The sequence below is a fragment of the Astatotilapia calliptera genome, chromosome 19 (assembly GCF_964374335.1).
Source record: "Astatotilapia calliptera chromosome 19, fAstCal68.1, whole genome shotgun sequence".
NCBI lineage: Eukaryota > Metazoa > Chordata > Actinopteri > Cichliformes > Cichlidae > Astatotilapia > Astatotilapia calliptera.
The window spans coordinates 27,998,852-28,070,940 of NC_137440.1; the positions used below are offsets into that span (position 1 = coordinate 27,998,852).

The window sequence follows — 72,089 nt, forward strand, 5'->3', positions numbered from 1 at the left end:
TGCTTTTCCTGCATTTGTAGTGTTTTTTGGCAGCGAAAAAATAAGCCATTGTCAATCAGAATCAATTCAGATGGTACTTAACGATCAATCATAATCTGGTATTACTTTACTTAAAGAAAGTAAAAAACTTTGAAAGACCTTTAGGGAGGTCTGGACAAGTATTTCTCAAAACTACTTTAAAAATCACAAGAAAGTCTGATTCATTGGATGCAAAATATAATGAAATGAGCGGTGGCTCGAGACTTAATTTAGCTCCACTTAAAATAACGTGTCCACCCAGCACACTTCAAAACAAGCAAGTTTTTCTATTTCTGTCTCAAAATCATGGCTCGATTTTTACTGTAAAAGTTGGTCAATAAAACTGAATTATATCTCTTCATTCGGGCAGAAAAGGCTATTGAGGAACAACAAAGACAACTGAAACAACTCCAAAATTACACATGACTATACAAGATGCACTGACATGTAGTCATGACTCTTAGTGCACCTCTGTTCAAAAACAATAACACCCCTCTGAGTCTCCCACCAATCTCAAACTCTCCGTCACTCTCCCAGGCAGTCAGGGGCGACGGGGAGTTCAGAAGGGAAAGGGATTGGGTTACCATGACACAAATCTCCTCGTCTCCTTCTCCTGGAGGTGGGCAGCAGGGCGATGAGGCTCTTAGCGTCAGTGTCTTTGGGAATGCCGGCATGTTCTCTGGAGGAGATAGGGGAGATAGGCTTGGCGCCTCCAGAGGAGTCTTTCACCCTCTCTCTCCCTCCTTCTCTCCCTTTCTCTTTCTCACTCTCGCCATCTCTGCTTATCTCAAAAAAAACACAATAGGGTTTTGTACACTGGAGCAAAGCAGGGAGGCTTCAGATGGCAGCCGAGTATGATATTCAGGAGGACAGAAGGCTAGAGAATCACTCTCTGTTCCACACAATGATACAATACAATGCAACACACAACACAATCTCTAATGAAAGCAGCAGAGATTCCTGTTCACCTGGCATTTACTACATACAAACCGCCTTTGCTGTGCATGTTCACAAGCAAGATGACTTTTAAATATTTTTTAAAAAGAAAGGAATGATTCTTTTGGTGTGCATGTTTACCTAAACTGTTATAAAATCAATGTAGTGACGTGTCAGTTCATAAAAATAGCTGTTGTTACTAGCTGAACGGTAAAAAGGAGGGTAGGATTGGCCACACGAGGACCACACCAGGTACCAGCTAAGTAATGAGAAATTAGATCTGGCTCGGTAAAAACGTGCAAACTAATCACCTTTCATGCAGTCGGTCTGTTTGCTGCTGTTTGAAGGAGGACAGGAGATCGAAATGGTGATGACACGCAAAGCACATTGGCTATCATGAACTGCTGTCCACATCTGTGTCTGTGATGTGACCGAAGTCCATCGCATTTCTGCAAAGAACACGCTTCAGCTCGTTCCATTTACGACTGCGTGGCGCAATGTGGCACAACCTCAGTCTGGTAATAAATATTTTCAGCTCGCTTTCTATGGGACAATGAAAGGCTGTTGTGTCATGGGTGTCTCAAGCTTCACGCGTCACAAAGGTCAAGCTTTATCAATCTCCAGAATACTGCCGGCCAATTATATGGAGCTCACCGTAAATCTTATCATCTGTAAGTTTCAAAACCTTGATGAGTCCAGAGGCCAAAGGCTGTGCCTTTTCTTGTATTTACTTAGGGCAGGTAAATTGGAGAGCCAGCAGCTGTAATGGAAAATAGCCTTGGAGACACTTGAGTGCCCGAGACGAAGAGAATAGCAATTATTCTGGAAAATCAATTTTCAACCCAATCTTTCTCCCTTATCGACCACAGAGAAGGTGACAGGAAAATTTATACCTCGGACTGTATTATGGGCTCTTTGCTTCTGCAGAAGCGCTTCTTATTTTTCTTGACATTTAACTGCAGCTGAGTATACCCACCTCTGCTGACTTACTCCTTTTGTTAATGTATATTTTTTAACTTTCTAGAAGCCCATTCATTATTACTGTTTTAATGTGCTAATAGAAATCATATTGGTTTCATGGTTTAAGAATAGGGGAAGCGTGAGTTAGATCCATAATTTGTTTTAGTTTTGCCTGTATATCCCACCACACAGGATTTTAAATCAATCAAGGCGCGATTAAAGTATAGACTTTCAGTTGTAACTGCAAGAAGGTTTTTGCAAACATACTGTATTAACTGAATTACAGCTTTTTTTTGTATGTGGATCAGTACATTTTCAGAGGCTTAAAATTAAGGAGACAGTTGACTTAGGAGCAGTTTAATGGGTGTGCCAAGTTTGTATTCTGTAGCTTTTAACTGCAATTTTAAATATGAGGCAAAAGAAATGTGAGCAAGGCCATTATCAGGTTAAAATATTAATAAAATATATCTAACTTTAAGAATTGCGAAACCAACGGCCTATCACGTTCTTAAAGAGAAGGAATGTGCTGGTCTGCTCAACAAGATCAAAAGGCCTGAAAACCAGCAGAAGACAATTAAAGTTTATGATGACAGAATTATTTCCATGGTTGAAAAAAAGCAAATTCACAATGTCAAGAAAATTTGCAAGGAAATCACGCTCTACAATCCTTTGTGGACAAAAAAATAGGAGGTGTACAACAAGGTGAAAACCACTGGTTACGTTCAAGAACAGGAAAATGAGATTAGACTTTTCCAAAAAAACACCTGAAAAATCTTTCAAAGGCTCTGGAGAGATAAAACCAAGATGAAGTTATGAAGAAACACATGGGGAAGAATCACATCACATCATGGGTCAAACATGGTGAAGGCTTATGACATGGGCATGTACTATATCATTGCCAGTGGAACCAGGTGACCAGTGCTTATTTATCTTTAACAGGGTTGATTTGACTGCTGATAGAAGCAGCAGCAGGAATTGTAAGTGTATGGATTTTTACTCTCTGCTCAGATTGAGCAAAATGCTGTGAAACTGCATTGTGAAACAGATAATGACCCTAAGCATACTGCAAGAAAACCCAAGAGTTTCAGAAGGCAAGGTCAGTCACCTGATTGCAGTTCAATAGGGCATGCTTTTCAGTTACTGAATACAGAAAGACCAACAAATAAGCAGCAACTGCATCCTGCCAGAGCTGCTCAAGAGAGGAAACACAGCATTTGGTGATGTTCATGGGTCCTAAACATCAGGCAGTCCCTGAGCGCAAAGGATTTACAAGAATTAAGAACAACCCTTATATTTAAAATTATGTTAGTTTGTTTAATTACATTTGAGCCTCTGGAAACAAGGGTGCATGTATAAAAATGGCTGTAAATCCTTAACAGTTAATCTGCAATGTTTGTTAAACCCCTTGAATGAAATCTGAAAGTCTGCATATTAATCAGTGATTTAAAATGTAACATGATGGTGTTGGTGTCTTTATCCAACAAATTATGGACCTAACTGTATTTGACAAGTAAATCTCCAAAGAAAATGATACCTAAGCTGTAGGTGCTGCTGTTGCCTATGTTTTCCATGTGTGTCTGTTGGTCCAAGCAGGCTCACACACATGTACCTTGTGCCATACCTCTTTATAATTATTCCCACAGTCTTATCTGTGTTTATTTTGCTACTGTGAAAAGCTTACCGCACCAGCATTCTTTGCATGTCACTCCCCGACCAAGATTTATCACTGTGTTTATCCCATTAATATGTCAAGGCTCTATGTAAACTGGCTTCAGAGTATTGCAGAATTCATTTTCTCTGGCTGTCTATCACAATGGCTTGTTTTATACATCTTTTACTCTTAAGCCTGCATCCATCTGTCTTGCCTGTTGTTCAGTTTTGGCTGACACAAGGGAGAGTTTCTGCTCAGTCCTCATTTTAATTTCTTTCTATACACTTTGTGTGTACATTAGCAAGTGACATGCAGGGAAAATGTAGGTATTAATATATCACGTGTGTGTGTGTGTGTGTGTGTGTGTGTGTGTGTGTGTGTGTGTGTGTGTGTTTTCACATCACAAAGATGTAAATCACAAGTGGCAGTCCTCTGATACGGACTAATAAAACTCACTGATCTGGAAGCGCTAAAGGCTTTTTCAGCATACACCCTGCAATGCAGCCCAGTAGCAGTTTCTCTCTTTTGCACACACACTCACACACAAACACACACACACACACACACATAGACTTCCCCCTGAAGACTACTGTGGGGCCATTTTCAAGATTACCCATAACTCCTCAGGAGGGAATTCATAATATGTGTTGTCTGTTAACGACGCACACATAAAAGCACACACGTATGAACACGAGCACAACCACACAATCAGCATGCGGAGAAAAAAAAAAAAAAAACGCATAGATACACATGTTGCCCTCCCCTCCTTTACCTTAATATCCTGACACAGCAAAGGAAAGGGGGGATTGGAGGATTTACAGTGCTGATTCTGAGAAGTAGCATTTGCTTTTGGTTACCAGGGACCTCTGATGGTTCAGGAGGCGGTGCATCGTACCCCCAATAACTCCACCTTGGGTACTTCTCTGTCACCTCCTCCCTCCTTCGCCCTCAAACTGGAGAATCAAAGTGCTTGTGTGTGTGTGTGTGTGTGTGTGTGTGTGTGTGTGTGTGTGTGTGTGTGTGTGTGTGTGTGTGTGTGTGTGAGTACTGACTGTTGAAACAGATGCCGGTGTGTGTGTGTGCCACCTATGTCAACATGGCCGGTCTCCGGACCTGATGCTGCTTGGAGATAGGACCCTGCCCACAGAGCCATTGAGTCTAGACTCCAGATGTGTTCCTCCACACACACACACACACACACACACACACACACACACACACACAAGTACCAGTGCCGGTCCGAAGTAATAATTCTACCAGATGACAGTCGTTTACTCGCACACAGAGCTCAGTATGGATAATAATTTCTATCTTGTCACTCTTAAAAAAGATTAAATAATCACATATTTTCTCATTTATGACAACAGAGGCCATCTTCAGTGTACAGTAAGTGGACTGTCTAATTACAATTGAATGTAGTTAGACAGTCCAATACCAGTGACGACCATAAACCACACAATCTATTCCCAGCATGGATTTTACACATAACCTGTAACCAATGCAGGCAATGCGATTGCAAAGACAAACTTTATGTAACTGTTTATAAGTTTTGCTTAACATTTAAGTAGATATCAAATGTGCTGTTCCACAGTATTGCACATTTAAATTACCCACTGCTTCTTCTGAAATAAACAGAAACATATGCTGGCTGCATATGCTCCACACTGCTTTATTTAGACTGTTCTATAGCGACACGACAACAAGAGTGTTTTTGTGAAAAAGACACATGGGTAAATTGCAACTGTTATACAAAACAAGACTTGGGAAGAGGAAAAGTAAAGAGTAAAAGTGTTCAGAGCACAGATGCACCCGCTCTCTTGCTATCTCCTGTGCTTGTGGGTATACTGCCGATCCAGCTATTCTTGTTGGTTTGTTAATTGTTTGTCACCCACCAGGTGCCATCTGTCTGTAGTCCCACAGTCCCCGAGCCATGTGGGCCGGCCTGCCTGGCGCCTGCCAACGTCACTGACCTGCAGCAACCGTCCACACCTCCGTCACACACCTCCTGATCCGTCTGGGATAAATAGCTTCTCCCTCAACTTCTGTGCCGCCATCACGGCTTCCCAATCTGTCCTGTGTTAGAAGTAGAAGAGGGAGGGGGGTGACAGGAAGAGACAGGGAGGGAGGGAGGGAAAGAGAGACACAAATAAGAGGAAGGAATGGGTAAATGGATAGAGAAATGCATAGTGTGAGAATGAACAAGACACAGAGATAGATGTGCGCAAAGATAAAATGGCCTGTTTGTGCTTCCTGATCTGTGTCATTTTGCAGAAAACACAGTTCAAACATCACAGGCTGCTACAATAACTCTGCAACAACTGTCGCATTTGTGTCTACAAGCCTTGCATACTGTGGGTGCCAGATCAACAATCAAATTCTGATTTCATTATAGCATTATTTTGCACAGCACTGACTGCACCTCTCTACTTTAGGAGACACACCAACAGGCAAGGGAGGTCACCTTCACCTGGGCCTGATGTTGGGGCAGCTGCTTGTTGAAAAATGAGATCAGCTGCTTGCTCACCGGGATATATACTGCAGTCTGGAAGTACCCAGGGTCTAGTGTACCAGGTAGCATACGGTGGGCCCCGTACAATAAAGACAGGGTGAACAGCCCCCTCTCTCCCAGCCTGTCTGCCTGCCTACCTGCCATCCTGGGGCATGTTGGGTCACCTTGACAACTGGGCCCAGTGAGGGGAGCTGCACCCCACTTCAGGGCAAAGAAGAAGGCAGTATGGGTAATGAGGCGTTGCCATGCAAGTGGAACAGCTTTTGAATAACCCCATCCGCACACAGATACACATACACACTATTCTATTTGTGTTTACAGGAGGAACAACAGCTTGTAGAAGAAACCTCTGCGGAGTTGTTGGTCCAGGAAGAAAGAGATTCATGGGCATCATGGTGGAGGTCAGCTAGTCAGGAGAGAGTTCATGCACAGATAACTTCAATAAAGCATCTAAACGTGATATATGACGTATATGTGATGCATGAAAAAGGATTAGCGGGAGTGCTTTGGTATTATGTAGAAACACCGGCAGGATGTGAACCTATTGTTGTGTCAAAACTCCCTCATCATAATGAAATACTTGTAAAGGTTACAGTGTTTCTCTTCTTTCCAAACTGAAATTTATGTTTTGTGGACTCACTAGATTCAGCTCAGAAAACTGTAAATCCAGGCCAACGTAATGTTTATTTTAAAGGAGGAGGAAACACTGGATTTTCCTACCCAAGCAAACCTAGTTATAATGATTGTCAGAGGTGAGGTTTAATCATTCTACATCTTGGTCTCATAAATTTGGGGAAGGTACAGTATTCCCTCATGTTGACTCAACGTTAAACATTCACTAATAGCCTCAAAAACTGTGCAGTGTCCCATGAAGCCAATGGAATCCTGTGAACGGCAGAACAAGACCCAGTGGGACTTTCTGATCACCTCTACACACAGAGACTCACAGTCAGTGTAAGGTACATTTATAATCACCACCACAGATGTACTAATTGTTACTGAATGCAGCGGGCATGCTCTAACGGTATAGCTAGTACATATCTAGTTTCTTTGGCAGGAGAGCCAATGAGACAAAGACAAACTAGTTCATGAAACAGCATGAAGTAACATATTGCTGACCACCAGCTGCATTTGTTTGAATGGAATAAGCCTGCAATCCATGTATTAAAGCAACATAATACAAAGTAGTTGGAGTGTATATGCTTCAATCTAAAGTATGAACACTGCATATGGGTCATCAAATGTGTTTTTATTTATTTAATTGTTCTTCATGCTCACATGCTTATAGTCCTTGAGTGGTGAATATATTAACACGAAGCGACTTGTGGACTTTAGTTTCTTATCTCCTTGCAAAAAAGAAAAAAGATTCCACTTCATTATTCAGCCATTCCTTCTGTTTGCAATTGGAAACAACCCTTTCCCAGTATAAATTGCTAAAACTCTTGGAAACCACATAGAAATTCCACAAATGCATGCACTATATCGTATTAAGCTGTAAAGCCATATTGCAGAAAAATGGACCGCAGAAGGAGTTCATTTCTTTTACAGGTTTGTAAAGATGATGTATGATAGCAGGATGAGTGTTCTTTTTCCTCTTAATACATTATATACAGACACACACATATACATATATTTATTTATTTTACTCCTGTCTGTCCACTCTGAATGCTAGTTAATCTCCTGCAAACTTTGCTACAGATGCTGGCAGATCGGTTTGAAATGATTATGGGAGCCAGACCCGCTGTCCAGCTTTCCAGTAACACTCCTACATGGAGATGGAACCAGAACTTGGGCTGAGGCTGAGACTGGAGCTGGTCTGCCAGGGGATGGATGCCAACAGGCCCAAGAAATTAATACCAGCACTGGGGCCTCACTAAGGTTCAACATTTAGCTCTCGCTGGAGCAGAAAAGACGACATGACCGGCAATGATGTCACCAGAAAAGGTGGCTTGACTGAATGCTAGCTATGGTTCACCTGGAACAAACAGGGGGAATTAGTTCCCATCAATGAGAAACACCCCAAAACAGAAACATGACTTATTTGAATATACGCCTCAATATAAGGAAAAAATTAGATTTACATATAAAACCATGTAATTTCTAAATCGTCCCATTGACGAACCATCTATGAAGTCCATCTCTTGGACTTCATTCAAACTAAGAAAACTCTCAGTCTAAGCATTACTTTTCTGTTCAGCAGCAGCATTTCTATGATCCAAAAGAAAGGGAGTGGAAGTGTAGCAACAATGACGAGTGAAACTGAACCACAGCTCTCAAACCAAACCACAGCTTCCTGACTTTTGCTGCACCCATCACATTAGACTTCAGTTGCCAAAAAAAAATCTGATTTACTTTGACACAACATATTAATCACCCCCCGAAGGGGAATTACAATATTATTAACCGCTGGAAAAAAACCTGATGAGAAAATGAGTTGATAAGATACAGATGCACGTTATGAGGACCATCGTGGATTTGACGCTCTTGGCTTCTGTCTTTTGGTTTGAAGACACAACGGTTTTGACTATACTGTAAAAACAATAAAATCAAATCATAGTCACTTTCTGTCACTGCACATTCGCAGAGAGTTAAGCGTTGCCATCATTTCTGTGCTTTTTAATGAGCTCTGGGGACATTACAGGCAGTTTATAAGCTGCAATCGTGATCCTCTGTGTCTAATCACAGCAACGATGGTTTAAACATCAGGAAATCATTTACATTGCTCTGGCTCAAGGGGAGTTTCAAAGTATCCAAGTAAAATTATGATAACAGAAGACTACTTACACACTCGAGTGTGCACACGGACTGTTTTACAGACCAGACTAGCTTGCGTCTGTAAGATATAACTCAAAATGTGGTGTCTAAATACTTTACAGGGAACTGAATAGATTAATGGATTAAGAAAAGACAACCATTTAATTGCATTTTAAAGCTTCTGCAGTAAAACAGGGTATGTAGCCATTTTAATCTAATGACTTCATCATTCAAAACAAAAGCCTTGTAATTAATCTGTAACTCTATAATTGACTTGTAATAAATTTATAAAACTTTTCATCCCTGTTAAAAAAGAAAAAAAAAACAACTTCAAATGGGAACAAACAATCAATCATCTCAATGTCTGTTGCAATACTGATGAACCGCAACGGATTCCTGTCAAAGAAATGAAGGCCAACATGTTTCAATAAGGACGCTTGTTTCTTCTTCCCATAAATATGTTATACTTGGTTATGCCAGTGCTGGAAAGCGTCCAACTCAAGCCATGAGACAACATATTTTGTGTGGGCTAGCTAATAATGTTTGCCCCCACTGCTTCTATCTGTCCCTGCCCTAAGAAAAGAAAAAAAAAACACTCTAAGAGTAGGAGGATTTCATGTACGTTAACGGGAAACTTTCATTTTGTAATGGAAGAATGGAGTCATGGTGTAGAGTAAAAATAAAAACTGCAAAAAGAGAGAGCTTAAGCCAGCCTAGTTCACAGTGGGATAAAGAATTTCGCTCACTGACCCTTTTAATGGAAACCGACACTGAACATTCAGCTGGGGGAACAAATACACAAAACGGCAGAGCTGCTATTTTTCTTTTTCCACTCCGTTTTGCTTTTTTTAACCACCTAACACTCCCCGATGGCGCACTGTCCTAAAACTGACCAGCCTTGAAATATGACGAGTTTAATATGTCCTACATCACCGCTGAGCACGATTGAGTTACAAGAGTAACAACTGGTCTTTCCCAGACTGCAGCAGAGCACCAGAGCCCACGGAGGAGCAGTGTGAACATAACCCCTTGTCAAAAGGGTTCAAAGCCAGGAGGAGACAGAAGTCTGAAGGAATGGAAAAAGTGGAATAAAGGGGGAAAAAAGCTCCTTAAAGGAAGTAGACTTTCAGGTGGGTAGGGATTCAGCATAGCTGCTCTGATGACAGGTAAGGATAAGAAGAGTAGTCGCTCGTCACAATATTGCAGCGCTGGCGGGTGGGTGGGCCACGAGGGGAGGTAAAAATAGAGGAAGGCAGGCGGGGGGGGTGTGCAGGAGGCAGGGCAGCCTTACCGGCGCTGTCACCAGCCCCTGCGTGTTTGGATAAGACCCATGGAACATGTGGGGGAATCAGCATGAGGCATCACACCTGGAGGAAAAGACAACTAAATCCAACCCCCAGTGCAGCAGGCCCTGGCTCCACCAAGTCTAGCCAGCATCTGGAATGAATATCTGGAGATGCAGTCGAATTCACAGCCTCTTCCACGTGCGCTTCTCACTCTACCACTGTTTTTCTTTTTTTTTAATGTACAGTGTAGGTTGTGGAGACTCACAGAGGAATTGTGTTTATAAATAAATGCTTTTTCTCGAACTTGGTGTTATCCCATCTGCTTGGCAGTAACGGTATTGTGTTGTCAGTAAACTATAATACACTTTTTTTTTCTTATAATTGCTAGCTTCCCTTCACCCCCAATATGCTTCCACTTGACTCCTCTTGGCTTTAGCAAGTGTACAGATGCCAGCAGTTTTTGGTTACAGTAGCCTCATTCTTCTTTTGCCATCTTTTAGCACGTTTCAAAGGAACAATGTGATCCACTCACAGTCAATAACAGAACTTTGTATATACCCAAGCATATCTTTTGATGTTTCCAGGGTAACGACGTGCTTTCCTGGACTACAAGTTTAAACTGTTAGTGCCTGACAATAGATGAGAAGCCACCACCGCTGCCCACGACCTGCACGACGCACCACAGTGGCTGTGTTTTATGGATGTTTGTGTGTATGTGTTTGCATATGCTGTTTGTCACGGGCCCATGTTGTGACTGGAAGAATCCCGGGCACAATGTTTGTTTACACGGAACCGCTCACTCACCCAAATAATCAGCTGCTGTGGACCTTTCTAATCCCTACACAATGTCAATGGAGCCAGGTTGAGCTGGCGACAGGCGAGATAAGATACTCAAACACAGCCTCTTGATCTACGAGCCGCGGCCTCTCCTTCCCACACCCTCTGTCCCCCCTTTGTTTCCTCTATTGCAATTCCCAACGTGACACGGATTTGAAGCTCACGGGATGCATTCAGAAAGCGGGCCCGCTTGGCTTCACTGTGTCGCCTCCCTCTACCTAGCTGGTCAGCTGAATTTTTGTTTTGGGATTTTTCTTTTTGTTTTCATCCTTTTTGCACGTTCTCGCAGCGCAACGTACAAGTCAAAGCAAGCTGCCGTGGTCTGAAGAAACACCCACTCGCTTGCAAAGGAATGCATATCTGAATTAGTGTATTGTTATGGTTTTGGCTACGTCGGTACTCACTTTGCAACTCCCGGTGTGCGAGTGTGATTCTGCATGCGTGCTCGTGTATACACTGATAGAAGTATGTGGCGAAACATTCATTAACATTCCATTCATGACCTCGGTATTATGTCCACAGTGACAGAGAGCATATATTTGCCTTTCACACCTCTTGCATCGGATGAGGGGAAATGATAGAGCGTTATGTGTGTCAGTGTGTGTGTGTGTGTGTGTGTGTGTGTGTGAATGAGATAGAGGGACAGAACGAGGGAGAGAGCAGCAGGGGGACGGATAAAACACAGCTCGCTGATACAACATAATCTATCTGGAACCATGTCTCAATATCACAATATTTCACACATTTACGTATCACAAATGTGGCAGTGGCAGCCTTCTCCTCAGATCAGTGGAGTTATTTCTGCCTTGTGTGCTGGATGCTGCAGGGCCGAGATACAGTTTGCAACGGCACAGATGGGAGAGGCTATAGCATCGGTACCACAGTATCACATGCAAAAATGTTTGGTATGTTTTAACACAGATAAAGCTGACATATTCCGAGGCGTTTCGCAGACAATACCCATGAAGGAACAATCTCCCATCTGGCAGTGCAGTCTCTCTAAAATCCTCTCTGTCATGCTCAATGAGAACTGGAGAGACAAAACATTCTCTGTCTGTATATCAGTCCTTATCAAGGCTGTACCTTGGGCCTTGTTGGATATCAGCAAAACATCACCCCGCAGGGTTAGGGCCTTTTAAAAAAGGAAAACCCTGCACTTTATGTAGTAGCTCCAAATTTATAAACATCTCTTCACGGTTTGACGCTATACAGAAGCAGTTTATGTATTCGTCCCGAGGGTATAAGTATGGGATTGGATAGCAGCATAGTGGACAAACTTCTTAGCTCTGGAACCACATGTACAATTTCCCGGTTAGGATCAAATCGATCAGCTTTACACTGTGTCCTCTTCCCTTCCCACGCCTCAGTAAAGAAGGATTACTTTCTGAGGCTGGGTTACCCGCCACCCTTAGGAGAGGAATGCCAATGAAGTCACTGCTGTACTGCTTCTCTCCACATGATGGTGCAGAGGACAACTCTCCCCCCCTGACGGCATGAAAGCTCACATTCATCTTTAGGTCGTTACATATGTAGATCCGTGCACACAGACGCACGTGCTGAAACACGGACGATGTATTGAGAGGGATTATTTTGAACTACATCAACAAACAATCCGCCCGCCATCTGAAATACTTATTTTCATGTATATAAATTGAATTCATTACGTTTGCGCTGTTTGCACTGAAGAGATGCGAATTTGTGTAATGGCTTAAGTTGAGTGGGCATTTTTAATTAGTTTTTTTTTTTTCATTTAAAGCTGCGTCCTCTTTCATCTCCTGCTGTATGAGGTTACTGTCTTTTAGTCAGGGAACAAAGAGCCGTACCACTCAATATGACCCACAATCTGTGTCTTTGCATGCGTGCGTCTGTGTCCTTCCTGTCTCAGTGTTGTCACACCTGTACCCTCTGTCATGATGTTATCAGACCCTAAACACCTGCTCCACAGTCTAAGGTCACCAGCTACATAAAGTAAAAACTGCCTCCCTGGCACAGTGAGACGGGCATCTGAAAATACATTATTTTGTGTGTAAATAAAAAGAGGTGTGCTTCTGTTCTATAGTTATTTATATGCAGCTCGTGTCACCCAGCACATCAGTCACAGGTGTCATATAATCCAGAGGATGACCTTAATAGTGGGAGACGGGGATGAAGAGAAGCAGAGTAAGGACACATGCAGGGACACATTCTTGTGATGTACACAGACTTTACGCTCTACAGTACCTGCTTTGCTTTTAGGAAAGCGCTATACAATATAAATTTCTCACTATGTGTTTAGATATTAAGTTCCCATCTTTAGCAACGTAACTAGTAAAGCAAAGTAAAAAGGTACTTTGATTTCACAGTTTTTAAGTAGATATATGATTATTTTGAGCTCCACGGTTTTAAAATATTATTAGTATTGGATGCTATTCTCTTCACAATTAAAAAAAACAAACAACTTTAATTCTACTAAGCATTGACACAGCACAATTGCTTATAATCTTTTTACACATAGAAAAACAGCTTGCAAAAGTTAGTGGAAATGTGAGGATCTGCTTAGCTACATTTAGCATTAGCGTTAGCAGGAATTGTAACTTCTCTTTTAAAGCAGCAAATTGAGAAAGATTTTAATTTCTGAAGTGCGGAGTCACTGCAGTTACACAAATACAAAAGAGAGTCGGATACCTGGTATTGTTGCATGCTTACATTGGGTGTTGTTATTATCATTTTCTTCACATTACTACGCATTGCTCCATTTTATTCTCATTAATTTGAAGGTCAGAAAAAATAAAATACATGAAAAACAATTTACTTTTTACCTTCTCCTGAAAACTGTTTGGTAAATTCTGAGGTATTTTTATGTATTTCCAAGGTAGTCTGGATATGGTGTGTAAATATCAACCTCACAAGTTAAACAAGTGTGAATTGTTTAAAGCAGTTTCACCAGCACTGCTAATAAGTGCATGACTTAGAAATTTTGCGTTTTGCTTCTATATGGCACCACAGTGGACTTTATCAAACAATCATGATGTCACTGAAGGGCACACTTTCGTTTTTTTTATATAATGCGCCCCATTTTCAGAGGCTGAAAAGTAACTTGGCAATTGAATCCCTTTCATGGCAAGATGAGGTCCATTCTTTTGCTATTTTAATATGATTCGCATCCCCCAATGAAAAAGACCTAACTATTTTTCAAGAATGGACATGTCTAAGTGCCAGAGCCACGTATCAGCCTGATGACTTGTAAAAGGGAGCTACTTCAACTACGTCCAAAAGTTCCTTGCAAAATACTCAGGAAAACTGTTCCAGGTAAATCTGGAAACAATCTGGCTTCAAAGGAGGAGATGCAAACAGATAGTGATGTGTGACCAAAATGTAAAAAAATGACTCCATTGATTGTCGCTGGAGCACTTGCTAGCTGCGCTCACTAGCTGCACTTGCTAGCTGCACTCCATATTACAGAAAGCGCAAAGGGTGAATGGAAATGAATGATTCAGTCACACAGTGAAAAGGCAAAACTTAAAAGAGCAGGTTAAAAAGCTCAACCCAAGATAGAACAGGTAGAAATGTTGTGCTGGTTTCTCACCTTTCTCACTCACTATGTGTTAATAGACCTCTCTGCATTGAATTATGCTTGTTATCAATCTCTGGCTCTCTTCCACAGCATGTCTTTTGTCCCGTGTTTCTTCGCTCACTTCAAATGGTCGCGGCAGATGGCCCCGCCCCTCCCTGAGCCTGGTTCTGCTGCAGGTTTCTTCCTGTTAAAAGGCAGTTTTTCCTTCCCACAGTCGCCAAAGTGCTTGCTCATGGGGTCATATGATTGTTAGCTTTTTCCTCTGTATCTGTTATTGTAGGGTCAACCTTACAATATAAAGCGCCTTGAGGCGACTTTGTTGTGAATTGGCGCTATATAAATAAAATTTAATTGAATGTTACATGGTTATGTCATTTTAGTTATTGTTAAACTAAGCAATTATTTGACACTTTTTAAATTCCCAGGAAAAACACTACCTCAGCTACTTTTGACCTTACATTTCACTTGCACTGTATCACTGGATATACCAAAAGTTAATTCTGTCGCTACGTCCAAATGAACAGAATCAACTTTTGGGGATTTCCTTACCTGGATAATTGAGCATGCATCAAGACATCACTGGATATACTGCTATGTTACTACTATTACATTATAATCCTGCTGTTAGCACCTTTTTTCAGTAGTTTAACACTTACAATTAGGTAGTGTGTCTTCAATGACAATAACTACTTGGAAAAGAATGGAAGGTGCTCTTTATTTACTTGTGCTTACAACTGCTGCTGCCTGCAAGCATCAATAGCACAATGTTCAGTAGTTGCTTAAATTCTCATTGTACATTTTGTTGAAATATTGTGGACTATACTGAAACTAAAGGTCTTAGCAAGTTCCTAGAAAATACTGAGATACATATTGTATATTACCATTCAGCTTTTACACAAATACTTAAACTTAAAAGAAATTAACAGTACATTAGAACATGTAAAACCGGATTTAGGCAGCAACATTCATTATGAGGTACTTTGTGTTTAATTTTTCAAAGAAAACCAGGTTTGCTGTCCTCATAATTGGAATTTTCTATTTTGAAGAGCGGTCCTGTCCAACTAAAGACAGGCTTATATCCAGTTTATCTGAGTCACTTTCTGCATTTTTTATATTCCAAGCCGCCTACTTTTGATCAGAACTGTCCTTCATTATGTTCTAGTTTGTTTCATTTCAGACATGGCGAGTGATAGCGAGACTCCACAGTGTAAAGCTGTGCACACTCTTCAAGTCACTATTATAGACTTAAGTTCACATTGAAACTCTGACTGAATGTGAAAAATGAAAGCTTACTTTGGAATAAAAACTTTAATTTCATGTAACACAAACAAACAATAGAGCAGTGTCACTGACTGTTTTTCAACAAGCATTTTGCCATAAGCTGTATTTACTTTTCATTAAATTAATTGGTTATTAATAAACTAGGCAGGACACAGAATAATATCCCCCAGGTTGTAAAGCAAACTGTATTAAAAAAAATAGTGTGAAACAGGTTCTTAACAAGGCTGCAGGACATCGCCGCAATGGCTGGATTACTGTGTGTAGATAGTGCGGGGAAAAAATTGCATTACACTGCTGTGCCTGTTGGTGCTTTTGCTCAGAAATACTTCCATTTCCAATCCTTAATGACAAACAAGAAAGCTTTTCTGATTGAAAACAATTCCAGCACTTCAAGCCATAACAAAAATCATGACAAGAGCATTTTCACCAAAAGGAAGACATTTCACGCACTGGGAGCCTTTTGTGATATTTTCTCTCCCTCCCTCTTACCCTTCTTCTCTCTCTCTGTCTCTTTCCTTTGTGTGCGTAAATCATCTCTTCCCTGCGGCCTGTCTGTGATCATGTTGATGGGAAACAAAGAAATCATCTTGAATGGCACATTAATTTCCTCCCTTCTCCCCCTGCCCTCTGCCTAATGAAATCCCCTCTGCCACGGGGCCTGAGGAGCCACACTGGCAAGCCGTCACCAGCCAGTAAATATGTTTACCTTGGAGCACTACGCTAATGGACTGTTTACTAGGGGGAGGAAGCAAGGGGTGTTACAGCGACCATGCACGCTGGGTGTGGGGTTGTGTGTTCCTCAGACCAAATGACAGCTCTTTTGCTTCCCCCATCTCCTAAAACTAACAAACCTAATCTAGAGTGTCACCAACAAGGTGTTCAGATGGAAAGCCAAAATGCATCATCTTTAGCTAGCGTAACCACACTTTTTAACATCTAGTGCTTTGTGAGTCTCCGTGTGTGATAGCTGCTCTGTTCCTTGATTCTGGATTAAGAATATAGAGAAAATGCATCACAGACATGTCTCTTGATCTTTCTGCAAATTAGAATTATTGTATACATGAAATTGCTGCTTAGAGGATTCTCCAAAACAATTGTCTTGAGGAAGCTCAATGACATAACCGAGAGACACTACCAGCTGTGATCTTGTGCCTGTAATCTCTGTTGAACTGATGCTGAATTGCATGAATGTCACTAGCCAACCTTGTTCTTGCAACTTTCACAGAACGTAACCCTGTGTGCTGATTCAGGCTCGAAGTACACATGTCCTGATGGTATCAGAGTACCTTGAGGATACTACTGTTGTGATTTGGCGCTACAGAAATAAATCTGAATTGATCTGAAATAAATCTCAATCAGATTATCAGAATGGGCATGTGTGTTTTTAAGAGGCTCCGATAATAAAATTCCAATATACTAGAGTGAAACCTGTTGTAAACTGACCTTCAGACAATGTCCCAAACTGACCTGAGTTTATATGTTTAATTGTCTTGTATGTGGTCACTCTTTGGCTTTGGTGGCAAATAGACTGCAACTTAAGGAAACACCAGCATATAGAAAAATGCTGCAAAAGCACACAAGACACAATTAAAGTTCAATAAAACACAAAAGAAGTTGAAAAAAAAAACTCCAATATACAACACAAGTGTTTCTGGGGACACAATAATATGACGGACTAGCTGCAGAAATGACAGAAACCAAGACATGTGAAGGATTGTACTGAGACACGCTTAAAGGATGGAGATTATCCATCAGTGTTGTGAGGGATAGAAAGATGCAGGTAATGGGAGTTTTAATTGCACGATTCAAAAAATACTCTAGATACATGTTTGCTATTAGCTCTTTACTGTTAGCTTGTCATTTCCGCAGCTGGCCCGTCATATTATTGTCTCCCCAGAAACACTTCTGCTTTTTTATGTGGTTTTTTATTTTATTTCCAATGTGCTTTGTGTGCTTTTGCAGTGTCTTTCTATTTTCTGGTGTTTTCTTAAATTGCGATACATTTGACCTTTAAGGGCCACCGTATTGGCTTTATGGACTCATGCATGAGAAGTTAATAAGTTAATGAAGAGTTGGCCCAAGAAAGATGTGATTCCTCAGTAACTTTTTTTTACTGCAAACCACAGCCACAGTACAAAGTATTTTTTTTCCACTCAGAATCAGTTGAAATAAACCAGCAGTATTAATGAGAAATTCATTTACATACATATAAATTAAAGGTGTGTCTTTTAAATTCATGAAATGATTTAGAACATATAAGACATGCTCTATGTCATTTCAAAAGTGTTGTCATGTGTTGTGTTGGTCACAAACTGTCATCCAAGCATCCACACACCCTGCAGCAAACATGGAGGGCTCTTTAACCGTCAGCAGACAACTCCTGATAGACTGAGTTATGTGAAACTTGCCTTGTCTCATGTGACAAAGCCACAGAGATCCTAAAGAGACAGTGAGGTGTTAGGCTCATCATTACAGTCCTGTCCATATATAGTTGGAAATCTGGCCGTGTAATTCTGAATCCTCTGACATTGTGATGGGAATAGTGGATTCCTTATTGGCAGTAAAAGACTCCCTAAATTATAACAGAATGCATTTTTAGGATTTTTGCTTTTCTACGTCCAATACGGATTTATTTAAACCTCAAATTTGTATTTAAGGTAGTGCCGTGACTACAGCAGTGAACCCTCAGAAATACAATCTACTCAGATATATTGACAGTATTCATCCTTACACAACCTACACTCAGAGTGCACAGTACACTTAATCTGCTGGATAAATTGGCCCCCAAGCTCAGAGACAGTTTACAGGTGCAGTTGGAACTTAATATTACCTCATGAGCCCGTTTACATAAATGTGCAGCGGCGTCATGTCATTTTATACATGTCAGTTAATGCGAATGCAGACTTTTTTCGTGTTTTTCTTTTTACGTAAATTAATGTTCTGAGGGCAACTGCAGCAGTTGTCTGCAAAGACGCCACCCGTCTCATCTACGGGTGTCTGGCGACTGGCAGCACTATCAGCCACTGTGTGCCTACATGTCCCCGTATCCACACATACACACACCAACGCTATCGCACAGAGAGGGCCCTGCAGCTGGTGACAGGCTGCTCCTCTCAGTCTGCTGCCAGCCTGTTCAACACACAGCTCTCTATCCAACTCTTATCTCTATTGATTTCCTCCCCTGCCTCCAAACTTAGATATGCACTCTTTAAAAAACAGGCCAACTGCAGAGTTTGGGGCCTAAGAACGCAGGACATCTTACTCCTTGGGTGGTCAGACCAAAGCGTTGACGCCATCGCTTTTAGCTATTCTAATGTTGTTTTGTAGTTTGCTCCAAAGCACTGGTGATATCTGCACCATCGGCAGGAGAGGAATAAAGGCTGGATACTGCCCGTGACTTCTATGCTAAAAGTATGAATCAAAGGAGCTGCTAAATATGCAGTCGGGGAGTTTCCAGTGATGTATGTGTTGGATTTATGTTATGTCCATATATTGACACGGTCATGAATTTCCATGTCAAATGTCGCAGCAGGATATCGCTGAAGGCTGTGATTCCTATCCTGCTTAGATAGGAGATTCAGTGTCCCCATTCACCTCTGAAACATGGTCTTACTCCTGCACCGTCCTCCAAGGTCTCCGTTTCCTCCTCATCCTTGTCTTTCTTTCATTCATTCCCTCCTCTTTCCCACTCCACTTTTTCTCCTGCCCCTCCCCCCAATACGCTCCACTCTACCACCAGCCCCCTCCCCAATCGTTCCATCCCCACAGATACACCCTTTATGCCGGCAGACTTCATCGATTGATTTCCCCTCACTGTGACACATTTGGTGCAGCCGCATGTGGCCTATTAATTATATCCACAGCAGACTCTCGTCACGCTCCCCTTTTCCCAACAATACAACATCCCCCTGCTCACACGCAGCGCGAGCAACCAGAGATCTACTAGACAGCATCCCTGACCCTGCAGATCATTGTTTAACCACTGGATTTAAGCAGGAATCAGACAGAGATGGGAGAGGACTTAAATCTGCAGCATTTGAGTGAAGGCAAACAGACAGTGGCAGTTGAGGCGAAGTTGGGCCCATGTTGCGTGTAATCTGGCTAACATCTGTTAGCCATCGTATGTGTATGTGTGTGTACGTGTGTGTGTGGCTCCATTTAAAGTCCAGGATGGACTAAGAGCCCGAGGAGGCTCCCTGCATCCCCGCTTGCGGGCTTTTAACAGCATCGCTCCAAATGTTTCCCACTGCACAGACAGACAGAAGGACAGTGAAAAAATAAGAGGGAAGAGAGAAGATGACACAGACTCAACTAAACACAGAAACACTTAGCGTATCAGACAGCTTTTTTCCACCATTGTGCTTGTTTGTGCTTTTGCCCACTTGTGTGTGCTTCCGTGTGTGCATCTGGCAAACAATACAGTAAGCCTTCGCTGCAGGCCTCTTACAGCCTCAAAGTCCCGGGTTTTTATATTTAGCTCGTAATCACTATAATTTCCAAATTAGATACAGGCTGGCCAAGTACACATTCCTTCTGTACAATAGCCCTAAATGGTTGTTCTATCATCTCTGGAGAAAATCTCAGAAGAGAGACATTTTAAATATTAGAGTGATATTCAAAGACAATCCACAGTAATGAAAACAAGTGGAGCGCACTAAACAGCTGCTGTTGAGGATATTGTGCACGGGGAGGGGAGGGAGACGGAGATTAAGAGCAGATTACAGAGCCTTTCCCTCAAGCATCTCCATAGTCCAGATTGACAATGTGGTTGGATTGGGAGATCAACCTGGAGATTTTCATATGAAAAGATGTTTTCCATCAGAGATTAACGGCTGTTATTATTTATTAACTTTTTTTCCCCCGCTCTGTTCTCAAAGTCTCGTTAGCCTGCTGTAAGAAGAATACAGAGCATGTTAAGTAAGAGGAAGGGGAGGGGACAGAGGATGGAGGAGGACGTCGTATTTGAGTGGCATTTCTTGGCATCGCTGCAAAATACTTAGGATCGTGCTTTACATCTTACCATAAACAAAGGCTGGGGCTCGTGTATTATTTATTGGCAATAATACTGAAGGGTGCCTACTTGGGACAAATATGTGAATCATGATCATCTGGAGTTTACATTTGCTCATACTGTATCTGCTGGTTTGTTTGTGCTCACTCACTCATTAAGATGCTTATTTGTTTGCTGCCCATGCAATTACACACAGGAGGATACGAATGCAAACATGTCATTGCAGTTTTTGGTTGTTTCTGCTTGATTTTCTCCTAAAGCAAATAATCTGTGTCTGCATGTTGTAATCTGTTAGAATTATATTGTTAGTTTCTCATAAAAATAGGGGGGGAAACAATTTATTGAGATACGTATACAGTCTATTTTCTTATTTCACATATTTAGAAATATGCCAAACAGACCAATGGTTGTTAATAGTATTAACATGATATAATCTAAATTTACCACCATAGCATTTAGAGCATCAGATAAATATATTTTTTAGGGTCTTTGTGTTTTACATTGCTCTATAATTACAGAAAACCAAACAGCAGCACACAGTAGCATTAACAGGGGCAGTCCTCAATGTCATGAAGAGACAATACCGAAATAAGAAAATGAAAAATAAGGTCTCAGATCCCCCCCGGCTATTGATTTTACCCGATGTTGGTATAAATGTGTGTGTTCCATATAAATGTGTTGCATCTGTGCATACATGTGTGAAAGTGCACATGCCTGTGTGTGTATGGAGGCTTGTACATTAGTGGTGTGTCTTCACAAATGATCCCATGCCAAAGAGGAAAAATCCCACAGGGTAAATCAATAGATAGTGCCGGATAATGGAGGCCTGCTCAGACAGCTGTGTTCTGCCTTTCTGTGTAACTGACTGGCTGGCTAACAGGCTGGCTGAGGGACTTCAGTTAGCCCACGTAGCATCCCACACCTGCCAAGGCATAGCTTGCTATGTACTGGTCAATGGACTACACCCACTCAGAGCTCGGTTAACGAAATAATCACAATTGCAGACATACAACGGGGCATGCACATTTGCATGAGCAGAAAGGACAGACGCAATAACAAACACTAAAATGTTAAGAAATGCAAAAATTATTTTAAAACAAATCTATATACATTTAGATATAATTACATTTCACATGCACTCCCCCTCTCTTACTGGACTTTGTAATCAATGATAATACAATTAAACCCCTTATCTCATTTTCTTAAGTGCCCCCCCACCCCCCGCCCAACTTAGCTGAACAGCCAATAAGCAACTACCTCAGCCCTGTTGAAAATGAACAGATTACAGTCGTGCATCAAAACACAAACACACTTTGTAGAGCCATTAAAAGTATTATTTACAAAAGATCATCTGACTGAAGCTTCCAATTAAATATCCGCTGAGAGCGTCAAGGCATAAATGATGACATACCGCTGGTGCGGTGGAAGATTTTCATGTAAGATTAAAGCTTAAAAAATTTCTTGTGTTTCAGATGAATTTTTACGTCCACAACTTTGCTTTCTTTTCCATTACCGAACAGAGTCGCTCGCTCGACTTTTCTGGAGGTTTCAAAAAAGTTTCTGATAAGAATCTGATAGAAATGCAGAAAAAATATTTGTTAATTAAAGAGCAATACAGAAAAGACAGGGTTTATACAATGCATGTACACACACGCACGCACACGTACAGTGTAAGCGCACACAAAGGGTAACGGAGCTTCTGCAGGCTTGATGTGCTGTGGCTAATGAGAAAGGACAGTGGCGCACAGTTACCATGTCTCTTCCTCTCCAGAAAAATCAGTTCATCGTTTCACATCATTATTTAAATCAACCCCCTAATTCCTAAAATATTTGCATATTTAAATCTGGCTGGCTTTTGTCTTGCCTTGGGCTGACGCAAATCGAAGTGATACAGAGGGAAATGATGAACGGATTGCTACTATGAACGCACTCTGGAAATCGTTCGGATCAAATACAGTGCAGCCACAGAGACAATGTACCTCTAAGATGGCTCTGTAGGAATGTTTGTCATTCTATTGTTACAAGTGCATCAGTCTTCCATGTCGTACTCGGCTTATATCTTGCTCAGTCGCTGGTCGACACAGCACGTGTCACATATGTGTCATGTGAATAATTGTATGCCAAATATGCAGTTAAATTAAAGCACTAAAGCAAATACAAGATAAGTCCACAATATGACAAATCATAACACTGAACCAGAGTTTCAACCCCCCTCCCCCTTTTAATTGCCATATCATCCACTTTAACAATCAATTATGCCATAAAATGTCACAGAACCACATATTTTAATGTATAATTAGTTAGTGCATACATAAAATATAAAATTTTATGCACATTTTTAAAAAAAGCAAATGTTGTCAGATGTCCTATTTACCTGACATGTGCTTTATTTGCTATTTATGGTGCAAGTTTTTATTTGTTTGTTTGTTTTAATTTTACACTTGGCTGTGTATCACTTGAAAAATATCAGTACTATTATAATTTTCAGTTTCAGTATGAATAAAATTAACTAATAACAGCTGATTTTGATGGGTAAACAGTCGTGCACACGCTCAGAGAGCTTGCATGCTAACTTGCCCGTGTTAGCTCTGTGAGTGAATTCTCAAATTTCACCAAAGCAAACTGTGGAAGGACCACCACAAAAGAAATTGTAGCAACTAACGTCATGGCACACTTTAATCACCTTTGCATAGCTTAAGATGAATGTTTTAAAGAAGCTAAGAAGACAGATAAAGCTAAAGCTAGCAGCTAGCGTCCTAGATAAGCACCTAGGACAAAAAGAAATCGACCAAGAATATTCAGTGCATCTCTACTGTACATACCACGATGGGAAAATCAGGATTTACAATAGGACCTGTTTGATAAAAGATGAATGATGAGTCTGACCAAGAATTCAGAGCCTGCTTTTTAGTAAGTTACACACTTTCAACCACCACAAGAACTAAAAGTAACAAGAGCATCCAGAATTTTAAACATTAAATAATACAGTTTAAGTGTTATTCAGTATAATAAATGACTAAACTTTCAAGAGTAAATTTACCCAGGTTCCATAATGGCCACTTTCAGTGGTATAATTTAACTGTAGAGTAGCATAAAACATGCCATGTGGTACTTTAAAATTGACAGTACTTATTGCTAAAGTTACATTTCACCTTGCAATTATTTTATATCCAAAAAACAATTAAGGTTTGCCTCATGTCCATATTTTCAATGTTTCAGAAACAGAAGTTCACTTTTAAAACTTTCTTTGCTAAACTTGTTGCAAAATACATGAGAGGAAAAGGGACATGGGACACCACGTCTGAGCAAAGCCAAAGGTGCAGATCTACACCTGATCCTCTGAATGGAGTCGATATTCAACGCGGTCTCACTGTCCAAGCAGGTCAACAAAGCACCAGGAACATATGGGTCATATCATACCTGCCGAGGCAAGGCACACCGCACGCTGCATTGTACGGAGTTGCTCGAGTGTGCGTATATGTGTGTGCGTGTGGACAGTAAGCGTCTTGTTTGCATCGCTTAAATGGAACATTGCTGAACCGTGTCACTGGAGCAATCAATAGACATACTGTAGACATCTGGTTAGTGAAGGTATGTAAAGTATGCATGTGTGTGTATGTGTGTGCATGGGTGTGAGGATGAAGGGTATTGTCCGGAGTCCTCTGAGTCATGTAATATTGCACGGCTTTGGTAATTGAAGAGGAGAGTTCCTGTAATGTTTTATTCATTGGAACATCAAAGATACGTCTAGGGTGTCAAAACTTCAACAACAAAAAAATCAACCATATTCAACGTCAGGTCCACAGAGTGTACTGCAACATGGTTACATTCATCTCAGTTTTAATTTTAAATACTTTTTTCCTCATACGAAACAGCTAAAATCTAATTTTCAAAGAAGTAAGTTGTTACTTTCCGCCCAGCCCATCCCAGCACTAAACCTCTACACGATGATTCACATATAACAAAAAATACAACAAGAAAAGCAGAAAGAGAGTGAGACTGCCTGAAAGACAGACAGATACACACGCACAAATACAGAAGCAGCAGAGAGATGAGTGCTAGTGTGAATAGGAGGGAGAGAGAGTATGCTGAATCCCACTCAGACCACCTGCTCATCAGTTCCTCTGGCACAACAGATACTGTCATTGTCCACACAAACACAAACACGCGCACACACATATTAAGCTCAAATATAAAAATCTCCCGGTGCGCTCACAGAAAGCCTTTCCCAGTCCCTCCCACATCAGATGCTGGGCACACAGACTTGATTTAAAACTGTTAGGTGCCATTCAATATGGGCTTGGTTTGGAGCCAAGCCTCGGACATTTCTCAAAGGTTCTGCTCAGTTACCTGCTCGGTTATTTGTTCCAGCACACTTCAGAAAAGTAGCTGATGGTGTCTTCGTGTAAGCGGTGTCAATTCCCTCACACGGGCCCACTTATTTAATTTTTTTTTCCCTACGTTTTGGTTGCTGTTGAAGAATAATTATTTGTATAATTTATACCTAATAGAAAAAGATTACTGATCAGGAAGAAAAAACAAAAGTGTGCTCGGAAAAAGGGTTTGCCAATTAGGAAAAATGTCACAGCTGCAATACTAAGCTGTAAATATTTCATGCAAACTAAAAAATAATCCAATTTAAAATGTTGTGGTCTCAATCTAACATTTAGACGCAATCAAGGTACGACGTTTCGAACCAGTATGGGGTGTTTTGTGGGCTGTGTCTCGACAGTTCCCCCAGCTCGCTGCCGCCTCCCCCTTCTGTTGTTGTCTATTGAGGGGGGATTCCATTGTAGAGACAGGTGCAGCTATGCATCAGCCCTACCCCCTAGTGAAGAAGAAAATCCACAATGTACACACAGTAGCACAAATACTTATTTCTACACAATATAATACACACAAGCACCCTGCACACCCCTCCACCACCATCCTCACCCCATTGGCTGTTGGTCATTGTTTGGTCAGAGTATTTGTGTGGGGATACTCAGGTACCCAAGGTAATGGCACCTGGGGTTATTCAGGCCTAAATGGCAGCTCTGGCTACGCTGCAGCCCACAAAGTGCCTGTGTGAGCGCCGCAGAGACTAATGTGCCTGTGCACACAATGTCTCGCTCAACTACAAAGGACAGGTGTGTGCATGTCACTAAATTGTCGCCCCGTTGTCTAGGCCTCTCCGAGTGGCAGGCCCTGTCCATTAGCCGCAATTTAACAGGATGATCAGAGTGCTTGAAAAGGGCCACATCAAACAGGTCTGGAGAATCCCAGGTGCCCGACGCAAACGCGGGCATCAGCAATAACCAAGCCCACTTACAGGCCTAATGTATTCTGTGAGGGAAATGAAGATGTTCCTCCTCCATCCAAGGCTCTTTTGTTCTGTGGCGGACAGACAGCAGGGATTGTTTCGAAGTTCACATGATGTCTGGGTGATGAGAGCGGTGAGGGCAATTATCTTTCTGAGATGCATATTAATATTTCACTAATGGAAGCCTAATGGTCCTGTTATGGTAAAGTAATAATATACTGCAGAGAGTGTAGAATACAAAAGCTGATGTCAAGTACAAAGGCGAAGCAAAAGCTCTGATCGTGCACCCAGAATTTCACCTTATGAAGCAAGGTTACAAGGACGCCAACTCACTTATCACTGTTGTGTTTATGCTGTCAGCTTTATGGTCAGAGCAAGTACCAACTCACAGTTTTCTGTCAGTGCAAAATATCTGTGCATTAGTATAAGTAAACATAGCAAGCACTCACATTGGTTTTATCTACTGCATCAGCTTTAAGGGAAAGAACCTGGAGAAGTTCAATCCATCAGTCATGTCGGTCGTCTATGATATAATTTCTCTCGAATCTAGGGCAAGGTCCAAGCAGGACAGCGGAATTGGGACCAAAAGGACAGCACGTCCCAAGTTACCTTGTTGATTTATGACCAGAAATCTGCCCCTGTGGTGACCTTTATAGGTGTTGTCCAGACAGGGATGCAATGCTCGGGCTCGAGATGACAAAGCTTCTCTCCGAAGGTCATACCCTGCCCTGCAGCCACGTTCTCTGAAACTCATCACAAGCCCCAGACACACTTCTCCAACTGCATTAACTTCTTCTGGGAAAAGTGTCTAGCCGCAGGCTTCAGGATTGTGACACTAAAGCAATCATAACCACCTGCTCGTTGACGTGCCCCAACTGTGCTGAAGCGCACCGTGCTCCATTCTCAGGTTTGCTACTCTCAGGCACACGCACGTTAGCTCATTTAACCGGTCATTTCAGTAATCACGCGCTTTTTAAGCAGTTTGTTGTAATTTAAATGAGAAATAGGGACGCATCATGAAGTCATCTCTATCAGCAGTAGAAGTTACCAATTCAGTTTTACAGTTAAAGCAACTTACAATTCGAACAAACACACACCAAGCACCAAATCTGAAAAAAAATAAAGAATAATTTTGAATTATGTTTGAGGCAGGGACATACACATTTGAAAACAGTATGTGACGGATGAGAGAGAAATGCACAGAGCGATGAAGAAAGAGCAAGAGCGAAAGAGACCGGGTCCTTTTACAGTGACAGGTGTGCAACACTGGCTGGCCCTTTTGAAAAGCATCTATTTCCTTAGCAACTGGACGTCAGCTCAATTCAGCCAGGCGATTTTAGCAGATGGCTTGGTAAATACCTTGCCATGTGTTCCTGAGGAGAAACTACAATGCATCATGAAAGCAAAAAAGAAAAGAAAGCACATACTTCCCCAACACACCAAATTCACAGAAATCACACTTCTTTACCCCATCGAAAAATCATGTTTGTGTTCAAAAAGGCAAATAATGTTTTCATACACGTGTATTTAGGTTTTACACTTACAATTCTTTTATTGCTGCCTTTGCAAAGTTAATAGCAAATGTAATATAATCTTTTATGACAGCTAAAGGTCTGATTCCATTGTGCAAACCCTTTTGCATGTACAATCAAAGATACAGGAACGGGCCTTGAACAACTGGAGACAATAATGATCTTTCTTTCTGACACACTGTCGACATGTTTGTGGAAACATTGCAGATGGATGTTTCAGTGGGAACATTTAAGGCTTAGAGACAAAGAAAAAAGTATTTTTTACTCTTTGTTCTTCTTAATTATTCTTTCTTGTTATCTCTTTGCTATACTGACAGCCCTTGACCCTCCAGTTAATCTCCCTCTACATTCAATCTGATTCCAATGCTTTCGCTTTTGCATTTTCATCCTCGCCCCATTGTAGTATTTCTTTGTCCATCCATCAGCTCCATCCATCTTCTTAACCACCTATCCCAGCTGTCACTGGGCAAGGGTACACCCTAAACAGGACATCAGTCTATCACAGATTTTCTTTGTTGCATTCTCTGGTCCACTTTCCCTGTCTTAACCATATTTGTCTCTCTTCTAATTCATCTCTTCCTTCTCTCTGTCATGTGTTGCAGCTGCGCAGGGCAGCTGGGACCAGCTGTACAGTTCAGTTCAGCTACAGACCCTGTCATTAACATCAAGCCCCCTGAGTGGTCCAGTGCTGGGGCCTTGTGGTCATTGTGCATGTCTGGTTGTCTGTGTGCATTCGTGTGAGTGAGAGGAGCACATCCTCTGAAAATGGGGATCTATGTGTAAAAAATGGCTATAATTTCTAAACAGTTAATGCAGTACTGTGTGTGTAAACCCTATGAATTAAAACTGAAAGTCGGCACTTCATTGACACCTTGTTTGAATGATTTAGAAGTACAGTGTGGTACAAAGACAAAATTACAAAAAAATAATGTGATAACTGACAACTGACCACTCATGGCCTATACTACATTTCTGCAACTGCAGGGTGGTTGGGTTAGTGGTTGCTGTGGTCCTTACTGTCATCTGGCTTCTGTGGTCAGTTGCACAGCTCAGTTTTTTAGTAATGTTTTTATACTGTTCATAAATCAACAAGTACAATGTTGGCTTTTATTCCATTTTTTGAGAATAAAATCGCTTCAGTGAACACAACCGTGACACTGCAGTGGCTCCCGCTCACGTTGCCTTCTGCAGTCACTTCACCCGGAACATGCACATATGCACTGTGCAAATACGCTACGTGGATATGAAGCCAGTGACATCTTTCACACAGCTATTACATCCTAATCACGAGTCCTAAGCTTACAGTAATGCAGGCAAAACCAGCCATAAAAAAGTCAAATAAACTAACTGTGGCAACCTATAAAGGTTTCAGTTGCAGACGAAGTCCCACTGTCAAAGAAACCACAGATTACTGCCATCCTTTAACTCAGTCTAACAGCTATAAACATTAAAATGCTGTATTGAATCTTCCAAGTAATAACTCACAATTAAAGCACTGGCACTACTAGAGGATCGTTATGAGGTGGTTTGACCATTTAAGGTTAAATGTGGGCGTGTAAAGGGCAGTGGGAACACTGTCTGCAGGTGCGAGTACACATGGCTTCAAAAATCGGATTTTTTGGCGCTTTCACCATTTTAACAGTGTGTTATAAAAATGTGTCCACCCAAATCGTCTAGGGAGCGGAAAAAGGACTGCATGAGTCCCACACTGTGCTCCAAAACAGTCGAGTTTTTCTGACCACAGAACAAGAGACTTACTGGTGAGGCAGCTCGGAGACATCAGAGACATCTGCAATCTCCTTCCTCAGGCATGCTCACACTTTTATGTTTGTTTTGAGTTTTCGATGTGCAGCAAGATTTGTATACTATAATTGCTGTCTTGGATAAATGTAAACAATTTTTATGGTAGGTTTATATGGCTCTGTTAGAAAAGTCTATATCTGACAGTAATAAACTAGAAATGATGCTGAATAAACTCAGTGAAACTAAAGTCTTTTCCTCAGCTAACCTTAAATAACTGAGTTTACTACCTTTACAAATGCGTTGTTTTCTTTGATGATTGTGCAGCCTTCATAAGCACTGTTTGTCATTTTAGTTTGATTTCTGCACACTAACTGAGGTTCAATCCACACTAAAAACCAACAAAAACACCCTAAAAATGTCTTTATAAAATGTAAGCGAGAAATGGTCACTTATATGGAGCCTTAATATCTTTTCAGTATACATACAACCAGTACAGAACCTGTCTATAAAGAGATGGAGTTGGCTGTATGTGTGCCTGCCACTGCTACTGTACAGCATGTTAATGCACATGAACAGAGCTTTGTGTCTCCTTCCCTGCCCACTGCCTGTTCACCATTCAGCTCCCCATATGCCGCTCCCCTGCGCTCCTCTCATCCAGCCACTGGGAGCTTGATTAAGCCTGACTTGTCACCAAATTACACACACAAAGTTTACATGCATTCCCCGGCTCTCCAGCTGTTGCAGATTTGTTACAAAGAATAAATCTTGAAGCAGTTGACTGAGCAGGTCTGGGGTGTCTGCCGCCTCATTGATAGGGAGAGATGGGACAAGGGTGGGGGTTTTGGGGGGACTGAGAGAGAGAAAGATGAGAAAAACAGGCAGAAATTACATGAGATCCAGGTTGATTTAGAAAGTGACCTTTATTTGCATCTGTTTTAATTATATAAAGCTCTTTGAGCAGAAATCTTAATGGACTGTTTATTTGCTTTCTTTGTGGAATCAGATGCAACACTACAACGTGCAAAACTCCCTCACACAAAGGGAGAGGTTGTGGTGGCACATACACAGGACGAAACTAGCAGCGATGTGGGAAACAGTGTAACAGTCTAAGAAATGTCAGTGAACTTTTGTGACTTGTAGCAAAGTCGAGAATACAACAGCTACTGCTGTAGCTGTTAAAGCAATTTTTTCATAACCTTGTTGAATCTGTGCTATGAAGAATGAAGGCAGTTCTGAAGGCAAAAGGGTTCCACCATGATACTTACAAGGTGTACCTATCAAAGTGGCTAGTGAGTGTAAATACTGTCCCAAAAAGGGAACAATTAAATCAAATGTCACGTCTTGACGAATGAAATATTCAGTTTGAAAATCTTTACTGACTTTCATTATGTTGGTTAAGAATAATGTAAACTAACAGCAACATCACTGCGCTGTACATACACTAAAAATAAGCTGTAGCTGGTAAAATAAAAATCCTAAATCAAGCATATTTGCATTAATAATACCAGCTTCTTACCTTTTAAGAACAAATCTTCTTTAAGAAGGAGTTAGATTTGAATACTTAAAATCAGATTAGCACCAGCTACGGCTGATGAAAGTTAATGGAGACTTCTGTGAAGTCAGTGCACTTGAAATCTTGATGTTTCCTCTCAATAAGCAGCTTTTTTCACTTTCAGAAAATGACACGATTCTTTTTTCATCTGTTTCTCCTCTACCTTTCATGATTATGATTTCTCTCTTAGATCATTTAAATGGCTGTGGCAGTAATTGCTGTGTGGGCATCATTACCCAAGAAAGCATGAATAAGACACAGTAATGAGCAAAAACCCTGGAGCTCACTAGACCGTTGATCAATACCATTAAACAATGTGCACTTTGAGCTGAGCTGCGTTCGAGAGCTCAGACACTCAAATGGATATTCCTCATAGCACTAATGGCTTTGAACTAGGCCTCCATTACCATGTATAAAACGCAGCTTATTAACATAATCAAATCTCTCTCTGTGTTTTTTTGCGTCAGAGATAATATAAAAAGACAGGAGGTTGCTAATGTAATTAAGCGTATGCTATAATTACTATCCCCTGATCACATGACCTCTTCTCCTAACAAAGCTGAATAAATAGTCCCATTACCCTGACTACTGCGTTGTGATTTGGTTTACATGTTGTCTTATGTTCGTAAGCAAAAACAACGTTTACCAATCATGCTGCACGATCACAGCAACTCAAAGCAGAACTTCTGTGTTAAAATGTAGGAATTTCAACAGTTCAGACAGGAAGGGCAAGCCTGCATCTTACAACAAGAAAGATCAGTGGATTTAATTAAAACATTTTAATTTGCATCTTATGGCATTGCAGCCATCTCAACTTGCAGCCCTTTTCTCCCTCCATAGGCCCAAGAAATAAATAAGAAGCTAAAGGAGAAATTATTACTATTTCACTAATAATTACTAGGATGCTAAGGGCTATTGTATTGATTGCTCTGCCCTTTGCGATCAAGGTTATATGAAAATGTAATCAAAAAAGCTTTGATAATTCCTGCTGAGCCATGAAATTAGAAAATGTAATAGAGAAGCTTAGCTGCAAAGTCTTACCTCCACTAAACCAGACGAAAATAAGTCCCACTGTGCAAAGTAGCCATCAGTGTACTCTGATTTCCTGTGAAATTACAGTATACTGATTACTGTTGCAGCATTTTTGATGCAAATTTACTTCAGTCTTTAAATAACAGCAGTTACATGGGGACACCAACTCAGCATCTGACAGTTGTGTGTGTGTCTGTGTGGGTGTATATATATATATATATATATATATTAGGGGTGCAACGATACACAAAATTCACGGTTCGGTTCGGTTCGATACTTTGGTGTCACGGTTCGATATTTTTTCGATACAAAAAAAATGTTCATGCCTTTTTAATTTGTCATTTATTAAAATTATAAATATATATTTTAACTCAAAAGTACAGTTTTTAAATTTAACCCTAACCCTTGTGCGTGTTTTTTATTTTGACAGCGAATGCGCACCTGCGGACCACTTATGTGCAGCCCTGGTTATTTAGCTCGTCATATTGCAGCCACAGAAATTCTTTTGTCCATGAAACCATAAAGCTGCACTTTCTTTTTGCCTTATAGTCTCATTTGTCATAACTTCTCCGTTTTGTGGTAAGCTTTTCTTTGGCTGTCACTTCTTCACCCTGACCTGTCTTATTTGGCTCAGCAGAACTAAAATATATATCTGTCTGTGAAGGTTCTCAGTCATCCAGGTCATCGTAGTCAAATATAAATCCTGCTGCTTTTACACACGCACTCACATAAGCTCAGCGATTCTCTGCGCGATCAACCTCTCACATGTTTAAGCTGCGGGAGATTTCACTTGTCATGTTTGCATAGTAAGCTAACAATTAATAAGACGATGTCAGAGGAATTGGTGCACAAATTATCATCACTCACAGATCAGTGCTGTCGCTCTCTATACACAGTTCGCACGATTGCAAAGTGAAAGCAAAAAAACAAGCGCAAATTCAAACGCAATTTCAATATGTCACATATTGACAGTGGCTCACCGATGCCAATGACATAATTACCCAGCTACATTTCTGAAAGAATGCAAAAGCATTGACATATATTTTTCCTACAATAGCCCGACGGGCAGGGCAGAGATAGATTTTGGTAGCCCGACTGAAAAAATCTCTAGCCCCGGGACGTCGGGCTAGCGATATTGCGAGCCCTGTATCTGATTGAGGAATCACTCATCTTTGGAAAAGAGAGTTTATTACAGAGAAATGTCTCTTTCCAAAATAAAAGCTATACTATCCGCTTCTTCTGGGCTATATTCTCAGCAGCATATTAAACAGCTGTCTAAATGACTCGGCTAAAGTTAGTAGCATGCTTGCTTGTTTTTTTTCTGCTTCCACTTGTCTTGGCACTAGGATGATGTCGGCATAAATGTGCAGTCATATTCGTTGTGTTCCCACTAGTGCTTTCAGGTTAATCTCGTTGAAATGACCTTAACGCCACAACACGGCAAATCTCCGTTAACGAGCTACCGCCGATCGCCCCGTGCATGAGGCTAGACGGCCAACACGTTAACGAGCTAACTGCGCTAACACACTAGTTCCCACCCATGTAATTGAGCATTGCATGGCACATCCAACATACTGTTTTACTTTAGTCCATGACTCGCTTACCCTCAGGGTCATACGTCACATGAAAACCAAAATAATTCCAAACGCCAGATCTGAATGAGGGTGGGGGAGGTCCATGTTGTAAGGAGAGCTTAACTTCTGTCTCGCTAGCTTGCCCTGCGCTCTTCCTTCTGACTATGCTGTCTGTGTTGAGCGCTCAGTGAATCTGCGTTCGACTACTCCGCCTAGGCTGCACTGTCGACCCTAGGCGGAGTAGTCGAACGCAGATTCACTGAGCGCTCAACACAGACAGCATCGTCAGAAGGAAAGTTGATAAAATAAATTACAAATGTTGTATTGTTCGATACATATGCGTACCGAACCGAAAGCACTGTATCGAACGGTTCAATATCGATACAAATATCGTTGCACCCCTAATATATATATGTGTGTGTGTGTGTGTGTGTGTGTGTGTGTGTGTGTGTGTGTGTGTGTGTGTGCGTGTGCGTGTGTGTGTGTCTATATCTGGTGCATGTTGTGTCATCATTAACATGCATCTATTGTGTTCACTAAGTTTAATATGATGTAAATGTGATGCTGAAGGCTAATGGAATGATTGATGAGGTTGTGAAACTGATCAGTGGAATTGTGTCAGCTAACAGTCACCAAAAGCACAATGAATGACTGGATGATAATGATGCATCCACATAGCTGCAGATGGCTCTACTGTACGGTAGAATTAAACAATGGCTTCATAAATAACCATTTAACCCCTGGAAGCATTTGCTGTCATTCACATTTTGAAGTCATTTCCACAACTCAAATATGAATTCACTCATTAATTCACTCAGGCAAAGTATATCAATTGTGTCAACTCATTAAAAGCACATTCTTTAATAAAGGCTTGTCCTAGAAATGAGATGCTGTTGCCAATATATTGAGATTTATAGAGCAACTACTAGCGCTCGGTGTGCTTCTGGAATTCAAAAAAAGCACTGTTGCAGTACAACTGTGTGGAGCCAGCAGTATGCAATGTATAAAACATAAATGGCACGGAAATAATTTCTAGCCACAAAAGGAAAAACAAAAATTCATCCACATGTTTTGATGCAAAACATTTGCTCCTTTGCAACACTAATGAATTCAGACACTAAATACACGGCAGTCCCAGCCCCGTGCATGTCGATACCCTCCAGACATCCTCCCTCATATCCCAGAAACCTCGCTGTGTTTAGGAATCAGGATCAACCATGACTCTGCGTAGCGCCTGGGAAGATATCACCACACGTCCAAAAATTTCCATCAATGGCGGCTCAACTCCTCCGCAGCAACTCTCTGATAGGTTAATCCCTGTATCACACTTCAGCACCAGTTCACTAAGCGGCTTAAAAGGACACATTAGAACGATGACAATGACCCGCTAATGGTGTTACATTTCTCTGAAGCATTATGAGCTATCTTTGTCACGTTTATCTTATAATGAGATCTGTCAATTTGGGGGGAGAAGATCCCAGCAGCAGCCAAGGACGTTGATATTTCACATAATAAATAATGACCTAGAAAAGGGAGAAAACAAACCTTGATCCCTCTCCCCTGATCTGTTTTCTTTGCAGGCGACAGAGCGGGCAGCCCCATGGGGGCCTTGGAGCTCAGACCATTTAGATTACTGGCTGCTGTGCAGACCCAAGTCCTCAGGGCCACCACAACACCCCCAACCACACCATGTGTGATTGATGACTGCTGCTTCCCATGAGCATTTTCCTACATTTCCTCAAGCAATGTCCCCTGAAGAAAAAGTGCCGTAATTCATCAAGCTATTACTATACTAAATTTGAATAGTCATTTTGCACCTATAATTTAATTATAATATGCATTTTCATTTTCCTGCTTCATCCTAGTAATAGGGACTAGCACAATATAACACGCATAGATGTTATTTTAGCTCAAGACATCTGTATTACTCTTGAGTCTTTAGCACGTTGAAGAGACTGTTGTGATTTGGCGAAATATAAATTGAATACAAGTTAATTGAATTGAATTATTATCATGAAAAAGGGGATTTCAGTAAAGACTCATCTTGTGAACTTTTTCTGTGTAGCTAAACTGTGGAACCTCCTTCTACTAACTTTTGCTAAGTGAAGCATTCAAAATTGCATTTCAGTGATAAACATCAGCTGATTCATAGTGTGCTGTGCAGCAATTTCCACATCCAGGCAGAGTATTTTTAGGTGTTTCTGCTAAATGAATTTTTCCTCTAACCCTTTTTTCCCCCCATTTAAACTATTCAAAGTAATTTGATCAAAATAAGAACTTTCCAAATTGTTCTGCCCACAACTAAATCCTGAGCAAAGTGGATGAACCTGTTCAGTTTTGTTTTTAAAAAAAACAAACAGTTTTAATAATTTCTGCTGAATTCTGTCCAGCCATTACAAACTATAACACAGTTAGTCTGAAATAAAAGGCATTACGTTTAGGTGGTCTTGATTTCAGTTGGTTTACTTACTATTTAATAGAACAAAGACTGAGACGTTGCCCTTTTGACACTTAATGCTCAGATTACTAAGGATTATAAGTAACAGGACACTCATCCAATACATTCTTCTTAGGCGGCTGTATTTCACAGCACAAAATAGGTCGTGCTCCTGGAAGATCTCAGTGGATTCATCTCAGGGTGCAGTCAATGAGCGTCAATGCAAAAAAAGACACAATAAACATGGTGGTGTTTATGGTGGTGTGAAGTCCAGACTAAAGGAAGTAACACACAAGAACACAGAAGAGATGAAGATGATGATGAGATCATGATATCACTATGGTTAAGCTGAGGGGCAAAGCCTGAAAGCATAATTGAAAGCAAATAACCTTTAAGATTTTTCTTTCAAACTTGTCATTATTATTAGTAGTAGTAAAACTGAAAGTTTTGTTGAGATTGAGATCTTATTTTCAAGAGAGACATGTAAAAAATGGGATAGACAGCAAAAAAAATTATATATTGTAAGCTGCTTGGAAATTAATAACTACTTGCTTTTAAAATGTTCCTGTGAACGTATGAAATTTCATAGTTTATTTCATTTAAAATATTTAAATCCAGTTTTCCCAAGTTCAGTGTGAGATGTTAAAAGTGTTCTGTGTTCTCTGACCTGACATTGAAAGTACTGGTTTTGAATTCAATTAAGGTACAGAGTTAAGCAGGCAATTTATGCCAATTTATGCAGTACAGCCTTAAAAATAAACACTGTACAATGCTGTTCTCTTTGATTCTATAGAGAGGACCACCCCATCTTTTCATTTACTAAGATGCAATACACAGAATCAAAGGGCTTCAAGGTTGGATGTCTATAAACAATATTATCATAATCAACCACTGACAAAATTGTAAATTGTGCAAGGATCTTATGACTTGTGAATGAGAAACAAGATTTGTTTCCGTGTTGAAATCAATTTAGTTTTATTTTTGTAGCCCCATTTCACAATAACAGTCACCTAATGGGGTTTTATATTGTAAGGTGGAGACCGTACAATATCAGAAAAAAAAATAGGCAATATCCTATGAGCAAACACTTGGCAACAGTGGGAAGGAAAAACTCCATTTTAACAGGAAGACCCTCCAGCTGAAACATGTGACACTGATCTTGTTTAAGTTCAACTTAATTACATAATGTGCCAGAACGTAAGCAGCTTAGTGCAAACCTTAAACACCAAAGTTTCACAGTCTATTGATGCTAGCCATGGCAGGAAGCTCACAGTTCATCACACAGTATGCTGGCAAACTGCTTCAAGTTGACAATAAAAGAAACAACATGCGCTGGTGTAAAAAAAAAAAAAAAAAGCATAGTTACTTTGGGAGCAGAGACTGATGTTCGAAATGAACGAGCAAAAACAAGTTAATTATGCAACATCTTTTAGTTTTTTGTTTTTTTACATGTCCTTTGTATATTAATTATTCGATCTTGGTGAAGTCGTTTACTTGGGTTGCAGCTCAGTTGCAATTAGATTTGCCCGAGGAACAATTTGGATGATTGAAGAAGTCATTTAATGGGATGAGGGGACTTTGTTGTCTTGTTTTCTTTTAAACACAGCTAACACAAGGTTAGGATGACCTACATCATCATTGGTTTATAACATTATGTATGCCATATCAATATGATCTGTGAATATCTATTTGAAAAGTTTAAAGAACACATTCTCTGTGTACACAGAAGTAAACATATAGCCACACACACACATATACGATAAATAAACACACTCATCCAGACAGTAGTACCGCTGTCTAGGACACTAATCCAAAAAGCGCTAAGCTCTATTACTTTTAATTATCCCTGACAGCCTCTTGCTTTAATCTACACAAAGCACGTGCAAACGAGCTGTTACACTCTGCCTCCAAGAAAAGGGGGACAGGAGAGGACGGCAGGCTGCCTGCCTGCCTGCTGAGAAGGCCCTCTCTGTGCATGACATGGACATGGGCTTTGGTGACCCGGCTGGCGCTCGCCTACGTCTCCCCGCCGGCTGAAGGCTCTGGGGCCGCCATGTGGCATCTGCTGCCATGGGGCTGTGGATGAGACTGGGGCTGCGACTGGCCCTCTGTTCACTACGCCTGTCTATTGAGCTGCAGCACATTTCTGGGACCTGGCGCTGTGTTACAAACCAAACCGATTCTACATAGGAAGTGGCAAGGTCACCCCTCGCTCAGCCTGGAAGACCTCCACCTGCCACATTCTGCTAGGCTGTCATGCTACATAGAAATGGGTGGGGGTTAGAGTGGGGGCACTTTGTTCAAAATTCAAAAGGTAATCCCTTGTGCACTCTCCTTCCATACACAATATTATTCCCTGCATTACAACATCTAAAAACAAAAGTACAAATTATATGATGGGCTTTAACTGATGATTTAACCTAAAGGTACAAAAACATGCAAACTATCTATAATCTGAACCTGTACGGTGAAGTTGGAGTTGGTGATTGAGCTCATTTGTGTTAGCTATTCTCTGGCGAGGGAAGAGGGCGTGTTTAGCCCTGAAGGTTACTTCTTGTAAATCCTTGCATAGTTTATTCAAATAGTGCCCTAACCATGGTCTCCAGGACCTTCCCCTTACAGCAAGCAAAGCATGACCTTTACATTTGACGCTTGACAGTTCTTCAAATTCGCCCAACCAGAACAGATTAATGCATATTTATGTGTTTGTTAGTGAGCAGTGGATGCTCTCCATCTCTTCGAGAACAAAAGACAAAAGAGCCCTTAGCAGACACACACATGTGCACAGCGTGCATGCGTGCTCACTCACAATAGTGCACACTGATAACACAGACAATATCTGCATTATTATGGATGTTTTTTGACCAGGTGGAGGAAAACAATCCTAAGATTTTGCGCTGTTTAAAATAAAGGGCATTCCTATGGTATTAATATATAAAGCGCCACTTAAAATCACAGTGACATAATGTACATTCGCAAAAATGTACTAAATCATTCCAGTTTTTAATGCTACTTCCCTGCTTTCATTTTGTCATAGTTGGCAAGTAACTGCTTTTTTTTTTTTTTTAACATAGTTGGTCTGTTTTACACATTGGCACCTGGTCGGGGGAAGACGCAGCCAAGATAATCTATTTAGACTGGCCAGGTTGAAGGCTGTCATATATTATGAGTATATGGCCCCTCCTCAGATGGTAGTCTGACAGTTTCAGCCAACCAGAGTCGAGGTCCAGCGGCCTTTACGTCTGTCGCCGTGTATGGATGACTGTGACTCTCCAGTCTGGTCCGAGGATTCAGATTTCACAGCTTGAGGAAGGACCTGGCAGACATTTCAGTAACACAACATCAGCTTTCTGTTTTTTGCTCAGTACCACTCCTTGAAAAGCGCAGGAGTCTAAAAAAAAAAAAAAACGCTTTAAAGAAAATTTTATTTGAAAATATTTTTGCTATCATGCGTTACAATAAGTCATATTTAACATGAGCTAGGCAATCAAAGCTAGCTGAAAATAAACAGATGTGAGACTCAAGTTCAAGCTTATTTTTTTCCTTTAACTACAACAAAAAATAGAGAATTCTTTTTTAACCTGAACTCTTCTATTTGTGCAACAGCAAATCGTTTCTTGCCTTGCTCATGTTTACGTGGTCTCTTCATGCTGTGTGTATGTTTGTGTTTCACTTTGCGTGTGGGAGAGAAAGCTAGAGAGAGGCAGGACGCATGTCAGTGTGTTTACTGGTTTATGCTCGTCATTGAATAGACTCAAGGTTAGCTGGGTAAGGTCCAAGGAAACAAGGTGCAGTAGTCTAAACACAGGCAGCTTTTCCCTTCCATCTTATCAAGGTCTGAGATGAGAGATGAGAGGGAGAACAGATTAAGACAGTTAACCTCACCCTTCCAGATAAAAAACACCAGGAAGCCAGTGAAGAGCTAATATGCAGCAGCACTATAGCTCTTATGCATAATGACACAGTGTTTTCCAGCAAAGCAGTTATTAACGATCTAAACCCTAGAAAATTTTCACTTCTGTGTTAGAACAGATTAAATTACAAACTGGTTTAGAAACTGTGAAAGAATAAACACCATTAGCAAATGGCTTCGAGTGGAAGATGAAAGCACAGATTACATTCAGTTTCGTACAGAAAAAAAAGAAACGAAAAAGCTATTCCTGTAGAAAAATGCTGCACTATTACCGAGCCATCCACTACCCCAGTTATTTGGACGTAGTAACCTCCACGCCTCAGTGCTGCAGAGTTCTCTGGCGCAGCGAAAATCTAAAAAGCCACATGTGTGGGAGCTCAGAAATAGTGCTCCATTAAAAGGTCCTGACTCACCTTGTTTTAAGCACAAGGTCTAATTGCCAGCCTCTTTTCCAGAGGGCCAGAACAGCAGCTGGCATCAGGCAGTATCTACAGGGATAGCCGCTAACGACAGTGCATCCAGCAAAGAAATAAGGCCCGCAGACCCTGGCTGACTCACGAGCATTCGCTCTATTCTGAGATAGGCAAACACCACAGGAGACAAATACGCTGAGAATACTCTCCCTTACCATACGTTTGACTTATAAATGGTGTTTATTATTCGAGCTCTAGTTCACTCAGTCTTAAGCGTCTCATATTAAAGGAGTCATTATTCAGTATGTGGTACCCAGTTGTTTAATAATTTAAATTAGTAACATTCAAGGCCTGCTCATTTCACCAGAGACTAATTTTTGCAAGATATTAAAAGCAGTGACGAAGGTGAACAGAGGTGCGCTGATTCCTCTTCCAGTGATACATCGTTGCTATTAAAGGTTAACAGCTGCAGTGAAGCTTATTTTAGGCAGACCAAACAAGGATGATTTAGGTGCGGAGTACATTATGTACTAACTCGGCCCCCCTTCTTTTTCTTTTTTCTTTTTTTGCCTGTCGTGTTTTGCTTCACATTCTGTTTCTCACTCCCTGTGTTGCAGGTGTGTGAAGGTTAGATGCAGTCAGACATAGATGAACAATGAAAAGGTGGCTCCATGATGGATTATTCAAAATAGAATAAGCTCAAAGAGACGCGGACGAAGAAACACACACTCGTATATAGGAGCGTTTGTGCTCAGTGCATGCGTGGGAGAAGCATTTGTATACACTCCCGAGCCTTCGGGACTTTAACCAACAATTCATAGTGGACACCTCCTTAGGGCACAGCTGACCACATACACGTCAGGAGCAGGAGGCAATCCTACGCAGTGCAAACACAGCACACTGTTGCCTTTCTTTCACTGCTGGCCTCACATTGCAAAAACACCCAACACGGAGGTGTGACTGACTCCCACACTGGCTTGCTCACCTTCATGCACCTTCATTCAATTATTCTCCTTCCCAAAACTGCAAAGCCTCACGGAGGTTCTCAAGGTGGATGTCAGACCCAGCAAAAGTGACCCAGCTTAAAGATATTTAACTCGGGCTACTTAATCTAATTTTTGCCAAACTGCAGGTGGTTAATGAACATTTATTGAGGTGGGAAAACAGCATTAATTTTAAACCTGCTTATGTGGTTTTACAGTAGAAATGCTGAGGCTCTGTCCAGCTGGCCTTGTAAAAGTCATGAGCTTCAGCAAGGGCTAGGACAACGCCATTTGTCATAACGTCAGCAAATTCAATAATTAATGGGCCGTATCCTATCACAGCTCTCCAGTTTGCCACCCCCCAGGTCTCAGATCTCTGTCCCCCAATGTTCAGGAGCATATTGTAGGCTCTCTCCATGGTTCACTGTGAACATTTAATTTCTCATCATTATGAGATGTCCAGTTGCATCCAGACAGTTATTTGCTCACAATGACAAACATTTAAAAAAATTGCTGCTCCCATTCACATGGGCTCCAAGTGAGACCCATCCCACCAGGGAACCAGCATCTAAAATGTAGTTATTGACCAATATGAGTAGTTTGACACAGATGACAAAATTCCTCATTTGTTCCAATTCAAATAATGAAGTAAATATACTAAAATATGGAAAATATTCATTCTTGTACAAATTGTAAAAACTTGTACTTATTTATTTCTATGCATTAAAGAGTATCCATGCCTCTGCAGGTCTATGTTCATGTGCACAAATGTGCATAACAGTCTCAGCATTTGGTCTTGTAAGCACAAGGCCAAGGAAAAGAGATAGTGTATTATTAGGGGCCAGACAGGTGCCAGCCCAAACACAGCTGGCACCTGGGGATGGAGAGGTGGGCTGGACACTGCCACAACGCTTTTGATTAATGTAAGAGCGAGCATGGGCGACTGCAAGACTGGTTACACTGTGCCCTGCTCTGCTCCTGCCAAAGAGGTGCGTGTAGGTGAGGGAGGTCCATCGCTGGCAGAAATGTCTCAAAGCTTAGCGTTTTAAAAGAGTTACAGTGTTATTGACAATGTTATAATGTCCATGTACATGTTGTACATGTTTAGTCTCACAGAGGCCAATTTAAACAATTATGAGAGCAAAGCAGGGGAAAGTAGAGTAAGTTATACTAATTTATGATCATCTAGAGCTGGTCAAATGTAACAAGTGTTAGCACACATGCTCATTACAGGCAAACATATAAAGTAAGAAGACCCAAGTGTTGTAGATTTGGATTTTACAAGTTGTCCACTTCCACATACAACAGAAGTAGTGTTGGATGTAACACGGTCCAAAGTACAGACATGCTGGTACTTGCGTTATGAAGGCTCTTGGCATGCTGGGCACAAAAAATAAATAAATAAACATCAAACAAACAAATTGTTTTTCTTTCTGCGCACTTGCGTTACAATCAGCTGATTTCAGTTCCTGTGCTGGGAGGTGGAAACTGGTAGAGGGGCCGACTGCTTTTGAGGAGCAGAGATATGGAGATTACTTTCCTTTTTGTTGCACAAAAGGTAAAGATTGCAATGGTGAAATGCAAACTGCATCTAGGACAGAAACAACCATGTTATACTGCTAACACAACTTCAGCCCTCAGCAAGCATCTGCACAGACAGCATGCAAACACAAAGCTATCCAAGAACCCAGAGTGATGTTATAAAGCTGAGTGAATGCCAGCCCAAGCCCTGGCCCTGATCTTTAGCAGGTAACAAAGGCAGTGATGAGCAGGCTTGGAGCACTGTAGCCTCCATTTCTGACTTTACATGTTTCTACAGTAGCATTACTGTAGCGATCATTGTGAATATCCTTTAGGGTGGTTTTCTACTTTGCTTTGTGTTCAGATATTATAAACTTAAAGAAAAATGATATGTGTCATTAGGATAGGGATCTATGTTTGCCTAAAATCAGTATTGTTAACTGATAATTATATGGCAATGCATTTCAGGTCACTTTACAGAGTAACGGGAAAATAATATAGCATGTAGCATAACAAATTGCTGTGAATAAATAATGTGCTGTATTAATTTAAAGAGTAATGTAGTACTTTTTTGTTGTTGGTGGTGGTGGTGGTAACAAATAGGTAGTGTGGTAGCTAAGTAGTAATCAAGCTAATCATTTTCAGTAGTTAAACAGGATTTCGGGTTGTTGTCCATGAGTTGATTAATTTCTAAACTACTTCATTTCCCTTCTGAATTTGCATTTGATTATTGGATAAATTTTCGGTGCAGTTTTCAGTGGACTGTCGTTATGTCTTTAGGAGACGGGGAGCGATATCAATCCATTACACAAGCACTAAAGAAGTACAGCTACTTGTGAAAATCATAATTCTACATTCTCCCCTCTTCATCCATGTCCTCTACTAAATCCTACAACCACACAGATCAAACAACAACCACTTCTAGCACGAGCATGTGTTGAGGCAGCATGCCCTCCCTCGATTTCTTTGTTGATGTTGACATTTAGCCTGATAACAGAGGGGGTTCAGCAGTACATCACATCAAAGACATCACAAAATGCCGCTGTAGCGGAAGGTCAGGGATGTGTTGAATCACCTGACAGGGACGCTGTTTTATTCACCCTGTCATTGCATTTCATTATAGTATTGCATAGCATCAGTGTGCTTTACCACAGCCTCCATTAACACTACACTGGATGCCGTCTCCGAGGCAACATTCCCCTCTTTGCATCTTCCCCACCTCTCCACCCTTTTCCTCTTTTTCTATCCCTCTTCATCAGGCCACACCTCCCTCACCCTCCACCCATCACCCTCTCCCCCAGGTGGCTGTGGGGCCGGCCTGTCTGAAATGTGATAGGCATAATCCCATTTAGCCTAATTGCATCTGCGGGAGAGCAGCCCTATGTGTCCCATCGCGTGCCCACCGAACCCCTCAGAACACATTATGCACACATATCACATAGAAACCTCCTCAAAGCCGAATCAAATGTGCACGCACGCATGCACATGCTGAGCTCGTGCATAACACATGTACTGCACTGCACATTTCTTTGTTTGTCCTTATCGATAAATTCTCAAAAAGTGAGACACTGATGCTGGTGGGGGTCTGTGCCCAGTCTGCCTTAGCATAGATGAGAGAGAAGTCAGACAACCATGATAAAAAGAAGAGTGCTTTAGTAAATGGCCTAATGGAAAGACTAAGGGTTTAATCTGCGCATGTGTGCAGATGTGTGTACGCTTGTGTGCAGCGGCCCTTGGGGGTTGTGGTCCACCGTGTGAAGGGATGATGCTGCTGCAGGGAGATCTGGGGAGTGGTCCACTGCAACGGAAGCTTTAATGAGACTCTGTTCTCCCAGGCTACTGTTCACATACTAACACACCAGAGTGAAGAGGGGCAAAGGCATTGGGGCCAGTGGCATAGCAGCACATTAACGGTCTATTTTTTTGTCACTCAGAAATAGTTCGTAAAGCTGTGTCACCACAGAAAGTGTTGAGCCAACCAGGGAGAAACGCTACAAATAAGGCGATTTCTGAAGCTACAGTATCTGACCATTCAACAAGTCAAGAAGTTATATGAAGCCTGGACAAGGATTTAATCTGTGATATAGTCCATGCTGACATTTGTAGTGATTTAAAGATTTTTCATGATAATAAAGCTACTTTACTGTAGTACATCAGTCTGTTTTTTTGTTGTTTCCTCTTTGGGGTTTTTTGGGTTTTATTATGCGCCTTTTCCGAGGGAGGCTGTGACATACTGAGCAGTAACAAGGCACAGATCAATCTGCAACACAAAGGAAATCGATGCTCCGGAACCAAGTCACTCCGATGGGCTTAGTGCAGATCATTAGATTTGATTCGAGGAATAAAGGACCATTAAAATAAATGAAAATGAAAACAGATTCTGTGGAGGAATTTATTTGCATCCTAGGAATATAGTAATCGTGTTGAAGATGCCGATCATCATAAACATTGTTTCTGGAGATGGACGGTAATAAAAATAATGACTCCTTCGCTGTTTTGGTACTTTCTCTTAAATGCCAAGCATCACTGCAACCATGCATGTGGGGGAAAAAATACATGTGAGTCATAATCTGTGAAATGAAACTATTATCTTGAAAATAATAAATAGATCCACTCTGCATAATGCGATATCACACTTACAGAGTGCCATTCGGTACATCATTTTGAAATAAGATCCATATGGTCACACTGCTTTGGAGATAGGGATGGGAGAATGCTCAATCACCTGTTATTCTAAAGTATGGCTAAAACTGCAGCGCTGGTTTTTTAAATGAGACAGCTTGAAGTGTACCTGTACTGTTTAAGAATAGCCACTACATTACAGAATCTCCAGCTGTTCCTTTATCCCCTACTCAATCCAGTCATTAAAACTTTCACATCTTTTCAAACATTTGTTGAGAAAGCTGCTAAATCACGCTCTGATGTCTAAGCAGTAAACACAAATCACAAGAAAAGAAAGTTAGCGAAGGGATGCAAATATTAAGAAGGAAAGTCAGAGAAGGGCGGGGGATAGAGAGCTTGAAAATAACCATCTAAGCTTGCATATTGCAGCAGTGTTCACTTCTTAAAGTTGAAGGGTTTCTTTCTGTCTATGTGTGGATTTGTGTAACTTTATGTACTATACATGTAATTCTACATGCATGCATGCCCTCGAGGTCCTCGAGTCAAGGTGTGTGTGGGTGCAAATTCGATTACACTCGAGTTAAAGCAATTTCCTGTGGAATTCAATTCTTGTCCTCCGTTGCAGGTGAGATCCCCGCGGACGTCTGTGTCTTCTCAAAGAAATAAAGCACCTATAAACAGCAGCCTTAAAAGGAGGGAGTAGAGCCAAAATGCAATTAATATGCAAATTCAGGGGGAGACTTAATGGGGGAGCCTTAACAAACATTCGTGTGTTGGGAGATAAGGCTGTTTTCAGGTTGTTTTCCTCTAACCTCTGCCTGTCCAAAGTCAAAGCCTTGGGGAGCTGAAACTCTCGAAAAGGCGTGGATGTTGCCGGTAATGGATTATTGCACTGGGAGACATAGGGCAGGCTAGGGCTGTGTTTCAGAGTACGCGCTGTTTGTCATGTAGCGCAGTCGTGGAAAATGGCAGTCAGTTAAGTGAAACAATTCACTTCCTTCCTTTTTATATTATCCTGTCTCTTTCTTCCAGGAGTGAGCAATTTGCTGTGAATGCCATCAGAGTTTAGAGGGCAGAGGGAGGAGATGTAGAATAACTACCCTAAGGTGAGAGACGGAGGGCAGCAGAGAGAGGAGAAAGGACGCATTCAGACTGTGAATTCATTTCCCTTTCTCGGAGCCAGCAGCACTTCAAGAGGTTTATGGAAGACACGAAGAAGGAATAGGTGAGACCGCTGATGTGGAATGGTGTTTCTGATGATAGAGGCAGAGGAGAACGACACGTATGAATCGCAGTGATGGAGGAATAGTGAGGCTAGTGGTTTACAGGAGGGAGAGATCAGAGAGAAAGATGGACAGGTTTGGGTTACAGGCTTGCAGGTCAATGCTGCAGTCGAGGCCACAGCAGCTCCATCTGATGGATCCAAGTCCCCGGGGACTCTAACCCCTTTTCCATTCCACCCCCACCCCCACCTCTTCCCTAATGATTCATCCACCACCTCCAGCCCCCCGTGCCTTCACTATGATTCACACCCACTCCCCAGGCTAAATTATTGCTGTAGTCCCTGAGAGAGCTCCATCACTCTCCCTCCATCTTCGGTTATCATCAAACAAGTATATGAGCTGAGACCAGTGCCTGATTGCATTGAGGAGCCCAGCTCAGCAGTTTTTATGAGACTACGCGCATTTGTTCGCACACTCGAGCTCACACGCTGCTGGGTTTGATGGCACTTTAACAGGAAGAGTTTTCAATCTTAAAATGCTTGAGTGTTTACAACTGATGATTCAGAGTCGATTTAGTGGAGGGCAGTGTAATTCCACAGGCAGGACACTATAAATGTTGATTAGATGAAGGTTGAGTGGAATATCTAATCACCTGGGACCCATTGGTATTCTTTTCATATCGTGTAACCTCAGTGGAAGACAGCAAAGAAACAACTATAGTACATGATCCCTACCATCGTTCGTGTTCTCCAAACAGAATAATGTAAAAAAGAGGACTCGTCCTTTGATCGAAGGTTAAGATACGATAAGGTGAAACGCAAAACATCATCAGCCTCTAGTCTGTAGAACTGTCTGCTTCAAACTAATTGACACCACATCTATGAAGCCATCAGCGTGACTACGTTAGAAGTTTGCAGCTCAACAACAAACATATCATCTACAAACAACGGGCTAAACTTTCCCAAATTAGGATGTTACGCCAAACTTTTGTTTTTTAACGCTTGAGATTATGAGGGTGAACATATCAGAATTGGCATATGTTTGGTCTAATTATCATTTTTGAAAGCAGGTGCATTCTGGGAGAGCTTCATCTCCAGCGTCTGTCAGTAACAGCAGCTACCCAGACCAAGCAGGATATAAAGCCAAAAAAAAAAAAAAAAATCATATTACAAAAGGCAACTGTCAAATTTATTGCCCAGGACATAAGGATTATATTTTTAATTTTTATGAATAGTTCTTGTGTTGGGATTGTGAATTCTTATAGTTTGATTGCAGTATGTAAGTGGCAGGCTGGTCATTGAGTATGTGACTGACCGCTTGGATCCAAATGAGAGAAATGTCGTCATCGGAGGGTGAATGTGAGGTTCTGTGCAGATGTCTGCATGGCCTCCAATTTGTTGTGACCTTGCAAACAAAGTTCCTACACATGCTAAATTATAAGGCACCACTATGCACAATTAGACTATTGGTGTAGAGGAAATTACTCTGGCATCGGCATTTATTTTGCAAGTAATAGCTGCCGGTTGCTCAGTAAGTTCATGTCTTATCTACAGTCTACTGTAGTCTATAAACTTATACATATCACATTTAACTCTTGTTGTTTTACAGCATTGTGCTGGGTCAAATATTTCAAATAAAGCATTACACCAAAACCTAAGCCTGCTGTCTTGTTTTGCAAACGACTCTCAGTGGTTTAGCCAGTAAACGGTACTTGTACTCTGCCAATGATCTGCACACGCTACATGCTTAAAAGAGACATTTCAATTCTGTCAGCATCACAAAACTCTATGCAAATACTGCCTGTCTGCATGGCTTGGTAGAGGTGAGTGAGAAAATATGTGTATTTGTAATTTGGGTGAACAAACCTTTTAATGCATCCACACACAGACACAGATCGTCCTCCCACTCTGCCGCCAGGCAGGCACACACCGGGGATGATCTGGCTTGTTCTGGCCCCGTGATTAAAGTGTACTGCGCTCACCTGCCCAAGTCCAATCAGGGGCCCGTACTGATTGCGGCAGCTTGCAGCAGACAAGAGGGGACTGGGGAGGGGTTGGGAGCTCCATCACTGGTGAAGTGACACTGTGGTGAAGCCATGGCAGGGTGGCAGGAAGCTGCAGCCCCGGGGAGGATCCAGCTCTGCTCTCCTCTTCACTCCTCTCTGGCCAGACGGGGTGAATCAATCATCTCCAAAGATGTCAGCATCTGCCCAAGCAATTTCAGATTGGAATAAATGGCAGATGGGGATGTTGTTCCCTCTGTTTAATCAGTTCCACCAAATGTGGTTTTATCTCTTATAAAATGAAACCATCTGTAGCACGTAGGTGTAAGGATCAAGTGAGGGAGGACGGAGGGAGAGGGTGACAGAGGGAGAGAGGAGAGATGTGCGTGTGCACGCATATGTGCATGTGTATGCTTTTTAATGCGTATGTGTGTGCGTGTGTGTTTTTTGCGCGTTTGTGGCGATGGAGGGCAGGGAGAGAGATGGAACACTGTGAAACAGACGCAGAATAGTGGGAGTGAAATAGGAAAAAAAGAGAGAAGCACTTATCCATTATAAAGAGGGAAAATGTAATCTTAGTGCAAGCTCACACCTCCACTCTAATCTCCTCTTTCTCTCTCAAAGGAGTACCACCCAGGGGCCATCACCATTATATCTAGAACCATCTATTTCCTTCTCCTCCTCCAACCAGACACTAGGGCTGTAATTTGGTCCCCCTAGCCCCAACCGAGGCAGAAACATCCCTGACAAATCCCCTTGTTTTTAAGCAGGGATGATAGTGTATAACCATTATAGTTCTCAAAGCTTTTACTGTAGGGATTGTCTTGGTAACACTTTACTTTGAGGTGGCCTTATTTCAGTGTGCAGCCAATTATGGAAAAGTCTAAGTAGGAAAAAAAACAGTTTCAGTTAAAATCCTTTGATTACATTAAGTTAATGCAGAATCCAAGGCGGCTACAATGTCAAAACAAGCAGCTACATCTGTACACTCGCTCTTAGTGCTGTTCTAATGTTGTAAGCACATTAGGCACGAGAGAGACTTCTATTAAACACTGCAAAAGTAAAGTGTTACTAGGCTTTTACACAAGGTTGAGAGGCTGATAAGAAACCGGGGGAGATGCAACATAGGCGGCGGGAGAAGAGAGAAATACTGTAGGCGTCTGTGCCCCACTGTGTATGATCTTCACATGTTCTGGCTTATAGCTGTCATTAATGAACGTCTGACAGGGTTATTCACCGGAGACTCTGAGGCAAGAAAATTCAACACCTCCAGCAATACATCATCACTCTTCTATCATTCATATCCATGAAGAACAGGACTCCATATGTGGAGAGAGCCTGTCTTTGAAATGTATGTGTAATACTTGTTATTAAAGCGATTTTTCAAATACGCAAAACATAAATCTATAATTTTAGAGGATGAATGTGAAATTTAATACAAGTGCTCCCCACACCACCTCCCAAAAAAATGATTATTGTTCCCTGAGTGTCGACTGGAAGGCGGTCGACTCTTTTTTAGACTGCCAACATTAGGATTACACCCTTAGCCAACAACAAGTGATGGGCAAACTGTTCCTTGATCATTTTCTCAGCCAATCATTGAGCCGTATTTTTTTTTTCACTTGGCAACAGACCTGTAAATCTTAATTGTTAGATTCATAACAATTATGGTAATCAGGGGAAACTGATGAAGTACACAGTATGTCAAAGAGTATATAACTAAACATTATTACAGCTACTAGTGAGGAAATGGGACAAGAGTTGAATAAGTGAAACATGTTTTTAACAGACAAACTGGTCCAGGGTTTCTGTAACTCCTCTTAATTGTTATTTCAGCTTTGTAATGAAAATGTGTGCATGGAGTTTAAATCCAAATTTGAAAAAAGAATACGAATAGAGAGGTGAGAATAGCAATAAGGAAGAAGTAAATAAATAATGTGGTTTTATGACATTTAATTCACTAATAACATCTTTTACTCACGTTCAAATTCTTGCCACTTAATTAAACCGTAATGATATAATTATTAGCCTTAAATTAAAGCCGGTGTCTTCGGTCATTAATCCCTTTATGGGAGCAGATGATTTGAAATTATTTCTTTAACATTTTTGCCCAGTTGGGTTGAGTGAAAATATAAACTTGGAAAGGAGCACATCGATATCTTTTTGTGTCTCTCCTTGGAGTCATGAAATTTTAAGGAGGGATGAAATGTTCCTCAACATTCACTAAATGAAACTTTCATTTCTTGACGTGGTTGATGTGACGAGGCGATTAAAGAAAACTATTAAGTAATGTTATTTTAAATATTTGGGTTTCATTTTTAAGATAATACTTTAAATCTACAGTTACAAGCGGGCAGTTTTTTGGTCGACATACAAACTGCACTCCCTGTGTTCTCACTACTCCCATTTTATTTGTGGGTACAGGCAGATCTTTTTTCATTCACAGCACATTATCTACATCATTATTTTAATTAAATATAACAATAATTAGAGAATTTCTCATTCATGTGGATTTCTATCACGTGACGGTGATGATAAAAAGTTGTTCTATATAAAAAGCATAATAAATACAGTGTCTACTATGTCTCAAGATGCTTTCTACTGACCCTCCCTCCATCTGGCTGAAACCGTGCTCCAGTTGGGCACCCTAATGTGACGGGATGTATTGTGATGATTGCGAAAATGACTTGGACTCATGCGGAGTGCTAAATGGACTCTATAAGAGCCGGCTATATCTGGACAGCACAGTTCACATCCACTTTATTTTCTGGTTTTATAAATTTTTAATATTAAAGGCTAAAATGGCCCACAGTGCTATAGAGACAAAGAGACCACCCCCCGAAGACTAGCCTTTTAAATTGATGTCAAGTGAGAGGCGGCAATTATTCAAAAAGTATTTTTAACCTGTGAATCAGAACAAGACATATTACAATGGATGCGCACGGGCAACAACGATTTTTGCAAGGAAAAATTGGAAGAACGACAATGAAACTGAAGCATGCTAATGTGGGTAGCAGACTGAATCGGTCTTTTTCACCAAGTGGGGTTATTACACTTTCAGCGCTAATTTCTTAATTATGCTGTCTAGACTTTGTTCATCTTCACTCAGTACAGCTGGCCAGTTGGAGATGCGGCATAAGTGCAAGACCATTAAAAGCATATCATAGCATCATCAGGCCATCACAGGAATAAATGCTTACATTTCTAGTTAGGTTTCTCTGGTGCCCCTGACTGAAACGGATTAAAATTAAAGGGGGGAAAAATGGCATTAAAGCATTTTCCCCCCTTTTCTAACCATACACATTTAAAACTGAATGCACTGGATATACATAACTAGCATGGAAAAGCTAAGCAGAAGAGCGGATTATCAAAGAATATTAAACATTATGATGCATGTGAGACCTAAGTTTGGAAAATGAAATGAAAAAAACTGTCATCTATCACCTTATAGTGCCCTATGTAACCTTCCTATTGTAGCTGTAACTTTAACATCTCTGTATTCTGATAGTGTTTTTCTCTATTTGGAGCATTTTCTCACCCTGTATGGCATCGTAATGGATCGCTCTTATTAACCACTTTGGTAATAAAAGTGTCAGAACATTTTCTGTACTGCTACACCAAATGTATCATGAATGAGGAAGGGATAAGTGAGAGAAAAGAAAGAAGAAAGGCATCAAGTGAGCTGCAGCCGGTAGCCAATAAACCATATTCAGATCACAATGCTGGCACAGTTGCTCAGTTTGCTAAAAAGCATTTTCATTCCTCGTTTGTGGTACAATCAGTAATAAATGCTGTTACTGGTCTGTTTGACAGAACACTGTAGTAATCAGTCATGTGCTGATAATCAATACCGATTGGTCACAGAGCAAAAAGACAGGAGCCTGTTTGCGTTCTTCCAACTGCAAATAGAGCCTGTTATCTGCTGCTCGATGTCCAGATGCATTGTCTGAATAATCACCTTGTGAAAACCATCTTGCTTGTGCTTTGTACCTAACATGTCTGCTGTTCTATTTCTATGTTTCGCAGAGACCAGGAACCAATTTGGGCTGCAGCAGGCCTTGAGACAGTCAGGTAGGCAAGAAGGGAGGCGATAGCTGAACAGAACGAACAGCCAGCCATACATATGGATCAGGTCGACAGGCTGAGCATTAATGGCCTCCCTCTGGAATCTAAAACACCAGCACAGGCCAGAGAGGAGCTCCTGGGGGAAATCAGAATACCAGCAGCCATTCAGGTCAGCTTGTACTTGTTCGCTGCATGTTACAGCTCCATTTTCTTCCCCCACCCTCACAGTCAGAGAGCCTTCTCAGGGGTGATTTATACGCTTGTATTATGTATTGAGTGGAGAGCATTGTTGACTGCTTTCTGCAATACAATTGGGTTTCTGTTGAGAGTGGTTTGTAGAAGGGTGAAATATGGTTTAGATGAAAGGCTTGATTATGTAAGGCGACAAGGTGCTGCTTTTGCTGTTGGAGAAGTATTTTAATATAATTAGGGTGGCACTACACAAGCCTATGCTCCCTGCAAAATCAGTACAAAGGAGAAGAAACTAAAATGATTAGTCAAATTGTTATTGTTAATAATATTATTCATTAATGACAAATGAAATATTTCCTGGTTGTAGCAGATGCAATGTTTATTTAGATTTTATCATTTGTGTGAGTGTCTGCTCCTCCCTCAGCCTGGTTCTTCAGCCTTCTTCCTGTTAAAAGTGAGTTTTTCCTTCTCACTATCGCCAAGTGCTCATTCACAGAGGCCTGTTTGATCGTTAGGGTTTTCTCTGTATTATTGATGGGTCTTTCAATATATAAAACACAATAAAACTGAATTGAATTAAACTATATTTTTATAGTGAGTTTTCAGCACTTTTCAGCACCTGACACTGCTCGGATGCTCTCCCTCCGGCACACTCACATATATCCACCACTGTTTCATAAGTGCCCATTTATGACCATATACTGAGGCATTTGATGTGTTTTGCTTACTGTCTTACTACAGTTCTTAAAATACAGCTCTTTAAAAGTCTAATTTCCACATTAAGGACAACAAAGTTTAGAATTTAATTTCACTTTATTGATTTTGTGTTTTGTGTGCCTAGGCCATAACTTTATTGTCTCGTATACTGTATATACTACAGTAGGTAGACCTTGATTTTCCACTAAGCTATGCAATATGTGCTTCCAGCCCTGAAGCCGACACGTACGTGTATTTTGCCCTACAATATTGTTAAAGATTTTGGGGAAAACCAAGCACCAAAACGTGTACTTCCAGTGTGCCTACATTACGATATAGTAAGAATGAGTCAAATGTCGAATTATTTAAAACACAAGCAGAAAAATACCTGACACACAACAATAAAAAGGGGGGAAGTAACACCGTACAATTTCCCTACTGACAGTAACCACAATATTGCATACTGCAAGCAACCCAGTTGCACCCTGACTAAGAGATGTCATTATTTCACTTTCTGCCGCTTGCTATTGCTGTAACTCGTGCTGCTCTCCCGTGCAGCGATCTCCCCATCTTAGAAATCAAACAGTACAACTGAAACACTTTCATTCTGCCCGTTCCAGTTATTCAAAGAAATGTAGGCGCTTACTGACTCATGGTGCAGCTACAAGTAACACCACCTCCCAGCATGACTCCTGAAATGTTGCCATTTGTCACACGGAGCATCTTACAAAGATGGTTTTCTCGCACACTCGACAAACCTCTCTTTTTTGGTTTTTTTTTTACTGTTCAACCCTGCTGTTCCGTATACGTCACAGTCTACAGTAATTTAACCCATTTTATACTCCCCATCAAAAGTGGTGGGAGAACAAAAGGCTTTATCCGCTCTAGTTTAAGAATGCTGACAATGTGACTGTCATAAGCAGGACTTGTGACCTTGCTGAAGTGCCATTCCCACCCACACACCCATCATATCAATACTGCCTATGTCCTCACCAGTAAAGTTCTTGTAAGCAGTGACTTGTGACTGTGGCCAGACATTGGTGGCTATTCAGAACTGGTCTACTATTCATCAAAGAATTAATGTGTAATTGTTTTGACAAATCCTTTGTGTAATTAACATATTACCCCCTGCAAAAAATCCTCAAAGTCAATTTTTTAAAATTCCCAAGTACTAAAGACCTTTTGATAATAAACATTTCTGTTTACAGGGACCAAAATATAGACTTTTGAGTAAAGGGGGAGGCACTCAACACATGCTTTAACAGTCAAAGCAGAATATTAATCAGTGGTAAAGTAATACGGGACACAGAGCCAGGCCCGATAACACATGCTAAAATGGTCACAGTCAATATAACTTAATCTACGTCCATGCTCCATCTCTGCTGCCTTGAATTAGATCAGTAAAAACAACTAAATTTGCAAGCAAAGTGTTAATTTAAGTGTGAAAGCTTTAGCAAATCTGGTCCTTTTTTTAGAGTCCAACAGTGCCAGAGTCAATACAATTGAGAAACATGAGCTCTGCGCTGACACTCGTGTGTGTGCTCGTGTGTGAGAGCGCACCCATACCTCCTGGACTCAACACATATCACTCACTGATAGACTCCAACTAGTCGGCCCTATTCTTCCTACCCTCCATCCATCCATTTCCATCGTTGTGCGTCTTCTCTCGGTCTTTATTGCTGTCCACGCAGGGCGTGTGTGTGTGTGTGTGTTCGGGTGTGTGTTTTGCTACTATAGATGAGGCAGAGGGACGGCTATGTCTTGATGCGGCAGCAGCAGTAGCAGAAGCAGCCTGTGGAAACAAAGGCAGGGTGATTTATAGCCCCGTACTGAGAGCATAAATCACACCTGCAGTGCCGCGCCTTTAAACGCCCTGCGTCATGACAGCATTTACCTTTTATAAATGATTGGGCTGAACCTCCCATGGAGCCCGAGACCACAAAGCTCACTCACTCCCCCATCTAACTCTTCCTTTGTTTCACCTCTCTCTCTCTCTCCCTCTCTCTCCGTCTCATTTCAATTTTCTCTCCCTATCTATCTCGCATGTCATCCTCTCTTTGCTCTCGCATCTCTCTGCTTCTGCCTTCTCTGTCTCTGTCGAAATTTCGCCCTCCTTATTCATGTCCCGTCAATCCTCTTTCCTCCTATCTGTCCTCACCACAGCCTCTGTTTCTCCATTTGCAGGGCATGATGGGATGCTCCCAGTGGCGCTTCGTGCCGCACTCACCCAGTGTCGACATCTGTAGGGGATATATAGCAAAAGCTGCTTAAAAGGCGGCCGCAGCATCCACAGCCGTTTAGGAAATGAATGTGTCAGTCTTGGCCCTATCTGCCTTCCTCATGGCCACTTTTGTGTGTGGCAAATACACAACGAGGAGGAGGAGGAGGTGTTGGGGGGAAAATTACACATACACATACTCACACATACACACATAATGGCCACACCTGTGTCATGGAGGAAGTGTGAGGCAGAGAATACACAGCCCCAGCTGCAGGAGTGTGGCTACAGATAAAGGTGACGTCTTGAGGCCATTACTTATCCAGCACAGCAGCAAAGGTTTGCAGATATTATACCTGCTGTCTCCACATAATAGCTCTGGGTTGGAAGCCACGCATACACATTTGGATACACACACAGCATCCACACGCATGCAAACAAAGCGAGCGCAAGCAGCATGGGACACAGGCAGGCCCACACGTATTCAGACCACAAATTTATACACATTTTCAGTGCTAAATCGCAAACACACAGACACACACGGCGAGCTCTCGCCTCACTGACTTAAAACAGATGAAAGAGCTGGTAAATGAAATCTGACTCAACAGTTTAAAATGCAGCTCGGCAGCGCTGCGAGCATCAGTAGAATAAAACGACAATATTCCTCAAAGCTGCCACAGCAGCAGCCAGCGGGAGTATCTAACAGAGGTTTGTTTTAAGGGCTTGCTTTCCTTAAGGACACGGCATGTCTGGTACAGGTGTGGGAGAAGTATTTTGCTTTTGTTGGTGCAAAACACACTGTGGAAAACTCCCTATTTTAGATGAGTGTCTGCACATTAGGCGCTCATTATCAAAGTGACAGCACTGTAGAAAATACGCATTTTACAATCCTAAACCTTGTCGTGCAAAAAGAATGAAAAAAAGCGTCTTTATTCCTTTCACTTTACAACTTGAAACTCTAAAAGTAAGTGCCCTGTAACACCTAGCTCAGCTGCTACTGTGAACTACAATACCTGTTATTGTTCTAGTTCAGCAATTTTACATGTAAACCAAGAATTAATTTGAGTTCCCAGCAACTACACAGATGTGTCTACGCTTTATGATAAGAAACTTGGCTCAACTACTTAAATCCTCCCAGTTGTTTTTCTTTCCCCCCCCCCCCCCCCCCTATCTGAAAATTAACATCTAAAAAAAAACAACGAAGAGATTACATTTATTATTTGAACACGATGCAACACATTTTTAAACACACATGCTGCAGCTCCTAAGTGGGAATCAAATTAACGACTAACTTCCACGCTGAACAGAACCCATTTCATCATGTCCCTGAACAACCTACAGCACGCACAGTGAATTTATACCATCCATGCATTAGCGCTTCATTTAGTCCCAATTCCATCTGTTAAATCCTTACACACTTGATCTTCTCTCTCTAGCGCGGGGTTCTCATACAGTTCCAACTTTTCATGGCAGCAAATGAAAAAGAGGGACCCGGACAGACAAGATGAATCGAAACCCAGCCAGTCATTTCAGCTCCAGTTTGAATGTGACAGTTGTTCTTTGTATTTGCGTTGGACGGTCTACAGTGGAAACGAGAGATGCCCTGCAAATGTGAGCTATTCCTCTGCCAGGATGCCGGTTGTTCTACTGTAACTGAGCAGGAGCCTGTGTGTGTGCAGAAAATAAATACCAGCACCCTTGCAGCGAATAAAGCTTTGCAGACATTCTCAAGGTCTAAAGAGATTTTTCCTTTTTTTTTTTTGTAACAGACTATTATAGTATACATTTATTAAAAGAGACTCTAAATGTTAATGCTTTATGCATTAGCTAGAACATAGCTAGGGCTTTATACTGTTGGCAGAAAAAGCGGTTTATTTACCGTTATGATGCTGGGAAGATGAAGGCGAAGAAGGATGACAGCTTGTCACGAAAGTCAGCAAAAGATTGACAGTTGTAACTTTTTCCACCCTTTTGTGGAACCAGAATGACTCACTCATAAGTGAGACTAATGGTTTTATTCAAGAGAAAAGACAAACTCAAACATTCCCTCCTTTGGAGAGCAAGCTAAAACCCTCAGTGGAGGCTAAGAGGCTAATTTCCAGCTCCTATTAGCATGCCCTCTGTTAGTCTTGAGAAGCCTTGTGTGCAGCAGACCTGACCTCCATGTTTAAAACTGCACCTCAACACGGAGCAGGGCGTCCACTCCCCTGAACCTAACCTTGCACTGTCTGAGCTAAGGGATCAGCAGAAGCAATGGTCCATACTGTAGCTGCATGCACACAACCAACAAACATTGTTTTCTGTCTGGGGTTAATTGGTTTGATTACATGCCTTAGGCTATGGTGGATTCAGTAGGGGACTTTAGGCCTTGCAGTCACAAGGGCATATGAAGTATTCAGATGGTATTAATTAACTATTCATAGGAGTCTAGTCCTCTGCCCAAGGTAAGTGTTTACCTCATCTTTATCGCCTCCTGAAAGATCTCCTTTTATAGTTACTAAAAACTACTTGTCTACCTTCCTGAGTAAAGGTTTAACTATTTCAGCTATGCAAATTAATCTTGTCCCATCTGGTAGAAATGTTCAAAAAATGTCTTTGGCTATACGAAAAGTAAATATTGTTGATATGCCTGATCTGTCAGAATGAAATCTCAACAGCTTCGCTTTGCCAATCTCCCCATTAATAAAAAAAAAAGAAAATCGGCAGTGCAGGGCATGAGTAAAACTTCGACATAGCTTGAAAGGTATGAAAATACAACCGTTTGATGTTTGAATCTGAACTCAAGGAAAGGTACCGGCTATCATTTAATTAGATGGTGTGCCTTTGGATTAAAAAAAATAAAACAGAACTCGAGAACTATTTAACCTGTGCCAGTTTTAATCTCCACGGTGCTTATTAGGTAAGAAATACCTCCTCTATCAAGGAATGACTCTTCTTTAATCACTTTTTCTAGGGAGTTACTGGCCTATCAGGCAGCAGCCACTCGTGCATGAGCCAAGATTGTGCCCTAATCGAATCTTTAACCATTAGTGTAATAAATTATGAACCGTATCAGCATCCAAGGCCTGCTGAAGACTCCGCTGTGCCATTCGGTGCAGAGTTTTAGGGCACGGTGCACTTCAACAGTGCACCGTGCCCTAAAATGTCAGGTCATCTTAACCTCAACCTGTACCATTTCAATCTGAGATGTCACAGCTAAAGGCAGCGCAATGCTTCCCGACAGCAAAACTTTGCCCATGAGCAGCAGACAAAAAGTACACAGTAATTATCTAAACCTGTTAATAAGAATGCACTGCCACACATATATACAGTTATATCCACTCTTATGTACGCAGCACCGCAAAGGCACAACATTTGCACGATGGCGTCGGCTGTTTACAGTGAGTGCAGACTCTCCTCTTTCTCCTCCTTATGATCTGCACCTGCTGCAGCCCCCAGCCATGCACTATAGCTGGTATACATTATGTGGCTCAACATCACGGGTAAAGAAATATATAAATAAATATAAACACTGGCTCTGGAACATGTTTTCTCCCTCCCTCCCTCCTCTTCCCTACACTGAGAAGTAATGAGGGGCTACCTGTAATTACAAGCAGCTGCTGTCTTCCCTGACGAACGCTAATTGCCAATAATGATTTTGGAGAGCTGTAAAAATTCACCGGCTGACGCTCTCTCCTTCTCGCTTGCTCTCTCTCTCTCTCTCCCCCTCCTCTTTTCCTCTCTCTGTGGTTCGTAGAGGCAGAGAAGGAGAGTTAAAGGAGAGAAAGGGAGAGAGAGGCAGAGAAAGAGGAGTTGGTGGGTTTATTCTCTCCCTGCCTGTGTCACAGTCGGGAGTGCAGTTAGCTAATTTCTGTTGCTGACATATCAGAACCCTCAGTCGCCTGTTTGCCATCTCTTTCCCTCTCTTCCTTTCTCACCTGTTTGCCATCTCCTTCACGGGCTGATAACAGCTTTATTAGAGCTATAATGTGCAGGTGGAAGTTTAAAGGTCCCGTATGAGCACGGCAAGGAACAGAGGGGAGTGTAGACAGGAAGGCTTAGGTGAATGGGTGAGGTGCCTAATAAGCCACATGCATAATTAAAAGACAACGATGCCACTAATTAATGAATGCTTGTGTTTGGCTGTGCGTTGTAATGGAGACAGCGTCAGCGGGAGAGAGTCTGTCTGAGGGAAATTGAATTAGCCCCAAAATAAAGGGAGAGGAAGACTGGCAGAGTTAGGGGACTGATGCTTCTCGGCACAACATCCCGGCACATTGCGAGCCGGTGTTACAAATCTTCTTTTGACAGAAAGTCTTTGGTTATCCTAATATTCTGATTTTATTTTGAGCAAAAGCGGACATTCATCCAAATCTCGCCTTGTTCTGGATATATCATTTTGGCAACATGCAAAACCTGCAAATATGTCTAATGACTCACGAAGCGCTTTTCACCCTCGATAGCTGAATTAAAGATTGTTAAGTTCTTCATATCACCATGATGCACACACAGCCATGAATGTCGAGCACTGGGTTCTATATATAAGTCACCGCGGTGCAACACTGATTGTCATTTCTAGCCGTTTGAGGTTTTCTTCAGTCCATTGACCACTCCCCACCCACCCCAAACAGCTCTTCCCATGAACCAGAAAAGAGAAAAATGTGCCGTCCGTGCTTTTCATCTTTATCTGCCCCGGTGTTGAGCATCATCTTGTTGCTGTGATAAGTGTTCAATAACAGAGTGAACAAACACGCTGATGCGGTGGCATAAAGTCCACACATGAAAGAGTTTTTCAGTTTTACAGCGCACAAACCCACCCCACCTTTGACCTGTTATCAAAGGTACTATAAACGTGACACAAAAGGAAGCCTGAGTTCCCACCATTTGTGACAACACGTTTACAGACTGTCCTCTCAGAGCAGTTATGACAGAATCAATGAAGCCCTAAAAGCATATGAGTTATGCTCCAGTTCACTGCACAGACATGCTTTTGAATGATACTAATATCATTGTGATTACCTACGGAAAAATGCACCATTTTCAATATTTTCAATATTTCAATAATTAATTCATAATTAACATAAAATTTCCTGTTCCAGCTTCTTATGTGTTCTTTTTTTGTATGTTTGTTTTGTTGCTTTTCCATATTTTACTTCATTGTAAATGGCATATCACTGCTTTTTTACATCATACACTTTTTTAGTAATTTCTTTGTTGCATTTTCCAAATTAACTAACCAAGAAAAGAATTATTTTTTAACTTCTGTCACAAGACATGTAAATCTTACAGCTTCTGAAAATGTCCCCAAGGAGACAGCAAAAGGTCTCCAGCTTTAAATTTAAAGTAAAGATCAGAGCAAAAGGTAAGCAAGGTTTTTTCTCAAATGTGTGTATCATACATGAACACAAAATTTGCCAAAATGCAAAAAAGCTAAAGGCTTGTAAAATAACAGTACAGTGATCATGTAAAGGATATGAATGTTTTGGAGAACAGGGTTGGTCAACTAAACTATTCTAGTAGCTCACTTCTATACTGGTTATAGAAGTGAGCAAATTTGGTTCAATTTTCTTAGTGAGAAAGATAACCAGATTTCAACAGGTTGTTCTTGAAATTTTTAAAAAATAAATGTTTTACTTGACATTATAGTTTACCTTTTCCCCCATTTAAGTAATACCTTATAACTGCGATTTAGGAATAAAATGTTCCTTCTGAATCACAAAGCTTTTACAAAAACCTGCTTAAAATATGTGGGGTAAAATATTAATATTCAACTTTCTAATGAGTGAAACACAATTTTCAGTTCTTTACTTTTTATGCTTTTAGTATAATTAGTTTGTCTTCTAGTCCTACGCACAATGCTGGATTTTTTTCAGATTCCTACTGGATTGCTGTTTTGTTTTGTGTATTTTTTAAATCAAGATATAGTTAATTGTAAGCGAAAGTTTAATTTTCAAAAAATATTGCATTAAAAATATATATATTTATATATATACATATATATATGTATATATGTGTGTGTATATATTCATCCTAGATCAACTGAACGACGGGGATGTTCCTTTGAAATCAAACATGTATTTTGAATTAATTTTACTGTGTGTTGATCTGAAAATGAAAGAGACTAGTTTTACCCAACCTAATCACCAGTAGCTCATCTCCAACATAGATTTATTCCCTCACTGCTTTGATCACTAACTGCAGATTTTATGGACATCTGTGGTTTTGTAAAAGACCTTTGAACACGCTGAACTGTGGGAACCTCTTGCAATAAAAAGGTGCTTAAACACTATCTTATCTCAGCTGCCTTGAAAAGCTTAGGCGTTTATTGTGTGTTTATTACTCTGTAATTATTATACGAGCCGAAGTTTCTTCTCTGTGGGAAAATTGTCACGGCACTGACTCATATTGTCGCCGCAAATCGCCGCGAGATTCTTTATGTCATTTTCAAAAGTACAAAAGAATATTACTTTGAGCTTTTGGGAGGCAATAAAACAATATGATATCACCAAATCTGATTGTCTCATTGTTTTCTTCGTAACACTGCGCAATAACCAGCAGCTGTATCCAGCCTCTTACCTCCTTATTTTCTTTCTCTAATGGGTAGGCAACCTGGAAAAAAACGCTGCTTGTAATGATTTCATTGTTTGGAGAGCTCAGGCGAGTTCTGTTTTTTGAATCCACTGATGTCATGACAGCTCTGAAAACATTTCCATGTAACATGTGGCAAAAGGCCCTATTAAATTACATTGTTCTGGACTGAGCTTACTTTTGCACGCCATTACATACATTCTCAGGTTGCAAATTGTTCTTATCTTCCCAGATGCAGAGGAACAGATGCAAAGTGACTGTTATCAGATTCTGCGTGGAATCATTAACTAATATGTTTTTGTTGAAAAAAACACCTGAAATGACCCGATTTGAAATTTTCAACTCCCTCATCTCACTACGGGGACTTCATTTATCTGTATAGGCCAGTGCAAAACTCTTAACAGGCTGAACCAGTTAAAGGCATATTTCCCACAGCCAGCATCTTCGGATTTGAATACGGTGCCTGATATTTGGTATGTAATAAGGGGCCTGCAGCCTTTCCCTCTCAGTGAGCAGTAAGGGCCCGTCTTCCCGATAATACCATGCATGGATAACTGAGTGAGACGCCATCAGATACTGAAACCAGCAGGCTTAAGGGAAATGAAATTTATTTGGAGGCAAGAGAGTGAGGGCGGCAAGGAAAGCGGCGAGGATAATTGAAACGGGGAGCGTTCAGTTGGGGAGAGAAATTGAGATGTTGTCACCAAGTCCTCCTTATCATCATCAGGACCACTGTGCAAAAGCAATTAAAGAGCCAAAAAGAATATCTGGAGTTATGCAGAATCCAAGAGAGCAGAACGCAAGTCAACAAGGTGCCCTGTGCACATCGCGAGCACGCGCGCAAACACACGTGCAGCCTGTGAAGAAGAAGAGGAGGACTCGACTGACAGATTGCACTTATTTGCGTTCGTTTTGTCGAAAATGTTTCAGTCTCCAATTTGAAATTACACTATGAGCCAACGAGTTATTCATTAAAGTCAGACTGATCTGCTGTTGATCATTGCTTTTCTTTTCCTATAACAAGGACATGCTATGTTTAAACGCTAAAAAATATCACGTTTTGAGCACGATTTCATGACTAATAATTACATACACGGCTCACAATGTCACATATTTCACATGTTTCATTTCAGCCAATTATTATAAATAATAATTGGCTGAAATGAAATATGTACCACAATATGTACAATGATGGCACGAGTCCATGCCAGTTTGTTCTAGCTGTGTGTCATCTAAGAGGCTCCGGGTGCAATTTTCTTTTTCCTCCTTTGTTTTGTTTTGGACACAAATTATAGTCTAGCAAAGTTGCAGAAAGAGGTCGTCCTACTTTAAAGCAAACCGATTCCTGCTTCTTTCTTTTTTTGTTCCAAAGGAAATGTCTGTCTAGTTTTCAGATTGCCGAGGTTATCACAAGTAGAGGCTACTCCACGGTTCACCCTGACTGAAATAAAAAAAAGATCAAACCTGCGAATGTGCTTCAACAAGTAGAGTGATTATTTAGTCCCTTTTGCACACAGTAACAAAGGCGAACCATGATGAGGGTTTTACAGTCTCTTATATTCCCATGTCTGATTTTCACGATGTTCTGGCATACCTCAATAAGCTAAATCTTGTCATTTCCTTTCTCCAAATTGAATTTCTAAGGGGATTTAAATGGGCCAACTATGAATGATGCCATGGGCGAGAATGCTCAAATTACCAACAATGTGGAGAAAAATGAGTCTGAAAGCAGACAAGAGGCATCGGGGGGTTTTGAAGATGTGGGTAGACTGATGCACTTTCACAGACAATTCATCAAAAGCCTCTTTTTCTCCCATCCACGAATGCCGGCCACTTCTTTCTCCTTCACGCGAGTTGAAACAACCTGTCTGTTGAGCCCTTACCTTAGGACAAAAAAAAAAAAAATAGACGATCTTACTATTAGCTGCATACATTTTTAACTGAAACTAAATCATCATTGGGTAGAGACCAGCGGGGAGAGCGAGCAGCTGAACTGGTGAGGATTTTTTTTTAAAAAGCAAAAATTAAATGAAAGAGGGAGAGACTGGATTAAAAAAAAGAAAAGAAAAAACACAAACAGGATAACAAAGAGAGAACTGGAACGAGTAGCGACAGACAGAGAGAAAACGAGAACAAGGGAGCGGGTGAGAGGAGAAGAGCAGAGTGGCGGTGGCTCGGTGGGGGGGCCCATAGTAATGAACAGGTGGTGGGGGGAAGAGAAGGTTAAGCCTGTTTCTGTGGGTGTCGCTGGAACCTACCCCGTGCTGTGTGGACAGATGTGTGGACGGGCCTGCTAGCTAGCTCTCACTGTCTCTCCCTCCCCTCCCGCCTGGCCGGTGCTGCCAAAGCCCACTAGCCTGTGCTCAAAAACTCACTCATTTATCCGCCTTTGTTCTTTGTTATTTTTGGACTCGGACGCGGCAGTGAAAATTGTCTCTCTCCAAGGAGAATCACGTTCCTGTCTTCCCGTCTCGTTAGCTTCTGTCCATGTACGATGCGCAATAATGTGACATTTGGGAATGCTGTGATGTTTGGTTTTGTTGTTTTGAAGCTGCTTTGAATCTTCTCTGCCTGTGGCATATAGAAAGAAAGATTAGGAGAGTTAGTTTCTCGTGTTTGAAAAGCCAGGTGGCTAAGGGAGCCCCTGACAGGTACTATTCTAATGAACACACACGCTTCTGCTGTTGTTGCTTCAGGCCTGTTGACAACCAGAGAGGAACAGGATGTTGTCACTCAGACCTTCCACAGGGTGTGTATATGTTGCTCACGAGTCAGGGCTCTGTGTGACAGGTGTTTCCTTGTTTGTCTATCAGACTGATTTTTACATTGTCAGCTCACAGGCAATGATTTATAATTTATCAATGAAGGACCCAGTGGAAAGAGTGTAGGCTGACAATCTCCAGATAATTTAAGTAATCAAACTGTCGTTAAGGTCTATGAGGAATTCTCCGTTTCCGAATGGAAAAAAGTAAGAAAACTACGAAAAGTAGAAAATATGCGTGTTTGTGTGTGCCTTTCTAGGTGGAAATCACCTGTGTTGGCAAAGCAGAGGCTGTATTTTGTCAGTGCGTAGAGATCTGGTCTGCACCTGTTGTCAGACACACACACAAACATGCGCGCACACACACCAGATGAAAATCAGTTGACAGCATGGCCAGCTTCATCAGATGTGCCCATTCCTGCTCCGTTCATTAACGTCCAACCGAAGGCGGCTGGCCTGGGGCCTACTGCGAGTCCCACTCGGCTAAACAGCACCTCCACAAAGCAAACAGAAAGACAGAGAGCGAGAGAGACGCGTGCAGGCAAAGAAAGACATTCGAACAAAGTGAGGAGGGAAAAATAATAAAAGGTAGATTATGCGAATGCAGCTAGAAAAACAAGATCATAATAGCGAGAGAAAGATACACGCAAGCACGCGGAAAACCAAAACTACCGAAGATTGGCGAGCTCAGCCATAGCCTTGGTTTGGAGGTCAGCTGGGAATTTTGGATTGGCGTCGCCTGTGTGACGCCCACACGCTCTGCCCGTTCTCCCTGGGATGCCAGCGCCACCTGCTTACATTGTGGATGGCAGCTTTGGTGCCCAGCAGGAGGGCTGGATGGACGGACTCACAGACAACATGTTTCAGCTAGTTTGTTTGGAAACCTGCGGCCGCCCAGCCAGAGAGAGGAAAACTTTGGGAGAGAGGGGTGAGAGAAACAGAAACAGAGAGAAGGATTTTCAAGAGTTTGCCACATCTCGCTCGGTCTCGCTGTCTGACTGGTAAGGCGTGTGACAAACAGTGACCTGAAATTGATTGGCAAGTCGGTTATAGACTGATAAAAATCCAAGCGCTGAGATTTTTTACGCCGATCACTTCGTCGGGCACGGGAATGATGATGGCATTTAGCCATTGTGACAGGCAGGTTTGTCATATAATCATGCAAACCCTGCAATATCCATCTCAAAGCAACATTATCACACCATATGAAACCATCTGACCAGTAAAGGGAAGCTGCTACCGTTTTGGCCACTGTATGCACCAACAGTTCAAACCTGTGGGACTGAGAGAAAGAGGTGATTTCCCGAAGCCTCCCACTGAATGTGAACTCTTTTTCCACATTAGCATACCGAGTAAGCACACTGGCCTGACTCATAACAAATGCAACCCTGGAAGAAACAAACATGACATAATCATTGCGAACATCATCACCAGCACCCACTTTCTCTGAGTTATCATTTACCTACTTCCACCCGCTGAGATGAGCGAGCAAAGAGGGGGAAATGATGCTAAACAGAATATAGATCACAAACTGACTGCTGTATTTTTTCGAGTTATTGGAAAACTATTTGATGACAGGAGCGTAGCATGTGAGTATTCTTTTTTTTCCTGAGGAAAGGGTGAAGAAGCTGTGGGCAATAGTAAGCAAGTGAAGAGAGTGAAGGGGCTGGAGGGGAAACCACCTGCGGAGGAGCAGAGAGCGGTGGGGCCAGAGGAGATGAAAGAGTAAGGTTTTGATAGCTTCCTTCAAAGCCCCTCCAAAAGGTAAAAGTATCCCGGAAGACACACACAACCCCACACTCGCTATATCTAGAAGTAAGCATCCGGTGTCAGAGGAGTTTCTGAGAAAGCACTCTGAGGTACATCAGATTTTTTTTTTAACTCCACTCCTCTCTTCTCTTCAGCAGAACAAGATGTTTCTTTTGTTCTTGAAGCAACTCCCAGACAGGAAGCCAGGGCACGAGATGAAGATCAACTTGTTTCCTTCTTTAAAAAAAAAAAAAAAAAGTGCCTTTCTAAGATGTCAAGGTTTTAGTGCTCCTACGCAATGTCACCCCAGCCCTCATCAAATATATTTTAGGACTCACGAGGGAGGATGTTTACATTGATGACGAGCTGGCAAACAGTTTCTGAACAATGTGCTTTTCAGATCAAGGCTCGACCTTTCTGTTATATACAGAAGAGAAGAGAAGAGAAGAGAAGAGAAGAGAAGAGAAGAGAAGAGAAGAGAAGAGAAGAGAAGAGAAGAGAAGAGAAGAGAAGAGAAGAGAAGAGAAGAGAAGAGAAGAGAAGAGAAGAGAAATGCCTTTCGTAGTACAAACGCACCCTTGATATTTATGCACAGCCACGACGGGGCTAATCAATCATCAATATGCAACTGGTTATAGCCTCACACACGCTCACGCAGAGCAGAAAGGTCAAAAGACATTTGTAGGCCTAAATTAAATATGGAAGATGATACTTTAGAGCCACTCTTTTACCCTGTCTCCAATTCAAACATGCTCTATTTACATAAAGCCATTTACAGTACAGCAGGAGCACTGAAATCTAATGAAAAACGTGATTGTAAATAAATGCATTATGAAGAAAAATAATAGGTAAAAAACTGTGAATTTAAATGAAAATATGCATGAAAGAAAATGATAAATATAGGGGAGCTTTTTTTCTCGTTGCAGCATATTTTTCTTTTACTAACACAATTAATTTTGGGAATATTTTTGGATGCCTCTGCATCACTGCAATTTTTTTTTTCACCAGCACTGATCATTAAGCTGTTATCCACTTTTACAAGCAATTTCTATTTATTTTTTTTTATTTTTTTTTAGGACACTGAGAAATACCTCCTTCTCCAAGTAGAAACAAAGCAGGTTTTTCTACACGCTGCGCTCGGCGTGTTACTTCAGAAATAAAAAATATATATTTTTACCCATTTACAAATTAATATACAGTCACATTTGAGCTTTCTCTCGTTTTATCTGCCTCTCGCTCTCACTCGTGCTGTATCTTGTTGACTTTCTGCCAGTGGTGAATGTTGATTTCTGTCTGTTATGAATCCAAACTGCTGTCAACACTCTGCGGGTGTCATCGTAACATACTAATCTTCCCTCTTTGTCCCAAAGGCGCAAAGTCAAATCAGAGAGAAATAAAATAAGGGAGGTGGGGGAAGAAGAAAAAAGTGGATGAACGGATATTGAGAGCGAGAGAGAGCGAGTGAGAGTGGTCACATCACACAGCACTGCAGGAAGTCTTCCTCCAGTCAATCATAACCGCCAGCCTACTCAGCTTCCTGCGCAGCAAATCTCATTTGCTGCCTCTTCTCCCTCGCTGGTGTGACTATAAAGGGGGATGTGGGGATAATGTGCATTATTACTTTTATCCGATGTAAGTGAGGTGGGCCAATAATCGTGCAATGTTGGAGTTTCATTGTTCCCAGCTGCTGCGATCATTACTAAACGTCAGGGAGATGCAACATTTCCTGTCGACTTAACGACAGTAATCACTTCCCTCTCCCTGCGCACTCTCTCCCTTCGCTCCGCTGAATACTCTACCACCCAGCCCAGCCCAGCGAGGTGCAGAGATGAGGCTTCTTCATCATCTTTATTGGATTCCTCGTCCAAACCAAATCACAGTAAACACGCACTGCATCATTTTCCCATATTTTCTCATATAGACTGACTGCCTGACTGCAGCTGGTGGAATTATTGGCTAATAATAAACTTCTCCATCCGCTCCTAGAAATCTTTCTGTGCGAGTTACAGAACCTGATACACTCCCGTGTTAGTAGTTCTTCAGACAAAAACCAAATTAAAAAGGAAAAAAAAGCTGTCGTGAGCAACGTGGAGGAGCTCAGTAAAAAGTTGACTGCCTTTCTTTGTTGCTTCCCCTCTGTCTTCTGTTCCCTATCTCTCTCTGTGTGTCTGTCAGGCAGGTGAATGCCCTGCAGACAACACACCAACAGTCTGACTTGATTTTCCGAAGGTGTTTTTGGGTTGGCAGTAGCTTCACAGGTATCACAGCTGAAGTGAGAGAAACAGAAAACGATCTGAGGGAAATGGTGAAGTTTTGATAAGTTGCAGATACGTTTTTTTTCTTGTCTATTTGCTGAAAAATAAAATTAGGACGGGTTCATTTTCACCACTTTCATTTAGCACTCGTGTTGGTGAACCGCAATTGTCTTATAAATTACAAGACGATACATTCTACTTTTCATAGATTTGGTTCATTCAGACACAGTAATGCTCATGCAAAAATCTCAGTATCTTGCAGTATAATCAGAATAGATGAAGTGCGCTCTTTACAGTCTCACAGTACCAAATGTGTGACTTCCACCCTCTTTTATAACTGCTGACAATATGGTGCCATTTCTAATGCATCTGGGCCGTAGCAAATCTTTTACCAGCACAGTGCATTGCACCATACGCTGGGAACAACGATGAACCACTGAGGCAGATGTCATTTACGACGCGCTCCATCATCACATGTAAACATCCCCACTCTTTCACTTAGACAAAAACACACACACACCTTGTTTTTGCCTTATGGTACAAGTGGCGGTGGGGAAACGGGGGAAGGTGTGGGGGGGGGGGGGGGGGGGTGTTGGGCGGGGGTGTCTCTCTTCCTCATTCGAACAAACATTCCTCTGCATTACTGCCTCCCCCTCCCCTCGGTACGCGTGTTCATTTTAAACCTAGCCCGGCTTTTGATCTGAGCCGCGTATTGTACTCCTGCCTGCTGCCCTGGCTCCCAACACCCACATACGGGGTGTAAAGAGAATTATTCATTGTTTTCACCACACAACAAAAGTGTTGGAGCTCAAAGAGCAGCTGCCTTCACATAGTTAATTTAACGTTGCTGGGTTTCCGAGCCACAGTGACGATCCGAGGTGTCCTGCTCGTTGTTTTTCCATTACAGAGGTGTGCTTATTAAAAATAGATGGTGGGGGAAACTTAGCCAAACGCAATGGATTTCAGATCAAAATTCGACCGAAGCACATAAACTGTTATACTCTTCATCATTTAAATTCATAAGGCGGTTGCAGGTCTCTTAAACCAAAAAGGTAAATTATTCTAGCTCCCTGATGACTTCTGAAAGATAGTTTTATTTGACCTTTTCTTACATTTAGTTAATTAATCCTTTTATTTTCTATCTTTCACGTTAAAATGCCTAATATTTCCTGCTTCCAGGTTGGTTTGCCCTCATATTATATCATTGTAAATTATTTAATAAAGTTGTGTTGTTTTAATTGGACCAAACTTGCTCTTCCCTCTGCAAAGGTGAAGTAAAAGTAAAGAAAATAATCTTAAGAATACTGGATTTTGCAACACTGATTTCTTTGGAAGGATCCCGGGATTTGGTACCAATTAAAAGAAAACAGTACTGCATTGGCAGATTTTCTAATATTTACACCAATTTAACAAAACTTGAGAATATTTATTTAACAAATACAGAAATATTGTTTCAACTGTTCTTTTAAGGAAAATTCTCCAGACCTCAACAAGGAAATTTAAACTATACATATCAGTGCAGCTGCACTTTGTTATTTTTGTTTTTGTTAGTATTCAAGATATAAAGTGAGTGCACAGCTGCTGCATGTAGACCTACTGTCCCAAAACAATGCATTTGTTTACAGAATAATTGAACTAAAGTACAAATTTATTTGGACTAAATTGGAATCATTGGACTCATTGGAAATCGGTGAAATACTAAAAGGCCTACAATATAAAGCATTACCAAATAAAAGGCACTGTTTTCTGCACAAAGGATAAGAGACATGGGCCTCTCCCCTCTGGGGCAAAGAACACAAAATAGTGCTAATTGAGACAGGACAGACAGTAGCTGGCAGCAGCGCTCATCACTGCAGTTCACTGCTGAGGAGAGGAGAAGCAGCTGAAAGCCTATGCCAGATCTCCTCATGCACCACTGATTGCAACTACTTGGCCTGATTTTGGCCTGGACTAGCTTTGCGCTTTTGTGTCCCAACTCACCGCCCAGTGCCCAGTCCCTGCTGCCACTAGCCCATTACTTGGTGCTCAGCGCCCAGAGGTGGGCTGTCCTGGAGTCCCGCAGGCTTTCACCCAGCGCAGACGAAGGGGTTTGTGCCAGCAGTTAAAGATGTGCAGTGGTGTGCACCACGAGCTGCAAGAACTGATCACCAACTTCACAAAAACAAACAGTGACACCCACAGTCAGGAGATCAGTTGTGGCTGGCTAACTGGTTTACAACGACACGAAGCTCAAGCGAAGGGTTATGTCCTCAATGGTGATTGCAGGAGCCAAAATTATTAGGGATTGCAGTCTCTGATATTTCTTTTTGTTTTAGTCAACCCCATCTAGTAGCTGTAATGAATGGGACATAAGAATATAAATGTACGTGAGATCAGAGAAATAGTCTTTGACCTCTCATTCCCTAGGGTAAACTGCTCCGGATAGTCCTGTTTTATTTTTCATGCAATACTTATTTACAGTTAGGTTTAAACTTCTGAGACTTCTATTTATTTATGATAAAGAGCCCAGGTTTAGTTTAGCAGGACATAAAGTCAAGCTCTATATGTAATACTGATAATTCAGTTCAGCAAAGGAACACATCAGCTGATACCTTTCTACTCAACCTGCAGTCAAATCAGTTGCAGCTTCCTGTGCAAGCCGCTTTGCAACCCGCCTCCACCCTCAAGCTCTTCCATTTCATGCTGTATCTGATCTAATCAATGCCACGTCTGTTGTAACTGATGCCGGATCTCTTCTGCACCAGAAGTCTTACTGCTGCTCTCCCATTCCACATATGCCCATGCAAAGCCAAGAACAGAGCCATGCCGTGAAATGACAATTACTGCAGGTGGAGAAAGTCTTCTTTTGAGTGATATGGTATGAATTATATGTTTTAGGCAACTGTTTCTTTAAAATGCAGTTCATGTTGAGTATAGAGTCATTTTTACCATGACTGTGATC

The 72,089-nt window shown here is 41.4% G+C and overlaps 1 long non-coding RNA gene across 1 annotated transcript; it reads right to left on the reverse strand.

Annotated features, from left to right (window-relative positions):
- Positions 1–3,030: 3,030 nt before the first annotated feature.
- Positions 3,031–54,439, reverse strand: LOC145422594 (uncharacterized). Its single transcript, XR_013903908.1, has 3 exons — positions 54,245–54,439; positions 48,509–48,848; positions 3,031–5,638 (listed from the first exon to the last, which is right to left on the reverse strand). It is a non-coding gene; the product is annotated as an uncharacterized LOC145422594 (long non-coding RNA).
- Between the last annotated feature and the right edge of the window lie 17,650 nt (positions 54,440–72,089).